Genomic DNA, 72,089 nt, shown 5'->3' on the forward strand with positions numbered 1-72,089 from the left:
AGAGGAAGGTCACGGGCTGTGAGCGGTAACAGTGCCGGACCTAGAGGAAGGCCGGGCTGTTACACTAACTCGTGCCAGGGCATAGAATGGGCACCTGGTCTTCCTGTTCTATCACATCATAATATAACGTACCTTATACCGTGCCAGGGCGTAGAATGGGCACCTGGACTTTCTACTAGTCCGTGCCAGGGCGTAGAATGGGCACCTGGTCTTTCTCAGGGACTAATGGATCATCCACTATCACCCACATCAACAACAATATAGAATGCAATGCAACATATTCGTGATGTCTAATGCAATCAACCTATTACATAAGCATGATGCATGAAATATGCTAAAAGCATTTAAGTTCTCATCGTAAAATCTTAAGTTTAGTTTCATTCCACTCACCTCTGGCTGACTCTGAACTGACTCTGAAAACTCTGAAGAAGTGCTCACTGCTGATCTCTTTGGTTCCTCTGGTCCGTTCCTATACAGATGGACTCAAATGAGGGACCAAACTAGCTCAAGAACAACTTTGTAAAACTCTCCAAAACCCTCTTAAAACATCCTAAAAGAATAAAAAAAAACATGCAAAGAAGGCTGGACAGGGCACTTTCGGCGGCAGGTTCGGCGGCCGAAAATCCCTTCTAAAGCTGAAACTCAAGCACTTTCGGCGGTACTTCAGCTGCCGAAAGTCCTCTTCAGAGACGAAAGTCCCTAACCTTCGGCGGCCGAAACCCCCCTCTAGAGCCGAAAGTCCAAACTTTCGGGGGCAAGCTTAGGCAGCCGAAACCACCTCCCTAGCATGTTCGGCGGCCGAACCCTCTTTCGGCGGCCGAAACTGGGTTCCCCAGTAAGGCAGAACCCTGCTAAACTTCATGCAATCTTCCTCCAAACTTCTCAAACATGCAACCCTCAACTCTACAATACACATATGCACAAACATATGTACAAAGGGGTCCAAAACTACCTCAAAACCCCAACAAACATCACAACTAAACACATGACCACAAATCAACCAAAAACTCAACTTACCCTAATCATGCATCTCTACCCATAAAACCTTCATAAAACCTTCATAAAACATCAAAGAAGCTAAGGATCTACACTTACCTCTTAAAGATCTAGAGGATATGTGATCCTAACGTGGAGATATGGAGCAACTCTCGCTCAAACTCTCCAACCTTCAAAATCTTGGTTTTTAGCTCAAAACCTTCAAAACAACATACAAACTCATCAAAACTTTGTAAGATTTGTAAAACTCATGAAGATCACCCAAGGAAGAGCATGGTCTCACCTAGGTCTGTGAAAATGGAAGAAACTTATCCATGTCACCGACCTAGGGCCTTTTATAGGTGGCTGGCCAAACCACCTTCGGTGGCCTAACGTGGATCCAAACTCATGCATGTTCGGCGGCCGAACTTTCACCTTCGGCGGCTGAACCTTGCATTTCTTCCTTGGCTCTTTTCTTTCCAAAAAAACCTTATTTTCGTTATACGTAAAACATAAAAACATACGAAAATGCTTTAGAAAAACATAAATCTTACCCTTCTCGAGCATTCCGACATCCTGGATTCCACCGGAAAGTAGAAGTCCGATGCCGGACTCTAGACGGGTATTACAGAAATTGAGTTTTTGAAAGAAAAGCACCAAGGAAGGAAAGCCAGGTTCGGCCGCCGAACATGGTGAAGTTTAGGGAGCACCTTTGGCCCCCGAAGGTGGTCTGGCCAGCCACCTATAAAAGGCTCCATGTCCGAAAATGGGCGAGTTTTCTTCTCCATTTTCTGGCAAAGGTGAGTCCATACCCTTCCATGGTTAGTTTTGATGTTTTCCCTCAAATCCTTCAAGTTTTTAACAAGTCTTAACTCGGTTTTGAAGATTTTGAGCTAAAAACGAAGTTTTGAAGCTTGGAGACCCCAGAGCTCGATTTATCCCATCTCCGAGTTTGGATAGCCTCTCCTCTCGATTTTCAAGAGGTAAGTGGAGATCCTACCCTTCTTTTATGATTTATGTAAGTTTTGAGGGGTTTTAGAAAGTTTTAATGCATGTTTAGAGTAGTTGTGGAATGTTAGGGTTTATGTGAATTAATTGATGAAATGTATGTTATTACATGTTAAATGTTGATGTTGTTGGGGTTTAGGCTAGTTTTGAGCCCCTAAATGCTTAAGAATGTATTTATGCATGTTTTTGTATGAGTTGGTTAGAGTTGAGAGGATTGGGGTGGCTGGATGCATATTGGAGGCTTGGGTTCTGCCTTCTGGAGAACCCAGGTTCGGCTGCCGAAGCCATGTTCGGCCGCCGAACCTGCCTGCGGAGGCGGTTTGGCCGCCTAATCTTGCCCCCGAAAGTTTGGACTTTCGGCTCTGGAGGGAAGTTTCGGCCGCCGAACCTGCCGCCGAAGGTTGGTGACTTTCGACTCTGGACAGACTTTCGGCCGCCGAACCTTGCCCCCGAAAGTGCCTGACTTTCAGCTCTGGAGGGACTTTCGGCCGCCGAACCTACCGCCAAAAGTGCTCTGTCCAGCCTTCCTTTGCATGCTTTCTATGAATGTTTTATGATGTTTTAGGGGGTTTTTGAGGAGATGTTTAGAGTCTTGTTAGTATATGTTTGGTCCCTCATTTGAGTAGACCTGTGTAGGTTCGGACCCGAGGAACCGAGGACCCCAGCAGTGAGATAGCTGCTTCAGAGTCAGTTCAGTATCTGCCAGAGGTGAGTAGAACATAACTTCTTTTATTTTTCAAAGCAATGAAATCTATTTAGCATGATCCATGCATCACGAATGCCATGATATGTATTAGGTTGTTTTGCATTAGAATTTACGAATATGATGCATTGCATTAATTATTGTTGATGTGGATGGATTTTGGATGACCCATTAGCCCTCAGTATGATAAGAAAGTCTAGGGCTGCCCATGCCACGCGTCCTGGCAATTTGTTATGATAAAGAGGAAAGAGGGGGTTATTGGTGACAAATCCATCCGTGATGTGAATTGTTTGTGATGCGATGCATTTCATGATGGCATATCTATATAAACTGTTTTATATGTTCTGCTCACTGGGCTCTAATAGCTCACCCTTTCCCTTAACCCCCAGGTTTGCAGGTTCGGGGTAGACCGGGAAGTCAGCAAGAGTAAAAGTATCATGCATGTAATAGTTTAGTTGTGGACATGAAAGATAATATAATGCAATGTAAAGTATTGTACAGTTATGTATTGAGGATTAGTATTGTGCTTGACCCTGGAGTGTTTGGTTAATCCCTTTTGATGCATGATCCTTATGTAATATTTTATTAAAATGTTGTAAACCAAGCTTGATGTATGTAAAGTTGACCCAACTAGAGCATTTGATGAGGGCTCTAGTGTGGGGTTTTTATATATTCAGTTTCAGTGCCTGCACAGGTCAAGCTTGGTGTGTGAAAAAGTTTAAAGTTTTTATGTAAATGTATGATCATGTATGGGATTTATCAGGTATGACAGGTTGTATGTTAGGCTTGCTACGGGTCTTGGCGACCTTAAGTCGATCTGGACCCTAGCGCCGGTAGCGGTCCGATTTCGGGTCGTTACAATGGTAACTTGAGGACATTGCTAGGTTGGTGCCCAACAGCTTGAACAACTCCGACCAAAATGACCCTATGAATCTTGCATCACAGTTACTAATTATGCTCTTCGGGATCCCCCAGTATTTTACACCATGCTTGAAAAATGCTTTAGCAATCTCCTTAGCCGAACAATATTTTGACACTGGCACGAACATGACATATTTGGAAAATCTGTCGATAACCACCAAAATGTAATCAAATTCTCCTACTCGTGGGAGTCCAGCAATAAAGTCAAGAGAAACACTTTTCTATGGCCTACTCGGCACTGGTAATGGCTGTAACAACCCTGCTGGTTTCTGTCTGTCCGCCTTATCCTGTTGACAAACCAAATAAGTCTTCGTATACTCTTAGACATCATTCGCCATCTTCAGCCAAAAGTACCCCTGCTTCAAAAGTGCTAAAGTACGCTGCCACCCTGAATGGCCAGCCCACCTAGTGTCATGACACTCCTTTAATAGCAAACTTCTAAGGCCCCCTGCTTTAGGAACATAGATTGAGTCCGCTTCTAACCAAAATTGCTTCGTTTTCCTATTGTTCACCAATTTCTTCAGGGCCATAGCTTGGAGATCCTTTTATAACTCTTCTCGAATCCTTCCTTTCAACGTTGTTTCTACTACGCTCTGGGAAAATTGAGCTATCTGCTTCAGAGTCGCTATCTCAAGCTTTCTACTTAAAGCATCAGCCACCCTATTAGAACTTCTTGGGTTGTACACAAACTGGAAATCAAACTTAGACAAACATTCATGCCACCTTGCTTGCTTAGGTGTTAATCTCGACTAGGAAAAGAAATGGCTGACGCCCGTGTTGTGTGTCTTGACTACAAACTTCGATCCCAATAAGTAATGTCTCCACGTTCATAGACAATGAATCACTACTAGCAACTCCTTCTCTTGAGCAGTGTATCAAACTTCTTCCTCCTTCAACTTTCGGCTCTCGAACGCTACAGGATGTCCCTCTTGTATTAGTACTCCCCTAGTGCCAGGTTGGAAGCATCCGTCTACACCTCAAAAGGTTTACTCATGTCGGAGAGAGCTAACACTGGTTCAACCATCATCGTGTTTTTCACATCCTCAAAAGCTGCTTGACACTCGTCCGTCCACTGCCACTTGTTTCCCTTCTTTAGGAGCTCTGTGAGGGGACACACCTTTTGGGAATATGCCCTCACAAAACGCCTGTAATAGTTGGCCAATCCCAAAAAGGATCTCAACTCTGTCACACCCTTGAGTACCTTCCAATCTTAAATGACTTTTACCTTACTCTGATCCATGCTTATTTTCCCCTGTTCGACCACATGACCCAAGAACTTAATTCTGGTTTGAGCAAAATCACATTTCTCTTTCTTGATGAAGAGCTTATTCTCCCTCAGTTTCTCAAATACCAAATTAAGATGTTCCCTATGTTCTTTCAACAAAGAGCTATATACCATAATATCATCAAGATAGACCACCACAAATTTGTCAAGATACTCATGAAAAACCTGGTTCATCAAAGTGCAAAAAGTAGCAGGAGCGTTTGTTAGTCCAAAAGGCATAACTAGAAATTCAAAAGCACTATACCGTGTTACACATGTTGTTTTGGGCTCATCCCCCTCTTTAATTCAAACTTGATGGTACCCTGATCGAAGGTCCAGCTTGGTAAAGAATTTTGCCTGACCCAATTGGTCAAACAAATCTGCTATCAAGGGGATAGGATATTTATTACGTACTGTCACCTTATTCAGCGCCCGATAATCCACACACAATCTTAGGCTTCCTTCTTGTTTCTTTTGAAAAAGCACAGAAGCCCTAAAGGGCGCTTTTGCTGGACGTATAAACCCAGCTTCTAGTAACTCATCCAACTGTTTTCTCAATTCTGCCAGTTCTGGGGGTGCCATTCGATAAGGCGCTTTTGTTGGAGCCTTTGTACCTAGTAACAACTCTATTTCGTGATTAATACTTCGATGGGGTGGCAGAACTGGCTGTAATTTCTCTGGCATAACATCCTTGTACCTCAGCATCATGTCCCTGATCTCAAGGGGGTATGTAGATACCTCCCCCTCTTCCTTCATAATTGGAACCACCACGTATGTCGGCTCCTTGCGCCTCACCCCCTTCTTAAATTGTAAAGCTGAAATCAACTTCCTCTCACAAATCGGACTAAAAGTGGTAGGTACCACGCACGATCTATCTCCCATAAGGAGAAGACAATCTACTGAGGGAATCAGCACTGCTCGTGCCGTCTTAAGAAATTTCATTCCGATCACTATATCAAAGTCATCCAAGGGTGTTACTGTGAAGTTCACCTCTCCTTTTCAAGTTCCCATTTCACAAGCTATTGATTGAGCCTCACCTACCGTATTTTGTGCCTTGGAATTAACTGCTTTTATCTTCCCCTTGTCCGCTTTGATCTTCAGTTCAAAACGAGAAGCCAACGAATCAGCTATAAAGTTGTCCGTAGCTCCAATATCAACTAAGGCTCTAGCTGACTTCCCATTGATAGTCAAATCCACATACATTAATCCTCTCTCAGAGGATTTGCTGGCTCTTTGCTTTTCTATAGCTCCCAAAACACATAGAGCCCCTACCATAGATTGGTCATTGTCCACTTCTTTTTGTTCTTCCCCTTCATTTCCCTTCTCTTCCTCTTGTAGAGTTCGTAGGGCGTTCATCGCCCCTTTATGAGGGCAATCTACCATTCGATGGGGTCCAAGTCATAAGGAACACTTTACCTTAAGTCTTGGCACTAAGAACGAACTTGATCCTTGGGGTCGACTACCCTGTAATCCCGTAGAGCTCAGTTCCCTTCCTGGAAAATAAGGTTTCGAGTTCATATTACCACTCCAGTTCCTTCTTTCTACCCCTCTGGCAGTGTAATTCAATCAGTTTGCTCCCCCACTTTGTGCCTTCGCCCACTTGTTAGGACGAGTGTCTTGCCCCATAGTAGAATTGAGCTTTCGCTTACCAGCCAAGTTGGAATAATCCTCTAGGCCCTCAGCCGCAACTATAGCTATATCGACATCTGTCACCTTTCGTCTCATTAATTCATTTTTAGCCCAAGATTTCAACCCTTTCATAAAGTTGTAAAACCGATCCTCCTCCTGCATGTTCACTATGGTTAGCATGAGGCGTGAGAAATCCCTCACGTAATCCCGAACATAACCTATTTGCTGTAGTTCTCCTAACTTGCACCGTGCATCATATGCCACATTCTCAGGATAAAATTATGCTCTTAACTCCTTGGTGAACATGTCCTGATGTAACTTGGTTTGATCCCGACCCCGCTCTCACTATTTTATTACGCCGCCACAATTTCGCATCGTCAACCAAGTACAAGGGTAAGATCAACAGCTTGTCCTCATCGGAGTCTCGTTTGGTAACCCTAAAGAACAACTCCATATCAAAAGAAAATAGTCTACTTCTTTTGCATCCCTTGCTCCGCCGAAAGCTTTCGGCTCCGAGACCTTTGTTCTCTCTACCCCACAAGTTTTCATGCCACTGCTCCCCGTAGCCTTCATAAGTGTGTTCACCCTTGCATTAAGCTCTTCCAGTTTACCTTGGAATGTGTCCATCGTCTCTTTGACACCATCATTGACCGCATCGATGGTCTCTTTAGCACCATCTCTAATATCTTCAACAACCCCTACCAAAGAGGTATGAGCATCAGAAACAGATTTGAGGCTTTCCATTATGCCTCCCACTTGAGAGGCCACTGCCTCCCATTCCATCATCTTAGACTCCAGATCACCCCATTGGATGTCCTTCGCTTGAAAGGGATATTGGGTGGTCTCAAACTCTATTGGCTCACCCTCACCCCCAGACGATTTGGCCCTCATAGCCAACCGCCATTCATTTTCTTTCTCTATGGCCTCAATGCGCTTATAAGCAGAATCAAACTCCAATGCCATCCCCTCTTGGGTGGCATAGTCACTTAATAAAGCAATACGGTTCTCAACCATTCTCTCGAGGGCATCAATGCGTGTACTAAATTTCGTCATGCTTCCACACTATTCTCGATCGTTCTTGCTCTGATACCAATTGTCACGGTTTCAGATTTTGACACTGACCTGGAACCGTGCGGCATTTGATTTGAACTTTTTTCAAGCCAAGTCAGTCAAGCTCTCTACTCATTCACCTGGACAAAGGAATGTAATGGTTAGGACCTCCTGCCCCATTCCCATAAAAATGGGGAAGCCACAGTTATCATGTGAAAATATCATATGATCAGATAATTATAGCAATACAAGCACATCAACAAGCAACCAAGCACAGATATTTAGTGAATGTGCTATTTATTTTATTCCAGAGGTAAAATAGTCATTACACAATCATGGTAACGATCATCTCCCAACTTGCAGACAAGAGAAATGCTTGCAATGAGAGAGGGCACAATCCAAGGACTCAACAAATCTATGGTGGTCAGTCGGACCCAGCCCTCGCTAGTGGCCAACTAGTCAATCCCTCTAAAGAGTCTTAAGAACAAATAGAACTGTGATAGAAGAAAACATCAATATGTTTGATATGATATTCCCTTAATAAATAAAAAAAAATAAATTACAAGAATGACACCCACTTAATAAATAAATAAAAATAAATTACAAGAATCTGACACCATTATTCTCTTACTATTAATCTCTACTAATTTATCTCAATATTAATTCTTAAAAATTTTAATACTAAAAAATTACAGTTTTGAACTCCCAAAACTTTATGACACTGACAAGGAGTCAGGGAGGGCAAGAGGCCATGGTCGCTGAAATTTTTTATAATAAAATAAGTGAACGTGCCAATATCCAAAAAAAAAACTAAAAAGCGGAAATCATACTCGCTTTGACTTTAAAAAGCTAGTTTGCAAAAAAAACAAAAATGTAAACTTTTTATTTCAAATATATGACAATGGTCCAAGAAAAAAGCTCAACTTGAAGATTTGTCCATTTAGAGCTCAAAGATAAATGACAAACAAACCCTAATTGACAACTAAAATAAAATAAAATAAAATAAAAGGCCACAAACAGTTAATAGCATCTTTTAATTAATCATGATGCTGCTTCCATACATTTGATAATAGCATCTTCTAATTTCAAACATTTGATAATGCTGTTACAATAATACTCTTCTAATTCTACTCATCTCCCTGAGTTGCTGTGGTGATATCCCAATGCTCATTAAACATAATTGTACACAAACAATGATCAAACATAATTCTCACAATTCATCTTCACCAGCCTCAGCAGCAGATATTTCTGACTCCAGTTTAGTTATCAGCTGCTCACTTATATGTTGTGCAACAGATATCATGTCAGAAATCACACTTGGATCGATGCCTGAGCCTCCTCGTTTTGTCAACCCGCAAATATGCCCTTTCCGATTTATCGAAAAAGAAATAGCAGAGCTCATCTGAGATTCCTCTTCTGAAGTAGCATCTACAATGTAGTGTCTCCCTACCTACATGACAGAGATTTGCAAACTTTCAAATGAATGCCTCTGTCTGTATGCAGTTCTTGAATGAATTACAAGTAACTATTTACTACATCACCTTTGTTAAGGTAACTATAACAGGAACTTCCGACGTATCAAATTGAAGAAATTCTTCATCACTTATGTCAACCTCCGGTTGCTCGTCACCTGATGCAGCAGCTGTAACATGGACTCTTGGGATGCCTGTATTGCTCAATGCAGCCTTTTGGAATAGAAACAGTGCATCAATCAATGTAAACCAGTGAAACCACCTTTATCTTCAAACAAGTCTTCAGAAACAGCATATGATCAATTGCATGTTTGTGACAGACAGAGACTAGCACAAAAGTTTTTTTTAACCCTAATAATTTATTCGCCTTTACTTTTATAAAAAAAACTCTTCATTCTTTTAAAATTCTGTATAGTTAGTCTAAAATAATATATTCACAAAATTGTCATTAGTCAATGCCACATTTGTTTCACTTCAGTCTCAATACTTTTCAAAATGGATATTACAAAGAAAGTACTCCAACTTTAATCAGTTTTCCATTAACTCCTCAATTTTATTTTATTTTTTACCTATTGAATCCATGAATTTCAAAACACATTACAGAAGCAGTCCTGCTGAAATCTTTTTATTGGAAATCACAAAATTGTGTATTTGAATTCACATAAAATCACGTCGATCATACAAAATCCTAATAAATTCATGAACATGATCTAAGTATGACTTTAAAAACACTAGTGGAACTAAAGTGATAATAGATTAAACCTTGAGAATTAAAATGATATAAAATATATAATTGTCCAAGAATTGCTAGAAGACAAAGCATACCTTAAACTTTTTCTAAACTTTTTTTTCTCCCAAGAAAAATTTTCCTAACATATAATTATAGATATACCTTAATTGCAGCACCAAGAGCATCTAAAAGATTTCCATCTGAACTGACAATAAGGCCATCAATATAAAGATCCCAACAAACTTTTCCTTCTGCAACTACTAGAGATGATGGATCAATTCCAGCGCCTGAGACAATTGAAGCATTTCATGTGTATCAGAAACCCATGAGTTGAATAGAAAAATGAAAAGCACAAGGCAACAGATTTACGATCATTATTCTTCCTCCACTGCTAATACAAACCTGCCCCACTTTTACCACCCAAGAGACAATGCTGAAGAGCAACTGAAAGTTCTGTTGACAGGTCCTCACCGCCTCTGCCCTGAATAAGTTTTGTGAATACAAAAATAACTTATGAAAAAAATACAAATAAGTAATTGGAGAAGCAAAATCGGATACGATTATCTCAATTTAGTTCTTAGTTTCAGTTTCAGTTACAAGAATTGGGAAGACGACAATGAGCAAAAAACTAATGTAAAGTTAAACATCGACTTCAAGCAATCAGTAGCATCTGCAAGCATCCAACTAAGTAACAGTGAGATCATTTTGGAGAACGTTAATAGACGAATAAATGCATTCAAAAAATTCCTCTATAAGCACAATCATGTGCATGGAGAAAATTAAGGTAAATTACCCAAAAAAATGCATAATATGCACTTTTCTCACTGCTATTTCAAACTTAATTACTTTGGTCCCTAATGTTTGGTAAGAACTATAAATTTTAGTTAACTGTAAAATTTTCATCCCCCTCTTTTCCCTGATATTCAACACTTAGTCTCTCAAAATTTTGCTATTCCCATTGGTGGCAGCACAAGGACCAAAATTATTAGTTTGAAACAATAGAGATCAATTATGCTACTGAAATTGTTAGTTTGAAACAACAGAGATCGAAGTAATTATTGATTATAGCACATTAAAACAATGAGTGATCAACTTAATATTCCTACAAAGTTTCAATGTGCAACAAATGTTTTCAACTTAACGAGAAAATACAACAGCATTCTATCAAGAGTCAGCCTTATCATGCATGCACCTGTTAAGATGATAGAGATGTTAGAAAGCATATAACCTCAAATGTTGGTTCTGCAACTGGGCTACAATCAACAAATATAGCAACCTTTCCCTTGTCAGGATGCAATGCACTTGGCCTTCCAAGCTCAGCCTGCACATAAACAGAAAAGCACAGTATTTGAAACTTGAAGTGGTGGGGAAAAAAGAACTCAAATAAATGAAATTTTAAAATAACTCGGTAGAAGTGTGTGTTTTGCCAGACAAAATAATACCTTCACACTAGCAATAACCTCTGTTGTACCTATCCTAACTCGTGCCGAGCCATTTGCCTGTAAGGAACTCATAAAACACAAAACTCAGAATAGTGTTAAAGTTAAAAAAGAACAAACAATGACACATAAGACTCTAGATGGTCAGTTAAAAAATCGATGTAGGCCTACAAGGATTGGGTACCTGAGGGATGACTCCTGTTTCAACAAAAATGGGCCGATAGGTATCTCGCTTGCGACCATCAGAGCGGAGATTTTGATTAATGCCACCCTGTATGAAATACTTTTCTCCAACTGAGAGTCCTACCATTTCTTAGCATGAACAATTAAAAAATAATAAGTAATTAAACAAGGATAGCCAAAGCTAGAGAACTAATAGAATCAAAGGACAACTAAAAGAATCAAATTGACTGAATAATGGATGAAGACAAACTGAACCAAAACCATTAAAAATATCGTCTAAAACTTAATAAAACCAGGAATAAATTCCTGCTCAATTATACTACAAGTTTTTAGGTGTTATTTGCCACAGACTTGGACTCAAAATGCAGTTAATCTAAAAATTACCAAGAACAATTTCAGCTCCAGTTCACAGAATTCAATTAAATTCAATAATAGAAAAGACAAGGGGAAAAAATTGAAATCACCAAATCAGAGGATGTATATTTTGTGCAGACAACTCTGTTCAAGGGAAAAATAAAGCTACCTTTCTACACCATCTCAGCCTGTCTCTCCTTATGCAGAGATTAGCCCAAGGAATTCATATCTCATTGCAATACATTAAATGAAATAAGTTGCAGAATCCTAGTAATGTAATGTGACGGACACATGAACATCTTAGCTTTTATTTTATTAAACAATTAACTGTTTGTTGTAATCAGCTGAGTTCCACAGCCAAGAGTGAAAGCCCAAAAAGCCAGCTAGCAACTACAGCATTTTTTACTGATATAATGATAGTTTAAATAGCATACTATTGAGATTTAAAATGAATTTGGGCTTAGTTAGTAGTATAACGATTGACTTCAAATATTATAAATTAGACATTTAACACATCAGCTCAAGAGATGCATACTCTGGACATTTTAAACTAAACCTGTATCAAACAGTTCCTATTAACTAATAGAACAGCTTCTATCAACCAATAAAATGTCCTAATTGCGATAAGTATTCATTCATTTTCTTCAAAATAAATCAACAATATGCTATAATTGTAAAGAACCAATCCTGAAGAGTTCTGTGCACAGTACCAGATTTCAATTACAATGAAAAGGAAAAGTTAAAGCCTAGAAATAATACGAACCTAGAAAATACTATTAAAACCAGATAAGCAAATAAACCAGAAAAACCACATAGAAAATGAAAAACAGCAAAATAAAAAAAATAAAGGCAAGTAACACAAAAATAGACAAACCCCAAAATAAAGAATTAGACTCACAGGTTCAAAGTGGAGTTTTATATATGGCTTGATAAACACTTTTACAGGAAACCAACAGCAGCACTCACGCCTCAACTGCTACTGCTATAAAGCACAATCCCCACCCAGGGGGAAAGCACAGACAAACAAAATCAGAGTCAGAGAAAAAACAAAAATGGAACCATAAAATAAATCAGAGCAATGATTTTGAAAATATCAGAAAAATAAGGACAAATACATAAGATACAAACAGATATGTAAAGGGAAAAAAAAGCGGAACCTGAGAGAGGAGATAGAGACATGCAAGTGATAGAAGCCATGGAGCCAATGAGTTGAGAACTGAAGAAGGAAAGGGAATAAATGAAGAATGAAGAAACAGGTTTAGGGAATAAGAAACTCAACAAAGCGAGTTAAGGGAAGAATTGAATGAGGAAGAAGGTGGTTGAGGAAAATGAACTAGAGGGAGGTTTCAGTGAGGGAAGGGAAGGGGGGAGCTGTGTTGGACAACCTAAAGGTTTAGGGTTAGAAAACAATGTAGTTTTTTATTTCTTAAATATTTCTGAAACCTTGTTAAAAAATAATTGTTTCTGAAAATTTAGTAGTATTTTTTGGGAAAAAAATAGTCACTTAGCATTTAGCAATCCTAATTGGTTACCTAACGTTAGCAATCCTATTTGGTTACCTAAATTTTTGGTTCCAAAATGATATCTAATCTTCCAAAGTAATGTTTAAAGATGTATTTACAAGATTTCATTAAATTAATAACGACCACAGCTGTGTTCTTTGCTGAAGCTTTAAGTCTTAAGAGCTTGATCTGGTTGCTTGATCAAGATGCTACCTGGGTGGATGTGGAAGTTGACTCAATGTTGAGTTCTTTCCATGAGCTCTTACTAGATATGGCAATGGGTGAAGTATTTTCAAGTGTCAGATCCAACTAAACTCTATTAGAATTGGGTTTGGATAATATGTAATAGGTTTTTGACTGGTTAGTCTAAAAATTAGACGCCGTAACAGGTCCGGATCAAATTCAGGTTTTGTGTTAAGTATCTATGGCCTGAATCCATTCCAACTAAATATATGTTTTTATGATAATATTTATAATTTTTATATAATCTAATCTAAAAATAGATTATAAATGTTTGAAATAAGTATTAAAATTCTAAACTAAAAATTATTAAAATATATTTTTTATTTAGATTACTAATTAAAATAGATACAATTAAAGGGGTTTGGATATTATTCAGTAACAATACTTTGGTTTGATACAAGTATATATCATTATATAACTGTCTCATTTGGGATGAGTTTGAATGATAAAATATTCATTGAGTTTGTGTTCAAGTAGAATGATCTTCATGGATATCCTTGTTTGACAAAGACGATAGTTCTTGTTTTGATATTGTCATTTTAGAAAGCAAAGAGTTTTTCAAAATAAAGAAAGGTGTTAGCCCATGCCATTGCAAGGGATTCTTTATCTCATGACAACTCATGTTTAAGGATTGTGTGTCTGAGGAGCTCATGTTTGTGTATTGTTCACAAAGATTGTGGTTATCAGACTTTGTTTGCAAAAAAATAACTCATATTAAAAAAAAAATTCCACAAAAATATTTCCTGCAGAAAATATTTTTCAACAAAATAACTTATTTTCCATTGTTTAATTTTAATTTCAAGAATAAAATATATTAATAAATTTATATATAGAGATCTTAATAAAATTTTTAAAGTACAGAAAATTATTTCTAATTTTGAAAAGAGAAAGTCATCTTTCTTGAAATAATTTAATTTTTTCTTTGATTAGGAAAATATTTTCCCCTAATTAATTTTTCTCAGTGCTCCAAACGCCAAAAAATGTGAAAAATATTTTTCTAGAAAATAATTTTTGTGAAACACACGCAGCGTAAAATAGAGTTTATTTTCCCTCAAACAAAAAGCAACTACAGACGTGCTTTAGTCTCTACCAAAACTCTCTCAACATATAACCAAATCTGTGAGAGGGGTTGCTTCTTATAGGTGACAGCCCCTCTCTCCTTTCCTTCTCTAGATCTTTCTTTGTTTTTCCCTTCTTTTTCTACTTTCATAGATTCCTGCATTTTAGTTTTGTATTTTCTTCTAATAACTCTTAAATGTATGCCATTTTGAAAAGATGCTGAGAATTTATTCTCATATCTGCTCTTTGATAAAATCTAGAGTTTATCTCTCCCTGTTAGTGGGAGTTATTATATATTGTTTATAGTTGTTAGGAATGGTACCAAGTAGGGAACCTGCAAATTCAAAATAACCTAAACCCGTTTATATCTATAACACCCAAACCCATTAAGAAATTAGTTTCCAAGTGCATCCGGTCCAACCCATTTATCATTACCTGCACACTACCCAAATCTACCAGAACACAATTACCTTTAACTAATTTTGCTGAAATGTTGATCACAAAATAGATTTATGCGTTAAATTAGCCGGACCGAAAACCAAATCATTAAAAATGACTTTTTAAAAAGAACAAATAATGAAATTGATCATAAAAAAAAATATAAGTGAAGTTAAAGTTGAAACAAACAACATTAATATAATTCTAAATGAAGCGTAACCCTTCTAAGTTCATAAACATAATAATAAATATAAAATTTAAACATAATTGCAATAAAAAGAAGCTGAAAGACATAGTTAATTTAAATAAAACAAAAAAGCCAAACAACAGCATATTAGAAATGTTATCACAAATTACAACACGGATCTAAAAGATACTTTAAAGCAAGATGGTTCCTTCAAAGCCTTCAGCAAAAAAATCATTATCACCACTAAGGGATTCCCACAGAATCTTAACAATATCAGTTAGTCCTGAAGACTTAAATTTGAAGGCACAACAAAAAGGTAGCGACAATAGATGGTACAATTGCGTTATGGACCTGAGAGCTGAGGTTTTAATTTGAGTGGAAAAGTTGCTGGAATTTTAGCAGCCATAATAATATATCAGGGGAAATTTATATTTCAGCATTTTCCCTTTTTTTCTGTTTAATTTTTTTTTTCTGTGTAAGAGTCCTTGAAAACCATTTTCCCGATAAATATAATGAAATAAATCCCAGTTTTCTCATCCATATATCCTTTTGCTTGAGAGAAACACTTGACGAACTCAGATAACATCAGACCCAATGGAGCAGTACATAAGGCTATGAATGGATTACCTCTAATAACATATAAAAAATAAGACCCATTAAAATCATGACACGTGTACATGTGATTCAAAAGGGGTATGCGAACCTTTCTATCTAATTGGACCAGACAATAGAAAGCCCCGACCTATTGAGTATAACAAATCAGACCACCGACACCCTTGAATTTACCAAAGCCCAGAGTAGATAAACCAATCTCCTCAAAGCCCGAATAAAACGGACAGACCTCTTCAAAACTCATACTACAACAAGGCTTTGAACATAGATGTGGCCGACTTCAGTGACCAGAAGGAACTAACCTTCATATAGGTCGGATGAACCAGACACGACATGATGAAGCCAGCCGACCTCCCACGTACTGGTCGTCTCTTGGTACGGCACAAGGTTGGTACGGCACAAGGTTGGTACGGCCCAAGGATTATAAATGTGCGTGCTGACTGTACGAATTGGCCAGCTCCATTTTTATTGCCCTGTCGCTTATTATTAATGGGTCGACTGACACACCTACACAAAAACATCCCTAACCAGTAGGATGGGGACACAACACCAGGGGTGTAGCTATCAGAGGTATATATATCACTTGTTGGAAAGAATATTCTGCCATAATTATAATTAATCAGTGATTAACATTACCATAGTTAGCATAATTCTAGGCGATAATTGATAGCATAATCATAGGCATAATTGATCATATCTTGTACTATATAATCCTTATATCCTATTACACAAAAAGAAAGAAAATGAAAAATATTTTTCTTTCTATAATTCTAGATGGTATCAAAGCGGGTTTCGATCTAAAAGTTTAGCCGATTTTTCCTGCAATCATCATTTGCAGGAATACCTTTCCCAACCTTCTCTAACCGAGAAACAGCAATGGCTGATTCTTCTAGCCAAGAGTCCAGTCGGTTATGGTGATTTTAAGATTTGTTGGTTTCTGATATGCATTTTGGCTATTTTTGGCTACACGGTCTTCACATTCCTAAATCACATCGCACTAAACTTGATCCGTGTGCTCTTAAGTGTGTGTTCCTCGGTTATGGTGTCCATAGAAAGAGCTATTGGTGTTTTGACCCAATCTCTCTAATAGACTCTTCACCACTATGGATTGCACTTTTCTTGAAGACGAGTATTTTTTCTCCTCGCCAACTGGCAGTGAGGGAGAGAATACAGCAAAACCACTACTTCCAAGTTGGCTTAGCTATACTGAGGGAGAGTCAGAAAATGTACAGTCCTCAATCTCAATGCCACATCCAGAGCCTGCCACCGTAGAATATCATGAGGAATACGCCAATGAGGTATATGAATATGAACCCTCTCCTTCCTCTAATAACTTTACCACTGAACCCATCTCCCTTGAGTCTCCTGAAACAGGCCACTATGTACTACCCCCTCAGAGTAACAGAGAAGTTCCACCCATGAGGTATGATCCAGAATTCAAGGTAGCAAGATCTAAGTATCCTATGGCAAATATTACTAGAGGAGAGAATCTATCACCTCAGTTTATCACACTACAAAAAAATATTTGCTTAGAATGGATACCAAAGGATGCCACAGAGGCCTAGAAGGACAAGAGATGGATTGAAGCAATGGAGATCGACATGGATGCCTTGGAGAAAAATAAAATCTGGGAGAAATGCTGGCTACCCAAGGGAAAATGACCAGTGGGATGCAAATGGGTGTTTACTGTAAAGTATAAGCCGGATGGAACGATGTAGATATAAAGCCCGACTGGTAGCAAAAGGATACACTCAGACCTATGGAGTCAACTACTCCGAAACGTTCTCTCCAGTAGCAAAAATTGATACAATACGAATCCTATTCTCTCTTGCTGCAAACCTAGACTGGCCACTTCACCAGTTTGATGTGAAGAATGCTTTCCTGCACAGCAATCTGAAAGAGGAAGTTTACATGGATGCTCCACCAGGGTTCACGAGTGGATATAGACGGGGAGAAGTGTGTCGATTAAGACGAGCCTTGTATAGGTTGAAACAGTCTCCCAGAGCATGGTTTGGGAGATTTACCCAAGCAATGAAGAAATATGGATATCGGCAGAGTAACTGTGATCACACCCTATTCTTGTGGAGACGAGGAAGAAAAATCACGTGTTTGATTATATACATGGACGACATGATTATAACAGGAGACAATGTGGACGAGATCAAACGGCTGATGGACAATTTATTCCAAGAATTTGAGATGAAAGACCTGGGGGGTTAAAATACTTCATTGGGATTGAAGTTCTCAGGTCAAATCAGGGAATCCTAATATCACAAAGAAGAGAAAATACATCCTTGATCTGTTAGCCGAAAAAGGAATGATAGACTGCAAGCTGGTTGATACTTCAGTAATGGTCAATCATGAGTTGAGCAAAGATTCAGAAGGACCAGCAGATAGGGGAAGGTACCAAAGACTGGTAGGAAGGCTGATTTACTTATCACACATCAGACCAGACGTGGCGTATGCTGTGAGTTTAGTAAGTCAGTTCATGCACGATCCAAAACAAGACCATATGGAGGCAGCATTGAGGATTGTTCAATATCTGAAAGGAACAGCTGGGATGGGCATGTTGTTTAGTTCATGCACGATCCAAAACAAGACCATATGGAGGCAACATGCATTGAGGATTGTTCAATATCTGAAAGGAACAGCTGGGATGGGCATGTTGTTCAAGAAGAATGGTCATCTCAATAGCTGACAGACGATCCACTTCAGGATATTTTACCTTCGTTTGAGGTAACTTGGTGACATGGAAAAGTAAGAAGCAAAAGGTGGTGGCACTGTCCAGTGCTGAAGCAGAATTTAGCGGAATGGCAAAAGGACTTGCAGAGCCACTATGGATCAGAAAGTTGATGTTTGAGCTTGGATTTCCATCAGGGGACGCAGCTGAACTTCGTTGTGACAATAAGGCAGCAATCAGCATTTCCGAAAATCCTGTTCAACATGATCGAACAAAACATGTTGAAATAAACCGACATTTCATCAAGGAAAAGTTAGACAATGGTTTGATATCATTACCGTTTGTTCGACTGAACGAATATTCCATAAAGTTTTGGGCAAGTTGGGCATGTTGGATCCACATGAACCAACTTGAGGGGGAGTGTTGGAAAGAGTATTTTGCCATAATTGTAATTAATCAGTGATTAACACTACCATAGTTAGCATAATCCTAGCATGATTCTAGGCGATAATTGATAGCATAATCATAGGCATCTTGTACTATATAATCCTTATATCTTATTACACAAAAAAAAATGAAAAATATTTTTCTTCCCATAATTCTAGATCACTGATTTAATCTAAAAAGGTGCCTCTTCTTCTTCTCCAAGGGAAAAAACCCTCTCCAGGAGAGGACGGGCTCCTCTCTCTCTTAGGCTCTTAGAAGCTTCTCCCTGGAACTCTTAAACTACATGCTCTCCGGAAATCCCTTTTGGATGTTTTATTGTTATTTATTTTCTCTTCACATTAATGAATGAGATAATTCCAAATCTAACTTGAGCGTCGAAAGGTATTTCTAGTGGACCCCTTACCGTCTTTTTCTACCTTAAAGATCCCTTACCGTCTTTTTCTGCCTTAAAAATCCCTTTCCTCAAGATAAGATATGGAGAGACCTAACGAAATCAATCACGAAGCAACAATCAATCCATACCCATTGAATTGAGCCGCTGCTCAGGTATCTGCATCTAGACACCCCATTGGATATCGCATCATAGAGTGGTGTCGTATGTGGGAAATGAAGGAGATTGTCCTATCACTGGAGTTTCCAAACAAAACCCATTGAGATCCACATGACAAACCAAGAAAACCTAACAGTCAAATAACAAGGTAGACCAAAAGAAAGAGAGATGGTGAAAAGACCCAAGAATCACCTGTATCTAAAATGCTGATGTGAGAAGAAAAAGCAACTCGGAGCAATCCATCAACCATGAAAAACGAGGAGTGACGTGCACCAGTTACCCAAGTTGTACAATTACTTTCTTTAGCTCAAAGTATTTTTGCTATTATGAACTAGTAAAAAAATTTAAAACCTTGGACGAAAAGCTTTGTGTATATGAACCTGAAATATAACGGTATACTGAAGTAGCTTAAAAGGCTCTTATCTGTGATTAATATTAGCATGATTCTACTGAAAAAAGAATTTAAAGCATGCTGCTATATGATTTGAAAGCTGTGAAGGAATTTATGCATGAGAAACATTATTTACTAGATTTTTTAGAATCATATGAGATGATATAGTCGTACAAAATTAATATTTTGCATTCAGTTGAAATATAAAGCTAAATATCTTACTATTTTAAATTAACAATGAGCATTCTCGTTGCATATAATTTGCGCAAGCCTTTATTTTTCAGAAAAAATTCAGAAGCAAGAAAAAGGCTAGAGAGTCAGAGCTAAGAGCCCGAAAATCACTCAAGGAAAAAAAAAAAGGTTCGGAAGCCAACCCAGGGCTAAAAGTGCCCGAAAGTAAAAGAGCAAATATGCTCGAAGGCAAACCTAGGGCTAAAAGTGCTCGGAAGTAAACAAGCAAAAATGCTCTGAAGCGAGTCTAAGGCTAAAAGAGCCTGAAAGATGCACAAAAGAAAAAGTGCTCGAAAAGAGAGTCAAGACTAAAGAGCCCGGAAGTCAACCAGGCAAACCAAAGAGCAAATCAGAGCTAAAAAGCTCGAGAATACGGGAGGTAGAAAGCGCTCGGACGGATAACCAAGGTTGAGAACCCAGAAGATAACTTGAAGCTAAGGATCTTACATGCTACAGTGTTCATTAATCAATATTATTCAATCAACAAGGAACATTCTCGTTACATATACTCTGTGCAAATTTATGTGCAAGCTCCAATTTTGCACACAAATTTAAAAGTAAGAGGAAGACTAATAAGCCTGGGAGCCACAACTACAAAACGAAAAAGAAGCTCAAGAGGCAGGTGTCAGCCTTGGAAATAGACCCCTGACACCAAAAAGCCGAATTGAGGAAATAAAGAAGCCCAATGAGGTAGATGCCGGCATAAAAATAGACTTCCGGCACCAAAAAGCCGAGTTAAGGAAATAAACAAGCCCAATGTGGCAAATGCCGACCTCAGAAATAGACCACTGGCACCAAAAAGCCGAATTGAGGAAATAAAGAAGCACAATGAGATAGGTGACGGCCTCAAAAATAGATCCCTAGCACCAAAAAGCCAAATTGGGAAAACAAAAAAGCCTAATCCAGACAAGGGCCAAACTCAGAAATAGACCCCTGGCACCACTAAGCATTGAGGAATCAAATAAAGAAGACCCAACCAAGACAGGTGCCGGACTCGAAAAATTTACTCCTGGTACTAGGTAAACCAAGTTAAGGTATAAAATGAATGAAAAATGCAACCATTATGGAATAACGCTTAAGGGAAAAAAGTCTGAAAAGCGCTTAAGAGGAAAAATAGCCCGGAAGAGCAAAAATGCTCGGAAGACGCTTAAAAGCAACAATGCTCAAAAAGCACATGAGGGCAAAAATGCTAGAAAAATACAAAAAGCCATAGTAACCCCGGATAATGCTTAAGGGCAAAAAGACCAGAGAGCACCCAAGAGCAAAAATCCTCGGAAGAGTAACCAGGGCTACAAAGCCCATAATAAGGCTTAAGAACAAATAGCCCGAAAAGCGCTTAAGGGCAAATAGCTCGGAAGGTTCAAAAAGCAAAAATACTCAGACGAAGGTCCAAAGAAGCGCTTACGAGCCAAAGCACCCAGATGAAAACCTAGGGCTAAAAAGAGCCCGGTCGAATACGAAAAGCGAAAAGCGCTCTGACCAAAACTCAAGACTAAGAGCCCGGAAGATGCTTAAAGAGCAAAATGCTCGGACTAAGAGTCCAAAAAATGATAAAGAGCAAAAATGCTCAGACTAAGATCCAGGGCTAAAAGATCCTAGAAGAAAACAAACAGCAAAAGCGCTTAGACCAAAAATTAGGGCTAAGAACCCAGAGGAAGATCATAAGGAGCCTAAGAGCTCGAACAAAAAAATCAAAGCTAAAGAGTCCAGAAAAAAAAAAAAAACTAAAACGCTTGCAAAAATATTCAAGGCAAAAGAACCCAAAATGATTTAGAAAATCAAAGAGTTCGGACGAATGTATAGGGCTAAAGAGCACCGTAAAGAGTTAAAATTGTCATAAAAATAGCCAGGAGTAAAAAACCCAACCCAGTAAAGTGCTAAATCGCTCGTAAAACTAATCAACTGAAACACTTATTAAAAAATCCAGGGTTACAGAAGATGCCTCAAAGAAAATAATCAGAAGAAGACCCAAAAGGGCATACCAATAAGGATAGGTCAAAAGGACAAGGCCGGAAAGGACAACTGTCAAGTCAAACCTCCCATAAAGAAGACACGAAAGGACAAACTATTAAGGTTAGGTCGAAAAGGCAAGGCTAAAAGGCCAGAGCACCGGGTCGAACCTTCCGAAAGGAAAACTACCAAGGTCATATTTCCTATGAAGAAGACCACCAAAATCATATCTCCCAAATAGAAGATTATCAAGTATAAAATTTGCTCCCCTAGTTCGATCTATGCTAAAGTTGACTAATTCAATTCCCTTTGAAATTCATAAGCGTTACTAAATGAACAGGCTGCTCCAAATTAGCATGTCGGGTTCCCTTTATCTTATGGTCATAAATAATCATAGAGAAGCGAAAAGGCAATTGATAACATATAAAAAATAGGATCCATTAAGATTATGACACGTGTACACGTGATCACAAGGGGTATTCGGATCTTTCCATCTGGTCAGACCAGATAGTAGGAAGCCCCGACCTATTGAGTATAGCGAATAAGACCAGTCTGGAGCAAACAGACCGACCTCCTCAAAGTCCGAAGAAGATGGGCAAACCTCTTCAAAACTCATACTACAATGAGGCTTTGAATGCAGACGTGGCCGACCTCAGTGAACGAAAGAAACTAACCTCTATATAGGTCGAATGAACCAGATGCCGACCTCACACGCAACGCATGATGAAGGTATGAATTGACCAGCTCCGCATTTATTATCCTGTCGCCCATCATTAATGCACCGTCCGACACACATGCACAAAAACATCTCTATCCAGTATTAACGCACCGCCCGACACACGTGCACAAAAACATCCCTATCCAGTACAATAGGGACACAGCACTAGAGATGTCATCTATGAGATATATACATATGTATATATCACTGACTTAATCCAAAAAGGGGCCTCTTCTTCTTCTTTTCCAAGGGAAAAAACCCTCTCTCTCGAAAGAACGACTCCTCTCCTCTATGAGGCTCTGAGAAGCTTTTTGCCTCTTTTCCATAGACTAATTCACAGAGAAACTCTTAAAATACATGCTCTCCTGAAATCCCTTTTAGATGCTTTATTGTTATTTATTTTCTTTTCATATTGATGAATATGAGATAATTACTGATTTAACTTAGCGTCACAAAGTCTCCATCGAGTGCATCACAGTGGACCCCTGACAATTCCTCAAGATAAGATATGAAGGGACTAGATGAAATCGATCACGAATCTGCGAGCCGCTGCCCAGTGTCCACATTTGGACACTGTTGGATATCGTGTCATCAATAACTAATCAGTTTAGCTTACGTCTATAACGTGGCATACTCATCCATAAGAACCCGGAAACAAAAGGATAAGCTGCTTCCTATATGTAGTAGGCCTAAACAAATATTAGCCTTCATTATTAGCCAAGTTGCATGGGTGCCCCTAACTATTCTACTGTCATTTGAAGTTGGTTGGGAAAAAAAAAATGGGTTATAAGTTATGGAGTATGGGTCTCACCAATTATAAATCCCACATTTTCTTAATCAAAATGAGCAAATTAACAAAAGATACAGCATGGTTTGTGGTTTGGGTTAAGACTTGCAAAAATCCCTTTTCACGAGTCTTCTTATTTGGGCAATAAGATTAGTGCAGAAAACCAGGGCCAATCTCAATACATACAGAACAATGTCAGCAACCGTAAAATTATTCAAAGACATATGTGAGACCGTGGGAACAGAGACCCATTTCAGAAACCCATTCAGGAATAAATCTCAACTATCCAAACAAACCTGCATCGTGACCACGGAGACAGAAGCAGCGGGAATGAGGGGCAAAACCGCGAGAGAGGAGCAGAGTCGACAGAAAGCAGCTGCTGCGGTGGAGGAACTGCAGCGGCAAGATTGGACCAGCGTGACTGAGGAGGAGCAGCGGCGGCGACGGCGAGGACGCAGGGTCAAGGGAACCGGGGTATGGTCGGAGGGGGGGGGGGGGGAGGCGGGAGTGTCTTTTCTGATTTGAGAGCTCAGCTAATGTGTAAGAAACTAAGGTTTAGGTTCAGCGGTTTTTTTTATAAAAAAAAAAAGCGGTTTAGGTTTACTTTTATTCGTAAATTTTGGTATAATTTAATTCGATTAATTATTTTAAAAAATCAATTAATTTATTTTGGGAAAAGAAAATTTTAATTATTTTTATTTAACAAAATTAATAGGGAAAAAAAATGAAAACAGAAAGCTAATCAAGAACAAAACTGGTTCTAGCAACTCCACGGAGATCATGAAGAAACCAGGCTGATTAATTGCATTGGAGGTTGAGAAATCAAGTGAGAGCCAAACGGAAATTATGCAACAACATGAAACATATTCATGCATAATTTTATAAATAGCGTATTATATCTTCGATAATCGAAGATTGTTTTTGGATGGTAAAAATTCATTAAAGGTTGAGGTTCAAGGTTTGAATACAAAGTCCATACAAAAAAACAATTAAAATCAAAAATTCCAAAAATTAGAAACTTAATTTTAAAGTTCACAAGAACCTAAACCCAGTAGGAATATGAAAAAAAAAATAAAACAAAAGGGCATAGTGCTCCACAAGATATCATTATTCCCTCTGGAGTTTTCACATTACAGAGCATACATATGGAAGAATGAAAAATAATATTTAAAAAATACACCATCTTAATAGAAGCTGAGTTTCTGGCTCATAAAAAAAAATAACATGCTATAATACCAACACCACTCTTACCCACTGTCTAAATAAAAAGGAGTGAATATGGGGTGAGCATTCGGTCGGTTCGGTTTAAAATTAAACCGAACTGAATAAATCGAAAACCGATATTTTAGTGTTTATGAAAACCGAATTGATTTTGATCAGAAATCGAATCGAATCGAACCGATCTGATTCGGTTTGATTCAGTTCGATTAGATCGATTTCGTTTTTTAATAATTTTTTTATTTTTTACACTTTATTTTTAATATTTTAAAATTTAATTAAAATATTTTAATATTAATATGATTTAATTTCTCTATATTATTGAAAAAATATATTATTATTACTAATCGGTTCGGTTCGATTTTTTCGATTTTTTTTATCAAAACTAAACCAAACCGAAATAACTAAAAATTCTGAAATTAAAAACAAAACCGAATCGAAATGTATAAAAAACCGAATCAAATTTTTAAATCAATTCGGTTCAATTAGTTTTTTCGATTTGAACCGGATACTGCTCACCCCTAAGTGAACCTACTTTTAAACAGCGTAGAATTAGCAGCACTTATCTAGTTAAAATAAGGTCAGATTAATAAATTTCTATATAAAAAATAGGTTTTACTACTTTAAAAAATCAATGAACAAAATTATATCTATGTATTTAGAGGGAGATAATCTTTCAATATATTTTTGCATATAAAAAATAACATTAACATAAATAATATCATGTTTAGATGCAAAAAAATAAAAGAACAAGATGATGCATGTCCCAAAATTATTTGGCCTAACTGTTTCTTTATAGATAGGACTATGAATTGCTTTCAACCTAGAGCAAAAAGGGGATCAAAATATTTTTAAAAACCACAAATATAAAAATATACAAATAACAACCTCACAAATTAAGAACTCCTCCATAATTATCTCCTAATTTTCCCCTTATAAAACAAAAGCTTCTTCTGATCTCCATTTGAATGCCTAACAAAAAATAAGGAAGAACAAATAAAATAAAATAAAAAGAGAATGGCCAATTACTCGACCGGTAGCATGATCTTCCTTATGTTTGCTATTTGCTTCTCGTCTCTTCTTCACTTCACCAATGGCCAATCTCATTTCAATGTGAGGGGCAAGATTTACTGTGACACGTGTGGCGTTCAATTCATAACCAAGAAATCATTTTACCTTGAAGGTACATCTCTTTATTCTAATCATAAGTTAGGGTAAAAAATAATTTATATTTTTATAAAAATTTCCGTGTAAAATTTATTTGTCGAAGTTTTAATAAATTTTTTAAAATATAAAAATGATTTCGTCTTTAAAAAAAAAAGTAAATTCTCTGTTAGAGTAATTTATTTTTTTTCTTTACTTTTAAAAATATTTTTTATTAATTTATTCTTTTAAATTTTTTAAATGTCAGAAAATATAAAAAATATATTTTTTTATAAAATAAATGGGGCAATATTATCATTTTATTTTCCTATAAGTTGATTAATTAGCATTTTCCAATCGATTACGTTGAACCATTTATAGGTTGCTGAGTTTTTTTTTTTTTCTTTTTTTTCCGCCGAAGGTTGCTGAGCTTGGATAGTGAATATTCAATGAGCTTTGATATAATACCATATTGTATACCATTAAAAATATATTATCTAATAAATTAGAAATAAATGATAAAATATAAAATATATTTATATTTTAAAGAAATATTAATAAATTTGTATATAGAAGTTTTAATAAAGACCTTTTAAAATAGATGTCATTTTTTTAAAAATGACTTTTTTTTATTAAAAAAGTATTTTTTATTAAATTAAATTTTTTAATAATTTAAATGTCAAAAATATAAAAAATATTTTTCATAAAATAAAGGAAGCCTAACTATTATTTCAATAATAATGATAAATTTTTGAGAATGCTATGAATGGTCACTTTTTAATAACTAATCAACACTTCTATAATAAATATTTTTCAGCTGATAGGACAACCAATTAAAAAAATATAATTTTTGTTTGTATATATATTAAAAAATATCTCTTCTATTTTTATTTATTTTACTTTATAAATATATATATATATATTAAAGAATATAATTTTTTTTATTAACTTTTAAATATATCTATTTAAAGACATTAAATTTTATTAAATAATAAAAAATATTTTGAGAAATGCTTTGAAAATAAATTAAAATTAAATAGAATTATAATAATTAATGTATATGTTATTATAGTATAAAAAAACAGATAATAATTTTGAAATGTCTAAAAAAAATAAATAAAAATTATAGAATAAAACTAATTTAATATTAATTTCTTTGAATTAAGGAATGATTTAAATACTAAAATATTAATTAAATTAAATTCAGATATAATAATTTGATAAAAATATTAAATTTATCTCTAAACTATATTAAAAATATCAAATTTAATATTTTTATTTAAATTTAACTTTAAACAATTAATAAAAAGTTAAATAAATTTAAAAAAAATTAAAAAAAAAATAAATCCTCACCAGTAATGTCATTATTAATTTTTTAATAATAACTGAGAGCTAAAAATGAAAAAAAAAAAACATTTTTTTTTAAATATTTTAGCCGTAATAATTTTTACAGATACATCAAAATTAATGTAGAAAAATGAGCAGGTGCGAAGGTGCGATTCGAATGCTGGGACATGAAAACCAATGCGACAATATTTAGCCGAGAAGTAGAAACAAACAAAAACGGGAAATATGAGCTAAGGGTGCCGGGAGTTCACGAGGAGGAGCTTTGCCGAGTGATCCTAATATCATCTCCAGACCCAGAGTGCAGCGAAATCAACCAAGATCCGTTTGTGAATAAAGCTTCTCATATTGTACTCAGCCGCCTCAATGGCCTTGCTGGCAATACTCGCACTGCTAATCCTCTTGGCTTTTTGAAGAAAACACCTCCACCTGAGTGTTCAACGCTCCTAAAAAAAATGAAAGTCACTGCTTCCGGTCTTGTGCCTTAGAAAATTATTTTTCCTTTATTATTTATTTATTCTGGATGGGTTGGGTGATTTTCTTTTTTAATTCAATTTTTGAATAGTACAAATATTATTAGGTTAGGTTTTAGGGAAATCGTTAATTAAGATTTTTGCCCACAACCCATTTGAAGTGTTTGTCACTCTGTCTTAGATGTAATTTACAACCTATAAAGAAAACTTTTATGCACAGTGATCACTTATAAATATTATTTTTTATAATATTTATATTATAAATATAAATAATTTATTAATATATATTAAATTTTATTTTATTATAAAAATTTTATAATTAACAAATATTAAAGGGGTAATATAGTCCAAACAAAAAATTAAAATTCATCAACTATGAGAGGTGATGAAAAAAAAAATCTAATAAGGTATTTTTACAAATAATATTTATAAAAAATATTAGAGTTAAAAGAATTTAAGAGTTTGTATTTAATGGATTAATTAGGTATTAATAAATAAATATAAAAAATTTGATACTTTATTCATTTATTATTTTTTAAAAATAAATGAAATTATCTCCTAATTGGTTTGTTCACTATTCTATTTTATAATAAAAAAATTGTTTTTCTTATTTTTCGTAATAGAAAATAACTACTGTCCTCTAATCAAAATTAAACTTTAATTTGCTTTGACTAGAATTGAATAGTCATCTAATTAAAAATATTTATTTATAATAGTAATATTAATTATACTATTATAAAATAAATGGACAACATATATTACAAATTTTTAAACAAAATATTTTTAAATATATTTTGTATTTTAAATTTTAAATTTTGAAAATTATGAATTTTTTCCTGTTATTATTATTATTTTTTTTAAAATATAAAAAAATTTTATTAAACACTATCAAAATCTCACTAAAATAAAATATAAATAGGAAGTTTATTTCACTTAATTTATCAAATAATGGACAGTACCAATCAGTGGCTCATCAATTAGTGAAAATATTTTTAATATTTTTTTAATAAAAATAAAATATAATTAAAATAAAAAATATTTTCCATAAATCAACATATCCGCACCTTTTAAAATTTTAATTTTTTTTTTCAAGTTAGAAATTTCTCAACAACTTGTGTTTTGAAAAGAGTATTTAATTTCTAAATTCTAGATGACTTTTCATTAATAAATCACTGATCTACGCATAGAATATATAATATCTAATATAATAAATTTTTTTTAAAGTATCGAATACCCTATTTGAATTTTATTTTTTTAAATAAAATTTTTTAGATGTTTCATATTAATAATTTATAGTAAAAAATATTCATCATATATATAACAATTATATAAAAAAAATTCACCATTATACAATGATTTCATCTAAAAATTGAAAAAAAAAAAGCTTATCCAAACTTTTTGGTATTTTTAACATCATATCCCATACAAATTTGATTAAAGTTTATTTAAAGCAGTCCTAAATCATATTGTTATTATTGAAAAAATATCAAAACCCATTTAATTTTATATATACATAAAATATCTTTTTAAAAATTTTATAATTATATAAAATAAAAAATTTAAAATTACAATTGAATTTAATTTGATTAAATCAACTAATTAAAGACATATATAACGGATGAATTTAGGTTCGATTTCTTATTTACCCTCTCCAAACAATAAAAAGAAAAAACAATAGCAAAACGGAAGTTCAAAATCACAACACACTCACCTTTTTGGTAATATAAAAAAAACACTTACGCAAATAACACAAAATAAATTATTTATACTTTTTTAATTTTTTTACTATAAAATTCTCATATTTATTTATTTTTTTAATTTTTCTTTCAAATTAAGATCCAAATAAAAGGTTTCATAAAAAAAAATCCAAATAAAAAATGGGCAAGGAGAGATCTATAAAGAAATGCAAATCAAACTCTTTAAACGTCGTCGTTCTGTTCGACCAGTTTTAAGAAGAACAAAAACGGTTCGTTACACGAGTGCTGTCTCCGTTTGCAGTCATTAGAGTGGATAAACCAGCAAAAACTTAACGAGACAAGAAAACGATGGCGTTGAAGCGGAGTCACACGACGGAGCTAGGCTGCATAGCTTGCGAGGAACTGAGCGACCTCGGTGCCGGAAAGGAAGGGTGGCTGGTCGAAAACCCTAATATTCTCTGCGCTCTTGACACCCATTCAATTGCCCTCGCAAATCGTTCTTTCATCTTAGTTACGGGGTGGGATGATGGGCCTCGCCGCAGGATCCGACCCGATTTGTCTCCCATAGAGGCCGAGTTCATAACCTCTCTGGAATGGCTGGTCTTTGACGAGATTCGAGTGATTGCGGTGGGCACCTCTTGTGGGTATTTCTTGGTTTATTCTTTGGATGGCCAATTGGTTCATAGACAGGTTAGTGAGTTGTTTGGTTTGCTTTCCATGATTTTAATTAAATTTGAATAAGTATTTCAGAAAAAATTATCCCGTTATTTCTGCTGCAGATGGTGTATCCTGGGCGGATTCTGAAAATAAGAGTCCGTGGAACTAAGAAAGATTTGACCCATCAAACATCATCTTCAGAGGAGATTTCTATTGTTATTCGTGGTGTAATTGCTCGTTTTGATGGCTCTGATATTCAGGTATTGAGAATTGTCATTTGGGAAATCGAGATGGCAATCAAATATGATTCTTAGATACTTCGAATATTATCAATTAAGCTTCACAGTTATAATGCACAGGACATATATTGTGAGATGGTAACAGAATTAATTTTTGAAATTTCTTTTCCTTGTTGGATGTAGAATATGCTGCAAGAATGGTTTCAAGAAACACATTCTCAGTTTTGGGATGAAAAGCCCAGGAAGAGAGATTCAGATGCTTTAGAAAATACATACAAGAGATTACCATACCAGTTATGGAATGTTAATAAATATGGGTTGTGTGCTGATGCAGCCATCACCGGCATAATGCCCCCTCCACTCATGGAGATCCAGGTGATAACTTATGTTTTTACACTGTGTGTGTTTTTTGCAATAATTAACTGTAACGTTCTCTTTAAAATGTTCTTTTTTTTCCCTCTGTGTTGGATCCGAAAGTGTCAATTTTATAGTGCTATGAAATTATTTGTTTTGCGTTCATTTTGTCCAGTTTGTGGTTCTGTGTCCTTTATTCTTCTCTTTTATTCCTATATAGTAACACCACCGGTGATTTATCCATCATTTCTGGTATTTGAATTCAGCTGCTTTTATTGTTGGACAGTCAAGTCAACAATACTATTGTGCAGTCACTATTGGAGAAGATGCTGTAATTTCAGCTTACAGGTCTATAGTGCATTCTGCTTTATGATATGTTGCTGATTATGCACTCTTACTGCTCTTTGCTCATCAATCCTTTGCAATGGTATCATGTTGACAAAATTTAATTTCAATCTGTTGAAAGACTTTCAGAAAACAGAAGCAAGTCCCTTGTGGGAGCTATTTTGTCAAAAGTTGTTCCTGCTACTTTCTCAACAATAGCTTCTTTCTCAAAAATGATATGGCGAAGTGAGCAAACATCAACAAAAAAATCAGAAGCAAAGACTCAGTCATTTGCTAAAGGTGAATTTAGTTTGTTTCTACTTTATTCATTTCAATTGTTTATTCTGGATGTATTATAATATTTGTGCTACATGTTTGAAATATAAAAGTGAGAACACTTGCAATTGATATGCTCATTTAAGTTCACTTTTTTTTACCACAATTTTTCTTGTCAATAAATCTTGCAAGTTGCAGCATTCAAGCATTCAAGAATATTATATATGATTATTGGACACTGGGGAACATTTTCAAAAGCTATTTGTTACCCTTGTGTTCTCCTTCCTTTTATGTGTTTTGAATGTAAGAATGTCCTTGGTCGGACATGTTATTTGTGATTGCTTCTGCGGTTGATGTAATTTTTTATTCAACCTTTCTTCTGCTTATATCATGGCTTTCTTGATTATCAACTATCCAAATTGTTTGTGACTTTTTTTTTTCTAAGTTTTCTGTGTTTCCGTTATACTCAGATGCCTATGTCTTGTATAATTAATTAATGAAAATCCACCTTCAGTATCAGCATGGAGGAAAGAACAGAGAACGGAAAAGGGCGAGGGCGGGGGCAGTGTTAACTGAAGTAGCATTAGCTGGTTTTGTTTTCATCATGGCTCCATTGGTTTGACGGAAGATAATGACTTGTTTTTCTGAAAGAAAGAAAACATTTGCCAAATTTGGACTAACTTAAGGGAAGATACCCTTAAGAATCCACAAAGACAGAATTATCAACCTACCAACTATCATTGGTCATCCTTGTCTGTCGCTGGTTGCTAGTGGGCCACTGGTCTATGGCGACAAGCACAATATACCCTTTTTTTGTTGAGTGATATTCTCATATTGAATAATAAATAGAAGAACATGAAATTTTATGGTTTGAAATTTTATATAGTCTTATATATTGAAGGAAATATATTTTCCAATTGATTTTCAGTGTTGCAAAATCAGAAAATTTTTCCTCAAACAAGTTCATTTCTATGAAGTAAATGAGCCCTTAATTAATTTGCAAGTGAGATTGTGTCATTTATGCTTAGCTCTTTGCATTTGGCTGCATGCATTTGTGTTGTAAAACTACATATGCTTGAATAGCAGTCTCTAAAATCATCTCTATATTCTCTTCTAAAAGTCATATTGAGTGATTTGTGACATTTGTTGTTGCAATAATATGTGGCAGCATCTCCTTTGACATGTTTAAAGGATCACCCAAGGAAAGGTGAAAAGCTTACACTATCACCAAGTGGAACATTGTCTGCGATAACAGATTCGCTTGGTCGTATATTGCTCTTAGATACTCAAGCACTTGTGGTTGTGCGACTATGGAAGGTTCCTCTCATTATATTAAAAATTTCAATATCTTCTAGGTTGGTTAATCTCTTCACTAACGGTTGAGATCAATTCCTTCTCAGGGGTATCGTGATGCTAGCTGTTTCTTTATGGAGATGCTTGTTAAAAGGGATAATGCAGGGGCTAGCTCCTCTTATTATGAACCATCAAAGAGTGATTATTGCCTTTGTCTAGCAATTCATGCACCTCGGAAAGGAATCATTGAGGTATATTCCTTATTTATTACTTTTTTTTTATAAAAAATTTTATTTCCACTCTATAATGGTTAAGGTGTTATTTTCTTGTATTTACTAATTTAAAGATTTCACTAAGCCCTATTCGGCAATACCAACTCTTTTAGCTGCTGTTAGCTGTTTTACTAGCTAATAGCTCTTTTGATAGTGACTAGCCAAACATTATAAGAAGTAACTTTTCATAATCTATTCCTTCAACTTCTAATTAGTGGTGTTTTGACTCGTTTAAAACACTAAACATTACTTTTAGAATTATTTCCGAAACAGAGCCTTTGTGAGGAATGTTGTTTGAGAAATTACCTTCGAAATGGTTTTTGCATTAAAAACTATATAACCTTTTTTATGTACATGTACTAAAAGAAGTATTAGACGGATATGGAGGGGAAAATGATGAAGCATTAAACGGATTCAGATAGTATGTAATCAGGGTTGAAATGGATTCATTTTAGTAATTGTATCTGTGACAAGGGTTGTGAAATGGTCTGTTGGGTTCTGAGCTGAAAAAAATGAATAACTGAAATAGGATAAAATGGAAAAGGATAGAAACTGATTTAGATAAACCAAACTAAACCTGCTATTTTGTTTTGGTCCATTCTTCACTTTTAGAGGGTGCTGGTTCTCTCAAGTTCTCAATTTGCAACTGCAATCCAAACAGTAAGAGCGACAAACCTACATCCAGCATGCAATTCAACTTCAACCAAAAAAATAAAACCAACTTGCAATCCATTAATCTGCAAGAAAAATCAGATAAAATCAAAATTGACAAACCCAAATCAAATCAACTAGGAAAAACAATTCCAAAGACAATTTAAAAAAAATAAAAAACTCGAGTCCAAAACACATTCAAAATTAAAACAAACAATTAAAGAGGAGCCAAGGAGGTGAGGCTGGTGACAATTACATTGCACTTTGGAACTTTTTTGTGTGATGAAAATGTGAACCTGCATACGTTTGTATTTATGGGTCCATGCATGCAGGTTTGGCAAATGAGAACAGGACCACGCCTTTTAACTATTCAGTGTGGCAGGGGTAGTAAGTTACTTCAACCGACTTACAGGTTTGGATCATCATTAGACTCTCCATATGTTCCTTTAGAAGTGTTCTTGCTGAACGGAGACTCTGGTCAATTGTCGGTTTTAAATCGATCTCTTAATTGAATCTCTAGAAGAGCATCCTTTAGTCTTATTGTTCATTCATTCATATCTTCAGCAATATTTCTGTTATTTTGGTGTATAGACGTGGATTTACAATGTATACTAACACTTGGTAATCAGAAAATGGGAAGTAATGTGGACAAATGGTCAGTGATGAACCGTTTCCCATGGGAAGTAATGTGCATCCTTTTCCACTTTGTCACTTCCTGCAACTTAACAATTTTGTACAATTTTTACGCACGGAATTTGCTTGCGAGGAAAAGAAAATAAAATTGGGAAGTTTCTGCATACTTGCTACAATGCATGGGGACACAACCACGGTTCTTGTCCCAACTGTACGCAAGGATTGACTTGTGAATTAAGGGAAGATTGAGACAAGAATCTAAAAGTTACCCTGACTGTGGGGTCTCTACGTTTTAATAAAATTGTCTGGTTGGTTCTTGTAATTATTAAATATTCCTCATCTTTTAAAATACGACTATAACGTTTCTGATGGTAATTCTAGAAATCGACAAGTATAATTGCGAGTCAAATGAGAGAGTATTTGAAAATTATAAAATTAACTCTAGTTCATCATCTTCTTCCTTGTACGAGCCTCGCCCTATTATTTTAGTCCACATCTCGCTCCATTAATTTTCAGGAGAATGCTTGTTTCTCCCTTGTGGTTCCCACTATAAGCCTTCGCATTCACTCTCTCTCTCTCTCATTATATTCAAAAGTTTATATCTTTTACTGAATTTTGTTTTTGCTAATTTTATGAAATATATGAGGGATATAAAAACGAAGAATTTTACAAATAAATGTGTTTTTAGGATTAGGGATTTAAATGTAATAGAATTTTAATTAAAGAAAATTTTAAATCTCTCAATTAATAAGAGCATTTAAAACTTTTTATATGTTGGAAACAAAATCTTTGGATGATCTGTAACAGAAAAATGCTATAGTTTTACTTTAAAAAGACGAGACATTTGTGCCACCAGAAAAAATGAATGAGAGGTGCATGTTTATTTAGAAAGCCTGGCTTCTGCATTTGGAGAGTCTAATTTTATTTTTAATAACTATCTTGAATGTATTAAAGAGTCTAACTTAATAATAAAAAAAATACAACTAAAATAATAAATGAAATTGACTAAAATTTTATATTTAAGAAACTTAAATAACTTTTTTTTTTCTGAAAATCATGTTAAGAGAATTTTCATTTTTATTTATTAATTAAAATATAACTAAACAAATTATTTTTTTATGATATGCTAAACATGAAAAATTAATAAAATATATAGTTTATTATTAACAATTGAAAAGCATATCATTAACTAGTTACTATTTTTAGCATTGCACACTTAAAAAAAAGTTTTTGTGAAGTTATTTATTCTTTTTGTAAAATAAATAATTCCTTAATACAAAATCTAAATGTGAATTATTTTGTTAAGGAAACAGGATTTTAGGAATAAAATTATTTCAAATCGAAAAATAATTTTTTTTCTGTAGAAATTAACCATTGATTTATTAACTTTCTTAACTTAATTTTTTTAGTCAAATTAAATTTTATAAATTTTAGATTATTACACATTAAAGAAACGAAAATTAATACATAGTTTTAACACATTCTAAAAGTTTTTTTTTTTTGAAATGGACATTCTAAAAGTTAAATTACTAATATCCTAATAAAAGTTATTTCCAATATTTTGGAGACACGTTCTGCACTTTTTTTCTTTTTTTTTTTTTAATTTAAAATAAGAATATTTAAATTTATATTTTAAAATTAATAAATTTTTATATAATATGGAGAATAAATAATATATATATATATATATATATATTACAGCCATTGCTATCAGCCTGTTTTGTCTTTCACTCCAAACTTTGTCTCCCCTCTCAAACAAAATAGACTCAGAGCAGCGAAAAGCAACAGCACAACAACTATTCATGGCTACCTCTCTCTACTCTCTTCTCCTCCCTTTCCTCTTCTTCTTCCTCCTCCACCCTTTCGTCTCCGCAGCCAACGTTCACAAGGCCAACAAACTCCTCAAATCAACCCTCCTTGCTGAACCCTCCTCCACTTTTCCTCTCAAACCCCTCAATGACACCCCGCTAACTGTTTACTTTGAAGTAACAAAACCCATCAATGTCCCCAAACTTCAACCTTGTGCACGCACCATTCTCCAATACGATTTCGGCTATACCTATGGCAAACCTCCAGTTCTTGCAAACTACACTCCTCCCTCTCATTGCCCATCTCATCAGTTCTCCAAGATCGTGCTCGAATGGAATGCAACTTGTAAGGGAAGGCAATTTGATCGCATTTTTGGGGTTTGGTTAGGTGGTGTTGAGCTTCTCAGAAGCTGCACAGCTGAGCCAAGAGCAACCGGAACTTTTTGGTCTGTGCAAAAGGACATAACAAGGTATCATTCGTTGCTTGTTAAGAATGAGACTCAAGAACTCGCTGTTTATCTTGGTAATATTGTTGATTCTACTTATACTGGGGTGTACCATGTGAATTTAACTTTTTATTTTTATCCTGCTGAAGAGAAATTGAGCTATAATGAAGATGGGTTGAATAATATGAAAGCTGCACAAAGTTCTAAGGCTGATTTGATCTTACCCATTTCGAGAAATCTGCCATTGAATGATGGGTTGTGGTTTGAAATTCAGAATTCGAATGATACCCAATTGAAGGAATTTACGATTCCTCAAAATGTGTACAGGGCTGTATTGGAGGTTTATGTTTCTTTTCACGAGAATGATGAGAATTGGTATTCAAATTATCCTAATGAGTATATTATTGCTAATAATATTACTGGTAGCCCTGGAAATGGTCCTTTTAGGGAGGTTGTGGTTAGTCTTGATGCAGAGGTGATTGGTGCAGTTTGGCCTTTTACTGTGATTTTTACAGGTGGGTTCAATCCTCTCATGTGGAGACCTATTACTGGCATTGGTTCATTCAATCTCCCATCTTATGATATAGAAATTACTCCATTTTTAGGGAGTATATTGGATGGAAAGACCCATGAATTAGGTTTTAGTGTAACTAATGCTTTGAATGTTTGGTTCATAGATGCAAATTTGCATCTTTGGTTGGATCATAAGAGCACAAGAACTGAAGGGATGGTCTTGACACATGAGAGTAAGCCTCTTGCTTTTTCTTTGGTGTCCAATTTCAAGGATTTGAATGGAACATTCTTGTCAACGGCTCAAAGGTCAATATCCTCAAATGGATGGGTGCAGTCCTCCTTTGGGAATATCACTACCAGTTTTAATCAACACTTCAGTTACAGCAACTTAATGGAGATGGGTGAGGATGGGAATTTGCAGATTGTGAATCAGACAATTAGTTTTAATGACAGTGTTTCTTTCGGAAAGCTTAACTCTTCTGTTCATTCATTCAGATCAGTAAAAGACTTTGGTTTTGACATGTACTCTAAATTTTTGGATCAAGGAAATGGCTCTGCCTTTTATGTAACAAACCTCACTCTGGGATTCAGTGAGAAGAAATCAAAAGAGGCTGGTTTTGGATTTGGGACCAGCTCTCTGAAAAATCTGCAGAGCACGCAGGGTGCTATGGTTGTAAAGAACAACTTGGTGGTCAGTGGAGTGGGAAGTACACAGCAGGCCTACAATTGTGATGATAGTAATTTTTGTTACTTCAGGGACATAAGCAGTTCAAACTACACCATTATTGCTGACAAAGTGATAAATAAATGCAATAAAAAGGAAAAGTCTAACCTTGGTTTTGGGCTTAGCAGATGGTGGCCATTTCCTACTCGAAGGGCTTCTCTCGCATCTAAGTTTCTGAATAACAATGGAGTTTAACAATTGCTTCATGTGGGAATTCATTTCTTTAGATGCTTTGAAGGTTTCTGACACATGGAGAATCGACACCCCAGATAAAATTGCACGGGTGTAGTACTCTGTATTTCTTTTGAGCAAAGTGACTTTGTGCATATGCTTGTATCATTTGTCTCTATAATCTGTTCCAAATGGGATGGATTTATATTTAATGTAAATGTGGCAGAACGTTCTTCAGTTTTTTAGCATACATTTGCACCCCCAAAATAAGGAACTTACTGTAGGATTTGGCCTAAAGCTGAACTTCACAAATAAATTTATTCAGTGTTTCAGTTTTATGAGAATTTAATTTAGTGAAGATACAAGTGCATTGCTATAGCTAACTGGCATTCTTTGTCATGTTCGTAGGTGATGACTACGTTGTAATCGTTGTTTGTTTTTAGTATTCTTCTAAAGCAACAGCCTATGTTGAAAGCCATCAGGCCTCTTGGATGAGGCTATAATAATAGAATTTTGATAGTTCTCCAAGTGACCTACAGAGCATGAGCTAAATGCAAATGACATTAATCTGCAGGAGCAGGAAAATTGACTGTGATGAATAGCTCTGCTAGTGTATCCCCATCAGATGATTGGTCAAGTATGATGCTGATGCTAGGTAGGACACTATTTGAGAAAGCTATTACATGAAATTGGATTTATATCATCATTTGCAAGTATGAGCAATTTATTTCGAGATCTTTTGACATGTCCAGGTAAGCTTGAAAGGGCTAAGAGAATGATTGGAGGTTTTTTCATTTGATCATTACTGCCTCCATCTCTGGAATCATTGAATTCCAGCTCTCTCAAGCTCCATTAGTGATTATCGTCTTGTTTTTGTTTTTGGTTTTCCCAAGTTGGTATGAAAATGATCTCACCCTTGATCTTAACTTGGAATGTGATGACCTTTTTCTTCTTGTACGCTTTTTCCTACCCACTTGATTGTGTATAATTTTTTTTTCTTTGTCCGGAATGGAGATTGGAGTATTGAACTTATGATCTCTTAATCTTCAACTAAATGCACGTATTGCTGGACTCGGTCTATGGGAACACTTGATTGTGTATAACGGCGGTGTCTTTCACATCACAAGTTATACCATGAGATTGAGATACAGATGGTTTCACAACTCATTACCATTTTAAAATTTACTAATGATAAATTTTGTATGTCTCCAAATTTATATTATATATCAATAAATTATTTATAATTACAAAAAATAAACAAATAGAAAAATATTATAAATAATAAAATAAATAAAATTGTCATAATATTTATTCATAAATGATAAAAAAGATATATACATAAAAAATAATCATATTTTAAGATTTTATATATTATGTAATGATGTATTAATAATTATATAATTACACCCTCACCCTCAGTCTAATAATTTTTATTAATATTTTTTTACTATCATTTTTTTAATATTATAATAATATATAAATTGATTAATATAATTTATTTAATTTTATATTATTTTTAAAAAATTAATTAATTGATATTTTGAAAATAAATTTAATAATGTTTCATGATTTTTAAAATACATATAATTAAAAATTAATAATTTTTTTTAATATGTGTAAAAAATTATAAAGGAAAAAAATGATGAGAACAGAGAGAGAGTGAGAGAGAGAGGGAGGGGTAGTAATGGTCATTTCCCTCCTTTAAACCAATCATGTAGTATATCTTGAACCGGAACCACCTATTCTGACCAGAAATCGGACCGGACCGGGCCGGTGGTCGCCACTAGGATTAGAGCGGCCGAAGGAACAGACATAACGGGTTTTGCTTTTACAATACTCGGGAGCAGAGAGAGAGATAGGGGATAAGAAACAAGCACACTGCCTTACCCACACATATCTTTCTCATTATTTTTTCTATAAGAATGAGTTTCTCTTCTCCCCCCACCAGGTAATTTCTCTTTCTTCAATTCGATTTTTTTTCTAAGTCCGCCGATTTTGATTCTTGTTTAATCTGTTGAAATGTTGCAGTGCTTGCAGTTCCTTATCATGGAGGACCTCTTCCATCTCTTCTCGACACCTAGGGTTTCAGTTTAATCGTTCTGTCGGGTTTTTCATTTCTTGCCCTACTAGAAAATTCTTTAGAAACCCAAGATTCCAAGTCTCGTGTTCTTCTTCTTCTTCTTCTGGTATGTTTTCTTTTCCTTTTTGTTCTTGTTTACTGCTCATTCACATTACCCCATTTGTTCAATTTTAATTGGGAAATATGCTTTTTAGCTTCTTTTATACTGAAAAGGGTTGGGACAGTCATGAAGAATTGATAGTAGAGGCAAAATTTTGAGTTAGGAATGAATGCATTGTGTAAACCTGAGTAAAACAGTCATGTTGAAGATGAATATTGATTAAAATAAATAGTAATAGCTATGTGAGTGTATCAGCAAATGTCTGGATCAACTGTGGGAATACTGCAATAGTGATGCAAGTGGTATTTGCTTGAATTTGATCTAACTTTTTTATTCTTGGTGGAGTTACATGGTATGCTTCTTTCTACATGTATTTGCTAGTATACGTATACTTCTTTCTACATGTATGTACTTGCCAGTATGTTGTGCTGTTTCTAATGAGCGCTTGAGCAACATTTTCTAATTTTCCACATGAGGCTGGTTTGGGATGTCACTTCTAGAAACAGTGTAATTGGAGGTGATTTTTATGAGTATTTCTGTGCTATAGGTTTGATCAGAACACTTTGGACAGAGTTAAATACTGGACCTTCAAGTATTTTAATAACATCTAGGGATGAATCCACATAATGGCCAAGGGACATTGGCCCCTTAAATTTTCAAATTTTCAGGGTATAGTGATAGTTTTTGAAAAATTAATATTATCTATTACTATTGTTTTTTATGGAACCCAAACGAAGGACAACAATAGTAAAATATAAACTCTCTTGCCAAGAAAAAAATTCCAAACTGTAATTGCCTCTTACGCTTTCTTTTTCTCCATCAATTTTTATTTACCGTATTTCTCTTTCAAGAAATTAACAATCCAACTTTTATCATTTGAAATTTAAGTAATTGAAGAAGATCATCAAAAGAAAGTCCAACATAGTTCTCTCATTATTTTGTTAATCAGTTTAAAATTTAGTGATTTTAGCCTAATAATCTAATTCCTATTTTTGAAACCTTTTCCTTCCAGAAATTTCTTCATTCATCAAGGTAAAATTATTTTCTTTCATAATATTACAAGTTAGCATCATGTCAATTTTTTATTAATCTATAATTTTAATTAAATTTCATTTTGATAATTGTTTTAAAAATATTACATTTAAGATTTAATTCTAGGCCATCAGTGTATTTTAAATTCAGTGATTCAAAATACTAAACATTCTATGTATTTTTGAATAACAACACTTCCATATAATTCTTAACAAGCCAATTTATTCAAAAAATTTAAGCATTAATTTAATGTTTTTATTTTATAGCTATAGAAGATTCTATCTGATGTTGCAGACTTATCATCAACAATCAATTATAAACTTCTTCATTCTAGCTGTCTACTGTTGCAGACTTATCATCAACAATCAATTATAAACTTCTTCAATCAATATTTAAGTATTTGATTAACAAATAATATATTTTAGTTGGGCCTCCCTAAATTAAAATTTTGAGTCACTGACTATATTACGATATATTTTCTATGTGCAATAAAACAAAGTAACGACTCATGATGCAATTACAGTATAGCTTTGATTACGATCTAGTATTCTACCAAGTATAACCTTAAGCTATTTATGTCTTACTATTAGCCAAGTTCTTAAGGATTAGTTAGTTTCTTTTTTATTCATGGCTTGTATACATTGTTTGTATGGCTGCTCTCAAAAGCAACTGGTCTAAGATGACCTGAATTACTCTTGGTAGCTAGAGATGAGGCTACTACTGCTCAGATGTTGTCATCCCTGCCATTGTTGCCCAGGAGCAGTGTTAGGATTAAGAGCTTTACTGAAATGGACAATAAATCAAATTTTTGTTATTGAACCTTAATTTAATTTGGGACATATAATATGTCATGTGTTTCCTTGAAGATTCTAAGTATTCTACCCTTATTTTATTTATCCATTATATCTTGCTCTTCGTTTACTTTTCCTTTGCCTCATTATGTTCAGATCCACTTTTGGTTAAGGCTGCAAGAGGAGAACCTGTAAATAGGCCTCCAGCATGGATGATGCGTCAGGCGGGAAGGTATATGGCTGTTTACAGGAAGCTTGCAGAGAAATACCCATCCTTCAGACAGAGGTCAGAGACAACAGATCTCATTGTGGAAATTTCTTTGCAGCCCTGGGAAGCTTTTCATCCTGATGGTGTTATTATTTTCTCTGACATACTTACACCTTTACCAGCATTTGGTGTCCCATTCGACATAGAAGAAGTAAGGGGGCCTGTCATTCAGACTCCAATTCGTTCTGAAGAAGGATTAAAGGCTCTACATTCTATTGAATTAGAGAAACTCCATTTTGTGGGGGAATCACTTAGAATATTGCGGCATGAGGTTATTATTCGCTTTCAAATAGACAGTAGGAAAAGTATGTGTTATTTTATCTTATTGTGGAATGAAGACCAAACCTCCAAATTATGCTTTTATGTTTGATGTAGGTTGATGGGCAGGCTGCAGTTTTGGGTTTTGTTGGAGCACCTTGGACAATTGCTACATATATAGTCGAAGGTGGTACAACTCGCACATACACTACCATAAAAAGTATGTGCCATACAGCTCCGCATGTACTGAGGGCTCTTCTCTCTCATTTGACACAGACATTAGCCGACTACATTGTTTTCCAAGTGGAGTCTGGGGCTCATTGCATTCAAATATTTGATTCCTGGGGTGGACAGCTACCACCTAGCATGTGGGACTGTTGGTCAAAGCCTTATATTGAAGAAGTGAGTTCGATCTGGTTCTTATATGTTGTATAAACTCTTTTACATTCTAGGTATCATGACTTAAGGATCATGGAGATTTCTCCATTTAATAGTTCAACAAATTATTTTGTCTTGTTACAGGATAATTTGTAGATGACACCATGCAGAGTATTGCAAATAGCAAATAAAGAATTTAGGCTTCACAATTAACTTCCATAGAATTTAGGCTTCACTCCGTAGGCATCACATGTAGGGTATAATCTCATCACACAATTTGAGAGGCAAAATTTCAAGATTTTTTATTGGCTTATAAGTAGACATCACGAATATAGGTATGTTGTCGTAAAATTAATCCTAAAAATTATAGAAATTAGACCTCATAACGGGTCCTACATCTCTTAAAGATTTAGACCCCGTGGAAGAACTAAAAGAAATAATATCATCCTAAACCAACAACGAATCAAAATAAGATTTAAATATTAAAGAGAAAAGACTCTTGAAGACATCTAGACAGGTTTTCCAGTAAAGCTGGAAATCACAAAATTACCCCCGAGTCTTAGAAGGGGTAAATTATTTGAATGACCAATGAGTATGACATGGTATCCTTTTAAGTTTTGAATTTCTTTGGTTATTTGGGTCAGTTAGAAAGAAAAAATTACAGGGAAAAAGCAATGTCAATGATTTGGTTGGTTATCAAGGTATCTTTTCTTGGGTTTCAAAAGTTGTGAATATGATAAGATTATTTTGTCTGGACAAATAAAATGTTATGCATGAATGTCCTATTACCTTCTAAGGATTACCTTATCTTTTGGTTTTGACAGAAATGGCATCATAAGTTTACAAAAATACTGGATGTGGAATTGCATTTTATGCTGTGTTAGTTTAACTATATATTGGCATTTCCGAAATTGCAGATAGTCCGTATAGTAAAAAGTAAATGCCCTGAAACGCCACTTGTTCTCTACATTAATGGAAATGGTGGACTTCTTGAGCGTATGAAAGGAACTGGAGTTGATGTGATTGGGCTAGACTGGACAGTGGATATGGCAGATGGAAGGAACCGTTTGGGTAGTGGGATTAGTGTACAGGGAAATGTGGACCCTGCTTACTTATTTTCACCTCTTCCTGCATTGACAGATGAAATTCAAAGGTTTGCGGATTGACTCGAAATCTTCTGATTTAACTTTATCACCATACTCAGCTCTGTTTGCTTATGAATATTTGAATTTGAGTATGTGTGAGCCAAGGCTTGCTTGTTCGTAGCAATGAAGTTCTTATTTCTCAATTCAGTTTGTTAAAAGTTCTTCCAAATTGGAAAACTTTTGTTACTTCTTTTCTTTGTAAATGGCAATTACTTGAATTAGTTTTTGTGTTAGTGGCTCTATACCTAGCATAACAGGGACAAAGTAATTGCCACTCTCTAACACAAGTACTATGTGTTTGATTGAGCTACTTCCAAACTATACCAGGCATATTTATTTGTGCTCCATGTTCATTTTTCTCAGATTGGTATATTATGCGAGGGAAAATCATGGTAAAATAGGAGTGCTGTTAATCTTGATAGATCTCTATGATTAATGAATATTGCAGTTTTAGTTGTAATTAAAATAAGAAATAGAATTGAATTTCCTAAAATTCTAAATCTGATGGATTCTCATGTTGTTCTTCTTTTCCAGAGTTGTGAGATGTGCTGGGTCAAGGGGACACATTCTTAATCTTGGACATGGTGTTCTTGTCGGGACTCCTGAAGAAGCTGTTGCCCATTTCTTTGATGTCGCAAGAAGCATGAAGTTTGATACAGCTGGTCTTGATCATGTGGCAGAACAAGAATTGGTAGTTTGAGGAGTCCTGTCAGCAATTGTTTTCTAGAAATGGGTGCTGAAAATGAGTTGTTGCCTTGTTGTGATTGGTTGAGATTCACTTGAAGATGCATAATTTTTGAGGCACTGATCGGAGCTTTGAGGTTCTGTATATGTGTATGCTTGGCTAACTAGTGATCTTCTTCTTTATTTGCACTTAAAGATTCAATGTGAACCAATATTTTGTATTTATTTTGGTAGGTACTAGGTACCCTGAGATGAGAATGTATTTATTTTTACCTCTATATTGGAATATTCTTGAAAGATTTAGATAACTAAATTTCTAAAATCTTTCAGTTATCTTCTATCTAAAATTTTCTTAATTATTTTTTAAAAATCCCTGTGTGATATGTCAACTACCACCTATCCGATGGCTATTGAACAGATGGGATCTACATTTGCTGCTGTCAAATGATCTTTCTACTTAATAGTGCCACTGTTATGATTGTTCTTAGTAGTTTGTTAATTTGTCTGAGATATGGAGACATTCCTAGGTCTGCTTTCCTGAGGCATTATTTTTTTCTTTTGCAGGTCTTATATTTTAACTTTTTTCCAAGTGCATTTTGTAATGAGTCACAGAGCTCTTATAAGTTAACCAGCTACTGATGATATGTTTATTGTTGTTCTGATTGTTTACTTTTGTGAATATGAACTATATTCTCAGAGTGTTTTCTTCTTTTGCAGGTCTTATATTTTAACTTTTTTTCCAAGTGCATTTTGTAATGAGTCACAGAGCTCTTATAAGTTAACCAACTACTGATGATATGTTTATTGTTGTTCTGATTGTTTACTTTTGTGAATATGAACTATATTCTCAGAGTGTCTTTTAGGAAAGTTGGGTGCTTCAATCCCTGTACAAATGGATCATAGCAAGTCCAGGTACTAGTTTTTCATGTCCGACCCTATTTCAAACCATAAGAAATTTGAAGTTTATTATTTCTTTTTACTGTACTCCTGTTTTATGGTCCTTCCCTTGTTTCTTTAATTTTTTATTCACTGGTTATTTTTTATGTCAGTTGCCAGGTGTATGTATAAATATAATTTCTGTCTGCTGTTGATGTGGATCTTGAACTTGTCATTTGGCAGAATGAATTCTAAAAATGGTTTTTAGTGATGCAGATGAAACAGCAAAGTGGTGCAGGTATAAGTTTTTGAGTTTTACTAATATCTATTTATTTTTAAAATAATTTCAAGTACTAACCATGCTTGAAAATTAGACAAGTCATTACAGTTTGGTTACATATGCTATTGTTGTTTCTGAGGATATGTAGCCTTCACCAAATAACTTCATTGACAAGGCACAATATCATGCCACAAGTATGAGGCATGAGTGCAGATGTTATAGTATTTGTTTTTATGTTTGTGAATACAAAAGGACCACCTAAAAGGAAAGTATATGTATATATCAACAATAGTAATCGAGAGAATGTCACAAATAACATGAGTTCTTTTCTCCCTCTTTTCCTCTGTGTGTGCCATCATGTGCGTGTGTGCTTGTGGCACCATTAGACAGAGAAAGTGGCCACAGAAAAAACCGTTAAAAGCTTGCAGGGGGCCATAGATTTCACTAATGCAATTAAATGTATAGCTTATTTGGTCAATTTGTTTCAATATATTTGTCATATTTGTGGTAACAGTTTTCAGCAAAATATTTTCTGAAAGAAAAAAGGAGCTCTGACCTAGGTGTAATATTCAAAACATGAACATAAAAGATTGTGCCTTCATTTTTCCACAATGGAAACATTGTATGGAAGATAAATAGGAAGTGTACACTTGTGGAATGGAGCAAGTTTTCTAGCTTATTGTCTCCCAAATTTGGCATTACAAAATGTAGCATGGAGTTGGGTAAATGTGCCTACTTAGTGTTTTTATATAGGCTAGGCTTGATAAGGTTAGGGATTTTATGGTCTTTTTTAGTTATGGTGAAAAGTAATAAGATTCTAGGGTTTTTAGTTATGTGGAAAGTACTAAGTAGGATGTGCTTAGAAATCCAATAGGGTTTGATCTCAAAAGAAGGTCTAGAAACTGAACAAACAGGTTATTGGGATTTTCAGATGGCATGAAGATTAGCGTATAGTTGATGTATTTGGAGGGTTTAGTTGATAGGCATTGGTCTGAATGTCTATGGGGACTTGGGATTTTAGTGGGATAAACAGAAACTGTAAGAATGGTTAATATGTGGCAGCAATTGGAAGACTATAGCTGATTAATGGGCAATTTTCTCGTGTTGTAAATAGTAACCCTGGACACTCTTGATATGGAAACCTGATTAAAGAAGAAGAAAGAAGATTCTAGGCTTCCATGCTTCAATGACCAACCAAAATAATCAAATCTAGCCATTTATGTGACATATTTCTGGTATGGACATTTCTTTTCCTATTAGTATTTGCTGTGCACTATCTACCTACTTTCAAGATTGCGAAGCCATTTTGTAGAATTATGATCACGCAGTGTCGTCCTTTTGCAAGTAGGATATCAGAAAATGTGATCTGGACATGGTCCTATCTGTTAGCATCAGTCTCATGCATTTCTAGTAGTAATTTCTTTTCATTTCCAGGTTGGCAAAGTATGGTGAAAAGCTCCAACATTTTAACTTTAAAATCTAATGATGGGGAATATCCACCTTTTCTCTTAGAAGTTTGGGTAATGTATTTATTATTCAGTAAAGGAGTGGATTCTGGAAATCTTTGAGCTAATAAGTGAATATGCAATAATTTTGGCTTGGAGACTGCTTCCTTAACATGGACAAAGGGTGAACTTGACACTTCCTTTGTTTTTTTTCCCTTTTTTTCCCTTTACAGATAAAAAGTATTAGACATTAATCATACTCTTCTGCTGTTAGTGCCGCATCTTCATCAGCATCAAAAGAATCGGGAATATGCTATCAAGTCTGTGTCACCACCGCCACACAAGACAAAGAACGTGGTGGTCACTGTTAGCTTTCTTGATCAAAGTCTCCTCACTTTTAAGGTTGGCATTTGCTTTCCAGAATTGCTTTTTCATGCCTTTCCTCGTAGCTTTGAAATTAAATTGAGCTTGCATCCGGTGACTATTCCCCGGTATCTCAGGGCTGACATAGCATCCAACATTCTGTCTCGAAGGGGCAAGACACAATGATGTAGAATAGAACACAAGAATGAGAGATGACATTTCTAATGAGCTCTCCTCTCTAATAAAATGCCTAGTAACAGGTATTTTCATTTTCTTAACTAGACCTATGAGTATCTCATTGGGAATACTAAATTAAAACAAATTAAAGATATATTAAACAAGCATAAAACAATGAGAATAAAAAGTTTAATATTTCTAAATAACAACACAACAAGAACTTTTCTTCTCTGGTTGGAAATTACACATTGAATTTTTGTTTTGTGGAAGAAGAGCTGAATTTAGAGAACAAACTAACTCTTATGTTTTTGGATAGCAATGAATTTGAAATGAAGAACTTTATATTTTCTTTTGCATCTCTGAGAACAATTATAAATAGAAGATCAATCATCAATCACACTTCAATTCAGTAGGAATAAGAAAATTTGAAAAATCATTAATTTTTTTAGGTTAATTTCACTTCTTCCCTTTTAACTTAAGTAGTTGTATTAATAATATTCTTAATTTCAATTTGTGTCATAAAGAATATCATTAATATCTCTATGATATGATGTTACTGTTTTATAGGTGAACTATGTTTAAATTTTACTCGCCCGTATGTAAACTTAGAAGGATATATCACAATCGTATGCTCAATATATAATATAATTTGAAATTTACTATGAATATTTTTATAAAAATTTTAAAGAAAATTGAATTAAATTAAAATTTAAAATTTTTGTTATGCAAATTAAAGTTGAAGAACAATTGTGATACATGCATCTAAGTTTATGGATATGGAGGGTGAGTGGAATTTATATATAGATTAACCTGTAAACTGATGATAGCAGGTCACATAGATTTTAATGATAATTAAAGTTTAAGGAGTTTTATGATATAAATTGTAGTTAAGGGACATTAATGGTACAATCACCTAAATTAAGATACTGTAGGAGATATTAACCCAATTTTTCTTCTTGTTTCCTTGGCTACATTTTCTTCAACGTTTGAAATTTCCATGACTTGGATTTGCGCTTTCTCTAGGAGAAAATTTTCAAGTTTTTGTTGCTTTTTGAACAATGTCATTTCTTCTTTCCTAGATTAGGTTCTACAACATGTGAAGGTTCAATAATCAAAGCTTCAGCTTCTTCAAACTACTATTCTACTTTAGTTTTAAGTTGTTTTTTTTTTCTATTTGCTTGAAGTTGTAGATGTGTGAAAAATTGTATTGTTTATAATTTCAATAACGAATGTATTTCACAAATTAAAGAATTATCAATTTTCTATTGCTTATATTTTGAATAATGAATGTACTTCACAAGTTTAAAATACAAATTTTAGAAGGTGATTAATATGGGAGCACTATTGGTTAAAAAACAGGTAAATTTTAAGAATTTTATATTGGGATGCTAAGTAAATAATGTAGACCAAAAAAATTAACTTAACCAATTTAATTTAATTTGATATATTTTTTGAAGATTTTGGTTAGATTTTTGTTTTTAATATTTTAATAAATTCAGTTTAGCTTGATTTTGATTGAAAAGAATTCAGTTAACCAAACGTAACTTTGATTAGAACCTTGTCGTATTATGTTATGCAAGGTAAAATTCCTCCTGCGTCCAAAAACCTCGCCCTTTCCCGTTTCACTGATTTAACGCTCCACAACTGAACCACACCACCTTAAAACCAAATCCACTCCTTGGGCTCCTGCAATCTCATGTCTTCATTTTGATAAAGTTTACGATATAACTGAATTTATTATTTCCAATTGATTATGGTGAATTTTATATAAATCCTATAATCAATTTTTGATATCTAACCATTATATATATAACGGTTACATTGAACAATTTTCTGTAGCTCCTGGACGCTGTCGATTTGTTGAAGTTGAAGCTTCTCTATTTCCATTCCCTTACCGCTACTGCACTTCTCTTCATCTATGACTATAGCTGTGTTCTGTTCTCCATAAATCCTTTTTTTCCTTGATTTGAGGCATCTCAACTCTTCTGTTCTCCATACTACAGCCTTCACGAGTACGTTAGAAAAAACAAAAGAAAAAAAAAAAATTCCCTTTTCCATTTTTGTTTTGCTGATTTCTCTTGAAAAAAATTTATTTAATTGTTTATTTTTCATGGTTTCATTTGTTCCGATAGTAGTTCTGAGTTCTAAGATCAAAATAAGCAGCCAAGCTAGGAGCAAAATTATAATAATAATAACAATACTAATAATAATAAATCAAATTGATTGATGTTTTTTTTTTTAAAAAAAATCAGTTTGATTACATTCGCTTATATTTCTAAAATTAGTCCGATCGATTTTAGATCTAAAACGATTGAACATTCATCCTTAAAAACTTGTATAAACCAAGTGTTACTACTACTGCAACATTTGAGATGTTATCCATGTATAATGTAACAATAAATCTCATCAATATTATGATGGTAATGAATTTATGTTATACTTGTAAAGCGTGATAAAATTCAACATATAAATAAGTGAATTTTCTTTAATACTTTAAATTCACTATAATCTAAATCTAAATAATTTTTTCCTGCTAACTATAATCAATACAATTATATAATCTTGATGAGGGGCATCACATTAATGACTTGTTAATTCCTCAACAAGGATGTCAAACAAATTAATGCTTTTTTCTTACCCTTCTTCCATCCATCGCTATGAATTAGAATCAGCCGATATTATTTTTATTTTTATCTGTCAATCCAAATCCTTCCTCTCCCTTTTTAAGTAATTTTTCTTTAATCCGTAATCTCTCAGTACTGTGTTATATCACATCATCCTCTCCACGTATTAACATTACTATAAAATAGATTTACTGCTTCACCCAAAAATTATTAGGTTATATATTTAAATTATAGTTTTAAGTTAACGGTAATAGGTTGAAATCTGTTAACGTTTATTTTCATTGCTATAATATAAAATACTAATTTATTTATTTTTATTAAAATTATAATTTTATTGAATATAAAATAAAATTTATTTATTATATAAAGTGAAAATTAAACTTTTTTATAATAATTTAAAATTATTATCAAATTGTTGTTTTGTTAAATGTAATAATTTCATAATTATTACTATCACAATAGGGTATTGTATAAATTTTAAAATATAGTAATACAATATTTTGATTGCATGAGAACGTACATACAATTAGATAGGAGAATAATATTGGTTCCTCCACGCACGTGCCAGTACGAGACATACATACCGCTAGACTATTGTCTTTCAATGTAATATCCTCTTCGAACAACCCTGTATATACCAGCACTAACAAGTAACAAAGCATAGACTCGACAGAAATAATTCCAAATAATTTTTTTAAAAGAAAGAAATTAATAGGGATATTAACAAAATAAAAAGAATTGGAGTTAGCTCACCAAGTAATTCTAAGCCAATACATGATTTGGATTTTTCCCCTTAATTTGGTAAGTAAATTTACTTTCATGAATGAATTAATCAATACCAGAAAATTAAATTAAATAAAAATCTATTTTCTTTTAACTAAACTCATTTTTAAATATTTTTTTAATTTTTTTTAAAATTATAATCGAAAATTATAAAAATTTTAGATTATAATTAATTCAGTAAAAAAACATTTTAAACAATTCTAAGTACAATTAATATTATAACTTTTTATATTTATATACGTAAAAATTTTGCTATAACCTATAAAAAAATCTGATATCAATGGCACTAGCAAATTTTGCATATAAGATTTAATTTTGATAGTCATACCATAATTAGTAATAGATTCAATAATCACAAATAATAATAATAATAATAATAATAATAATAATAATAATAAATCTTATAAATCAAAATAATAATACAAATTCATTATTCTAATAATAATAATAATAATAATAATGAGACTATATATTAAACAGCATATATATATATATATATAGAAGAAAAATAAAAAAGAAAAAAGCAACAATTTTGTATGCTTGATTTTCTCTTTTGCGTGGGAATAAACATATAACACATAATTTTAGGAAAAGTGGCAACTAATTTTCCTAATTGTTTTTTTCTTTTTATTTAATTTAGGAATTATCTGCTTTTATTTCATATAATTTTTTAAAGAGTATCTGTATTAAAATTTAATTGTTGAATATTCTATTATTAAATACATACTAAATCATTTTTAAAAAAACCTAAATCATTGCACATTATAGCGCAATAATTGATCCATCAATCATCTCTTATGCCCGATAAATTTTTTTGGGGTAACTTTTTTTTAAAATTGACAAGAAAATTTAGAAGATCTCAAAATACTGAATTATTTTTTTATTCAAAAATACACTGCATTTTAGAGTATTTTAACTGCTATTATAAAATTATTATTATTATATTATTAAAATAATAATTCAACAATAATTTAAAATTATTACATAAAAAAATAATTATTTTACTATATAAATAATAATATATTTAATAAAATATTTACTTTATATTTAATAAAATTATAATTTAAGTGGATTTTCTATTCATCACAAAAAAATATAAGTAATAATTCTAAATTGTTGCAATTTTTTAACAATGTTCACATTGTTTTGCAAGGCCCTTGAAAGAGCAATCATTGAAAAAAAAAAATGAAAAACGCCATCATTAATCCGCAACAAAGTCTAGTAAATGTCTTAATCATCTCTGAACTGGACAGTTTTAGCAACCATAGTTATTAACCGTATATAAATATAATTAAAATATATAAAATAATAATTTATCACTATTATCTTAAATTTTTTAAGATAATGTATAATATATATTTTACTTAATATTGAATGACATATTAATCAATATATAATTTTAGTAATTTGGATGAATTAATGTAGAACTAAAATTCACTTCCTTTGGGAAATAATTGGCTTGACTTTATTACTATAGAATTTAAATTTCTTGTCGGGATCCTAGGGTGATATAACATAAATGTTGCTCTTCTCATTATCATGTTTTGGTCACATGAGTATTTGAGATTTAAAATTTATTAATTTAATTAATTTAAAGAGATAAAATGTTTCTTTTTATGTTTTAAAAACCTAAAATTCTTTTATTGATATAACCAAAAATATATAGAATTCAATTGGTTGCAGTGTTTTGCTACCAATTTAATTGAACCTTCACCATTATCTCTTCTATGAAAACTAAAATCACGATTCCTATTTTGTTTTACTTCATTCACAAACAACAATAACACACGAATGTTATTAGTTAGTATAATTATAATAAAAAGATAACGGATGTAAAGTATGTTTTTATTGTTTTTACGCTTATAACTATATATAATGATTGTTAAATTTAAATTAAACTTAACTCACTCCAAAAATTAGTTAAAGAAGGAAAACTCATCATATTTAGAACTTTACTCCAGCGTAAAATATTTATGGAAAACCCAATATCGATGAGAAATTCTGATACCATTAGATTTAATTTATTCAAAAATTAGCTTAAAAAAAAAGGAGTGTCTAAAACTTTTATTACAAAAAATGCATTTAAGATATATTCCATTATTCTCTATCATCTATCAAATTTAGGAATTCTCTCTACATTCTATTGTATATTTTTCTATGTCAATAATACCATACGTAGATCTATTGTTAAAGTTAAACTTGTTTTCTGATACTAAATAGTATCAGAAATTATTGAAGTAAATAAATGTTTTTAAATTTTTAAGAATTTATTAACAAATTTTTGAAGGTTACTAAATAGTATCAGAAATTATTGAAGTAAATAAATGTTTTTAAATTTTTAAGAATTTATTAACAAATTATTGAAGGTTTCGAATTCCATAAACAATTCAAAGTTAAAATGAAAAAAAAGAAAAGACTTTCGTTTAAAACTTGAAAGAGTTTTTTTTATTCTTAATTTGCTAATTATTGAGTTCTAGTTAGGGTTAAAGTTTTTTAAAAAAATATTATTAAGTCGAAACTCATTAGTCTACTATTTGTTTTTTTCTAATTCAAGCTGGTATAGATTTTTCATAAGCATTTACATGGTAAGATTTAAGGTGAAACATAAATGTTCATTTTTGTAATAACTTATAATATATGGCACATTAATGTTTGTATTTCGAAATAATATATTTTTTTTAAAGTAAGATTTTATTAAGTAAGATATTCAATGTTTTTTAAATGTTTTTTATTTTTTATTGTTCAAGAGAGGAGAAAGATTTTTAAGTAATTTAAAGGTTTTAAAAATAAAACATTTTCAATCCATTAATTTGATGATAAGAAATAGAAGTTAAAATCTGCAAAACCTTGCTTAAACCTCAATATTTCTCACGCACAAATTCAAAATTTTCATATTTTAAAAATATTATTATTGTTACTATTTTCTGTTTAGCATGTAATTTGCTCTGACAGAATTGGAACTTAGATTAGAAGAAATTGATTATGTGGTTTTCTAAAAATGGCAACATATATATTAGTTCATCCAAGACAAGAATTGTCAAGAAGATCAATTAACTCCATAGATTTTTGAAGGAACTTAGAAATAAATGTTGGAAAAATGAAGATTTGAAGGGATAACAAGGAAAATGATGAATGAAATTACTGATGATAGAAATATCCAAAAAGGAATCCAATAAGTGTATCATAAAAACCAATGTACATTATGAAGATGTGGGACATTTTGCATTATACACATGCAGGTGGGGAATACTAACCTATCATGATTGTACTTCTCTTGCTTCAATTCAAGTGATAGATGTATGTACATATATCAATTCTAGTAGGGAATTAAGTGTTACAAGAATGAAAAATCCTATACCGGGAATAAAGTCGGGTTGCAATATTATACGGCTTATCATTTTAAGGTGTGAACACAGTTATTTATAAAAATCTAAATAAAATGAACTAATATTATTTAATAAGTTCTTTAAATTTAACATAATATTATAAACAGATCTAAATAATAGATTTTAACTGCTCATGATATTATAAAGGTAGGTTTATATTAGATAAGTAACGTTGAGAATTAATGAAAATCTTACTTTTGATAATAAATAAAGATAAAAAAATTAAATTAGCCGGTCATTTTGATGAATCAAAAAACTCGGATATATATATATAAACGTATATAAAATAAAATTAATGTTTAATATTCTTAGCCCTCTCTACAAATTTAACAACAAAAATACATAATTCTAGATATGCTTCCACAATTTGCACACATTGACATAGAATATGTACAATATGCTATATTAATCCACTAATAATAATTATCAAGCTAGGCAAATCAATTAATTAAGGAAATTGCAAATAGATATGTACATAAGGTTATGCATGGATCCATCAAGAATACATACATTTGGATAATATAGTACATGATGAAAGATAACACACTTGATTATGTTTGATCATAAGATAGCAAATTTAAATGGACAAAAGAGGGGAAAAATTTTTACTTACCTAATTTCAACTTTGATCCATTTTCTCTCATCAGTTCATTTTTTAGCTATAGTTTACACTGCTTTACGATTAAAGCTCAGAGACCAAGAACTAGCAATTTGATCCAAAAGGAAACAGTGATAGAGCTTCAAAATGGCAATGGAGAATGGAAGACTTCTTGAAAATTTTGAGTGCCTGAAATGGAAGAACAAAATTAAATTGATGGTATACAAACAAATAAGACATAATCTGGCTACAAAAGCAAAAGCTAGCACTTGGATTAAATAATTATATTTTGCATCTAATTGGATGGATATATTTAAAAATGAAATTATTAATTTATATATACATATGAAGTTGAAATCTGACTTATTTGATCAATAATTGGGAGAATTTCTGCACATTCGCCTAGCCAGAGGCACACACTATATTGTTAGCTACAAAACATGTGGGGTAATATGAAAAATTATGTAATTTTCTAAGCAGAAAAATATAATCGAATTAACGAAAATAAATCATAGACATTTAAGACAATGATTATTTAATACTCTCTATCTTGTTGAAAAGTGAATAAATAGTGAATAAGAGTATTAAAACCGTCTTTTTCTTTTAAGTATCTTAGTTAGCATTCCTTTATATAGAATTACCAAAGAAAGGGACATTACATGTAATGGGAAGTTTAAAATTTTGTAAAAGAGAAACTGAAAATATTACAAAGAAGATGCAGACAAAGCAGCAAGAGAACATTTTACATTGGTTGCCAGATCTTGAACAATACAGCTGATGTAATTACCAACATCAAACAAGCACACCCAATAAGCATCAATTTGATTGATCTTGTCTATCTATTGTCCTGGGCTACTATTCATCAATCAGCATATATATAACATGAGGGTTTTTTTTTTTTTAAATACCCATTTTTGTATATGCTCAGATTTATTGAATCAATTCATGGCGAGCATAAGATAGTGTCCCAAAAGAGCTAGGATGAGATCTTGCATGAGAGAGACAAGGGGGTTGGTGTTTGGGAGGAGAGAAAGGAGAGGATCTTCCTTTACACTATAATCATAGCATGTAATTGTTCTTAAAAGATGTTAGAGGTAAAGTGAATAAATAGCAGCAACTGTTATATAAATACAATATATATATATATATATATATATATATATATCTTTCTTGAAATGTCCGCTATGAAGATTAGGGTTTCCAAGCTCTTGGACTAGGGTTTAAAATGACAGGAAAGAAAAAGGCAATGATTTTCTCAGAAAGGAAATCACTTTTTCCTCCCACCTTATAGATTTTCTTGCTCAACAGAAAATGAAGCTGTCCAAAAAACAAATGGCCATAAATATTTGGAAATTAGATCAGTTTATGAATTACCATGCATAATGATGAGTAAATCGAAATTAATTACCATAACATTTTTCTAGGGACCACAGGAATCAATCAAAGATTACTGCATGGAAAAGCTTGAGCTATGATCATCACTAGCTTTCATCGGATTCCTCTTCTTCTTCTTCTTCTTATAAGGAATCCCTCTTGCCTTAGCTTGCGAGTCTCTGACTTCTCGGAGATAAACTCGAATAGAACTACTTGCAAAAGGGTTCGTCTCCGGCAACCCACCATTTTCTTCATATGCAGCTCTTAATCGGCCGATGAGCGCATCCAGGCTACCCCAAGCTTGCTTGAGAGGACAAGTACAAGGACCCGGTGGCTCTGGCTGCCCAAAAAACACACATCCTTGTAAGTGCACCTTAGTCTTCCCAAATTGATCCAGGTACCGAAGAAAATCAAGAACATGGTTGGCGTTGCATTGAGATAGTGCAACCGGTGGCCGCTGGTTCCTGAGGTACTGCCCGAAAGTGTTCCAATCTCGGCGTTTCTGAGACTCGTACCGGCTCAACGGAGGTGGGTTCTGCTGATCAGTAGCAATACCACCACTGCCTGATCTCGACGATCCTTCTACTACATCTTTCCCTTTGCTGCTTGACATCACTTGAAACAGCGAGTTCAATTGTTGGAAGTTTAGCTTTAAGACCAAGAAAAAGAATCGGAGAAATAGAAGATGATAGAAATATTGCAGATCAGAAAGAAAGAAATAACTAATAATCACATCATCTGGGATTAGAGAGGAGACATGCTATGGGTCCTATGAAAGAGCTTTAGCTTCGCTTTATTTTCTTGCAATCACATTATTTTCTTCCTTTAATGGTACAATTAGCAATAGGTAATACTTTTTTCCTATATATCTATTATTGTGTTTCCATCAACTGAGCAATCATTATCAAGAATATTAGCCTAATTAATCAACACCATGGTTAATTAATTTCTAGCTAAGGGCTATGGCTAATCTCTAGCCAGTTAGATTAAACCCAAGTTAGGAATTTGGCTTGGTAAGTTCTTACTCTATTTAGAAACCAAAAATGGATGGTTCATGGCTTCCCTAACCCACCTTCTAGCAAGTGTGGTGACACATCTCCTTCATTTGATCCCATTTTTTCCCCCTAATAAATCTCTCTCTCTATTTTTTTAATCATTTGAATATCATTCTAATTATATTATTTATTTCACCTCTAAAAAACATTTAAATTAGATTTTCAAGTTTTATCTAATTAATTTATAGACTTATTGGAATTACAATTTTAATGTTTTTGCATTTTTTTATAATTTAATTTAAAATTTTAAAAATTTAGTATAATTGCATAGATCATGAATTTTTGTTGGGATTTGTATCCTTTATTGGTATTTCAACTTGGTAGAGTGTTTCTCATCCTACATGCTATACTCCGTTGATAAGTCTAATTCAGATACTGAATCTCACAAAAAAATAATTAAAATAGTAAGAGTTTTTTTTATTAGAGATTTCAAATTTAAATTTTAAATATGAAAATTTTTTAAAAGTTTAGAAAAGAGTGTTATGCTCTCTTAATAAATCTGTCCAACACGAATCTAAATTAATTGAATTAGTAAATTTGAAATCTGTCCAACACGAATTCAAATTAATTGAATTAGTGAATTTGAAACTGTTTTATACCAAAAAAAGCCTAATAATGCCAAAAGACAGTTAAACTTTTACTCTTTTTGTAAACTAATTCATCTTATAAAACTTTTAATTTTAACACAATAATTTAATTCATCAAAAAATGAAGAAATTGTACCCACAAATTTTGAATAATTTTTTTTCTTTTTGATGAATTGAATATTATTATATCAAAATAAAAATTTTTAAATTAAATTATAAAAATGGTTTGGATTTTTAACAATATTATACATTTTATAAACTTATCAACGAGGTATGTCACGTGGAATGAGACACATTTTCTTAAATTAAAATTTTAATTTAAATAAAATTACAATAAAAGTTTAAAATATAAATAATCATGCCAATTTTTTTAAAATTAAATTGTAAAAAGACCCCAAGTATTAAATTTTTAATTCGAATAACCCTAATTTATATAACATCCAAGTCATTCCATATACCCTAATATATTGTGTCTTGGCCTTTATTTTCCATACACCTCTCACAGCCCTCATTGACAATTAAAAGGAAAAAAAAAAAATTTTTGTTAGTATTATTAAATTAATTATTATAATTGTTTCAACAGCTTAAGCCCTTTTACTTTGAGCTTTTAAAAAAAAAAAAAAATTGAAACTAAGTATTAAAATGGAAAATTTCTCATTTAAACCACGTCTCCATATAGATATGAATTACAAATATATAGAATTTTATAATTTTATGTAAATTTATTACAATTTTATCTTTTGGTCTATATAAATCCACTCTACATAACTATTTCCTATTAAAATACCAGAATATCTTATTAATACAAGAAAAAAAAATCATTACAAGATTTTTAAAGTTCACGAATGATTTTTTTTAATTCAATAAAATTCATTGGTAAATGAAATCACCAAACTAATATCTAATAAGAAAAGTGAAAGTTTCTTAGCAATATTGTATGCTTATTGGGTAAGTAAATGCGATTCTATGTTATGTGAATGATATGATATTTGATTGGCAGTATTGTAGCTTAATGGGGACAAATATCTCAACTGCCATCCAAACAAAGGACAGTGTGATCTTCACTTTCCTTTCTGTTTCTTTATATTAACCAGCTGGTCGTGACCCAATATTTTTTTTTTAAAAATTTTCATTTCAATTTAGTTGAGTTTTAAATTCAAAAACCCTAATTACAATTTTCAATTTTTTTTCCCTTATTTCTTAAATACTTTTATTTTGAAAAAGTATAAATATTTAATTTGAAAAAGTATTGATAATTGTTGAATTTTCTATATTCTGGAGTGAGGCCAGACGCCGGAGAAAGGTATGGTACAAATCCCATCAGAACTCCCTAAAGTAGATCGGTCTAATATCGCGTACTCCAAGTCGATATCAAGTAGACCGGATTGACCCATGCCAGATCCACTTGGAAATGACTTAGCCCAGTAATGTGATGGAAGGTAGGAGGTACAATCACTTTATAGTCTTATCAGCATGCACGCTGAGAGAATTAAATGACCATTTAACAGATGAAGATATACTGGCACATACGTACGTACGAATTTGAATGACAGAAACAGATGGTATTATAGTAGGATAGTAATTATATATCACTAGAATACAAATGAAAAAAGAATAAAGGAAAAAGACGTGATGTTAAGCTCACTCATGCATTATAAATTCTATTTGAAACATCAAATATGTATATAATCGTCATAATTCTGTGTTAGACAATACAATACATGCATGCGGATGTTTGCTGCCTAACCCCTCACTTTAACGCAATTCACGAATACATATGTGTGTCTGCATCACTTAGATTTTCAAAGTTTTCTTATATATTATGAATATTATCTATCCATAACTGTCCTATTACTAATTTATTTCTGAAATTAATAATTTTTACATTTTCGTTTTGAAATAAAATTTTATGTTATAAAGTTTAATACATTTTAAATAGGGTATATATATTATAAAGCTAACAATAAATTTATTTATTATTTTTTATTTTTATTACAGCCATATATAATTCATCTTTTTTTTTTTGAAATAGGGGGTTGGGGGAGTCGAACCTTAGACCTTTCAAGGCTATAGGATACACTTTCCACCGGGCTAAGTCTTGGAGTGCATATAATTGATCTTATTAACATCTAAAAAATTAACTTAAATAAATGCCCAATTAATTTATTTATTGGGAATTATAAATCTGTTGTGTGCTTGTTTTTTATTAAGCATTTCTGTAAATGATGGAAACTGGCATGTAACCCTAACATAATCCCATGACAAGCACCATCACTACTGCTGATAATGGTTATTGATTTTAAAGGATATGTAATGGTACTAATGTTAGTGATGTTTTTGTTTTTTTTCTCTTTCTTGTTTTCTCTTTTTCTCTTTTCTTTTCAGGCTTTATATCACTACATTGTAAGAGGATAAGTTAATCTCCTTACCAATTACTTAATTTTCCTTTTAATTTAATTTTTTTTATTAATAATTTCTTTAATGTTTTCAACGTTAAAAAATAATATATATATATTTTTAAATATTTTCCATTAATTACTGGCTTAAGCTTTTTCAGGAAAAATATTATCAGTTTTTAATTTTAGTCATTTCTATTAATTTTATCAATTTTAACCTTATTATAAAAGTTTATTTTAGTTATCGTCTATAGTTTTTTTTTTTTTGCTAGAATTATAGCCTATGATCAAAATTAGGAGTGGGACTACTGATATAGAGGCTGATGTGATTATGTCATAAATCTAATAAAGGAAAAGAAAATATTTTTAAATTAATTGTAACCTAATTTTCTAAATTTACTTCAACTATAGCCAGTTGATTAGTTTTGATGTAATAGTATTTTATTACTTAATTTAAAAAATTAAAATTCATTTTATTTGGTACAAACTAAAAATAATCATCTCTTTCTCCTATTTTTTTAAAGTTTATTTGTAATTTTTTAATTTTGAAAGTAAAAAAATTTAAATATTTTCATAAATAAACTTTTATAAATATATTTTTTAAAAATTAGAGGAGGGATGAAATTTTATTCCTTACCATATTTATCAGATAAGAATATAATGTAAAAAAATTAGTTTTATTGAATAAATAATAAAAAAATTAAAATTAGTTAAATTAAACCATTGACTATAATTGAAATAAAATTTTAAAATTAAACTTTAATTGATAAAAATTAAAATGGTTTGAATTTTTTAATTATTAGACTTTATCCCATATCAGCAACCATATATTTATTATCAAAGCCACATCAATTAGTAATCATGTTAATAATTCCAATTCTCAATTTTTAATCAATAACTAAAATTAATATAAATCTTTAAAATTAAATTAAAATTGATAAAATTAAAATAAACGATTATAATCAGCAAAACTGCTAAAAATTTAACTTTTTTCTGTAGTTTTGCCAAAATAAAAAGATCACTTTACATATTTTTCAATATATATATATATATAAAATGGAGTATTGCAATTAATAAAAAAAAAGGTGATTATCACTTATAGGAATTACTCTGACATTTAAATTAATAAATTGAAAAAATGACGAATGTAATGAAATACTTTAAATTCGAGAATAGTTATATAAGAATGCGTATCTTAATATATATATTTATCAGCTTTTATATTATAAGAGGGTGGAGTTGATTATCAAATCTTCTAAAAATCTGACCAGTACTAGCTAGTAGATAAGAGATCCCACAATTATAGATGTAATGAGAATCTGCTGGATTGCATTCTCAACAATAACTTTCCGTGGAGTCTCATCCTATAGTTGAAACGGCGAGTCTTGACGGAGAGCTAAGACCTGCAGCATCCGGGTCGTCTTTTCTCTTAGTGGAACCAGGTATCATCTGATCAGACTCTTGTCATATGACCCTATATTCGAGTGCTAACTCATGACTTACTTTGGGTGATTGTTGTGTTATATCAGAAGTCCTCCCGCTGCTCTTCGATTCTTCACATTCGAATATGATAGTTGGTTTCACAATCTCAGGCACGTGGCACGTTTAGATTGACCTCCCACACTTGCGTCGCTTTGCCTACTCCTGATCGTCAATGATAATTGCCTGGTTCCTCAAGCCGCATTCAAAGTCTACTGTCGAAATTGTCATATAAGAACTATTCTTCTCCTCCAAATATCACTTTTGCTCTCAACTGACATCTTTACTTTAGAAAAGACTCAACCATTCCTCATTTTCATTCACGCTACCTTACTTCAAGGTAATTTCTAATTACTTTCTCTTTTAAAATGAATAGGAATACTTCCTCCTCTTCTTTTTCTGGTGAAAATTCAGCCTCAAGCTCCTCCTTCAACGGTCCCATCCGCGCTCCAGCTCCCATCGTTCCACTAAGGGTGATCTATGAGAATGAAAGCATTCTGATCAATGACATCCCTTCTGTACTAACTGAGAAGGGCATAGAACGCTTTCACAATAAATACCACATCTCTTGAGAAATCTTTCGTGTCTTCGCTTCATCTCCAAGTGTTCGCGTAGATGACTAGATCCCTACAGCAGATACCATCATGGTCTACAAAGAGAAACTGAAGGCGGGTCTTTGGTTTCCTATTGACTCATTTTTTACTGAGGTCTTTCGATTCCACAAGCTGTCAGTCGCCTAACTGCACCCCAACAGGTGGAGGATCTTGGTGGTCTTCTGGTTCATTTATTTTAACAATAATATAGAGTCGAGTGTTGCACTTTTTTTCCAACTGCACCAGCTGGGTACATGAAAGAATGAGGAGTTCTGGTTCTTCAGTAGGAGAAAACGTCAGACACTCTTCGACCGGATCCCCTCATCTTTAAAACACAGGAAGAATAAAATTTTCATTCTTTGCCACTAAGTGTCCAGGAGTTTCGATCCCCTTCAAACAAGCTGAACGTATATGTGGAGTTGAGAAAAGATGGGGTCAAGCCACGGAAGAGTGACGAAGAGGCTTTAGATTTCCTCCAAACGATGACCACGTCTCAGAAGATAGACATCACCATGGTAGTGAGGAACACTGTTTTATCTCAGAGCCATCTCCAGGCGAGTCAGGCTCAGGTTCTTCACCCACCAAGCCTTCCTTGCCTTGGAGAAAGCATCTCCCTGGTTGGCGAATAGGGTATTTTTCTTTCCAACTCCTTTTATACTTTAAACTGCCTTACTTACTCACTTTTTGTTCTATGCAGATATGGCAGGATAAAAAAAAATTCATCGAGTGTAATACCCGGCTAGACTCCGGTATCGGAATTCCTACCGTCCGGTGGAATTTCGGATGTCGGAGACCTCTAGAAGGGTAAAAACCATGTTTTCATGAAATGTTTTAATGTTTTTAATGATTTTAAGTAAAGAGGAAATGAGTTTTTGAATAAAAACACCATTGGAGGAAAACTCAGGTTCGACCGCCGAACATGCATACACTTCGGGAGTGCTTTAGGCCCTCGAAGGCATAAGTGAGAAAAGTCCAGGTTCGGCCGCCGAACCTCAAGTTCGGCCGCCGAACATGGCATGCATGCGGAGGCACTTTCGGCCCCCGAACGTGGCCTGGCCAGCCACTATAAAAAGGGTCCCTTAGCCGAAAACGGGCGAGCTTTTTCCCCATTTTCGGCCAAGGTGAGTCCTTCCGCCATTCCTCACCATCCTTGAGTTCTTCCCTTCAAATCTTTCAAGTTTTTCACTAGTTTTCATCTTGTTTTGAAGATTTTCGAGTTTTTAGCAAGTTTTGGAGCTTTGAGGTTCAAGAACTCAAAATCTCCCACCTCCGAGTTTAGGACGTCTCTCTCTCGATCTTTAAGAGGTAAGAGCCGATCTTAAGCTCATTGCATGTTTAAAGTAAGTTTTATGCAAGATCTATGGGGTAGAATGCATGTTTAGCTCATAGTTAGGTTTTTGAGTTAATGTTATGTTTTGAGCAATGTGGCTTGGATTGTGTTGTTGTTGTGTGTTGTAGTTGGGGTTTAAGTTAGTTTGAAGCCCCTAGGAGCCAATGTATGTATATTTGCATGATTTGAATGAGTTATATGCATGTTGGAAGAGTTGGGAGGCAAATGTGCATAAAGGAGCCAAGTTTCTGCCCTTTGGCAGAAACCAGGTTCGGCAGCCGAAGGCACTTTCGGCCGCCGAACATGGCTGGGGAGGCAGGCCTTTCGGCTGCCGAAGTTGCCCCCGAAAAGAGACTTTCGTCTCTGTCTGGGACTTTCGGCCGCCGAAGGTGCCGCCGAACCTGCCTGGGTTTCGGTTCTGGAGGGACTTTCGGCCGCCGAAGGTGCCGCCGAACCTGCCCTGTTCTGCCTTCCTTTGCATGTTTTTGCATGTTTGTTTTGAGGTGTTTTAGGGGGTTTTTGGGGGATGTTTTAGAGTTATGTTCATGTATGTTTGGTCCCTCATTTGAGTCCACCTGTGTAGGTTCGGACCCGAGGAACCGAGGACCCCAGCAGTGAGTCAGTCACTTCAGAGTCAGTAGAGCTTCAGCCAGAGGTGAGTGGAATAACTCTTATGCTTTTAAATAAATAAATCAATTTTAGCATGATTCACGCATCATGAATGCCATGAGATAATAGGGTGTTGCATTAGACTCACGAATATGTTGCATTGCATATTATGTTTGATGATGTGGATGGATGTTGAATGATCCATTAGTCCCCCTATACTATGATGATGATGATACGGTACGGAAGACCAGTGAGGCCCATTCTACGCCCCTGGCACAGTTGGTCCATGTAGGGGACTATTGGTGACAAATTCATCCTTGATGTGATTAGCTGTGTTGTGATGCATTCCATGTTATCATATGTTTTAAATGTTTTACCATTCTTCTCACTGGGCTCTTGTAGCTCACCCCTCTCCCTTAACCCCCAGGCTTGCAGGTACAGGGTAGTCCAGGAAGTCAGCAAGAGTAATGAAGTCTTATGTTGTAATAGATAGATAGTGGACATGATAAATTGTAAGATGATGTAAAGTTAAATAGTTACGTTATGTATAATGATATTGAGGTTTAGAAGTATGCTTGACCATAGTTCATTGTAATCCCTTGTTGATACATGATCTTAATGTCTATTGATGTTTATGTTTAATCAACTCAACTTATGATGTATCGCCCATTGGGGCATTGATGAGATCCCACAGAGGGATTAATGTTTAAGTTATGCTATGATTAGTGCATGCACAGGTTGAGTTTGGTGTATGTTGAAAAGGAAAGTTTTAATTTTTATGTATGATTGTTGATCATGTATGGGATTGAACAGGTTTACAGGTTTCATGTCAGGCTTGCTATGGGTCCCGGCGGCCTTAAGTCGACCCGGATCCTAGCGCCGGTAGCGGTCCGATTTCCGGGTCGTTTCATCGAGGCTACCTGTGCTGCCTAGAAAGGAAAAGGTTGTTGCTGGAGCGATCGCTTCTCTACCTAAGCGTGCTCATTGCATCGAGGAGATTGTCATACTTACTCCTCCTCCTCCCCCTCTTGTGACTAAAGAATCGACTCCCACTCAGCCTGAGTCTTCTACAAGGGATACTTCCTGCCGCCCTACTCAAACTGACACTCCACAGGAAGAAGCTGGTGTTGGTGCCACTTGGCCTCGAGGCATCCAGCACTTGGCCTTGGCTTTATCTCGAACTACTTTCCTTCTCGAGGAGTCCCGCCTATTTGTTCTTATTGCCAAGAGCGCTCTAAGGCCCAGGGACTGCCACCGATTGAATGAGGTCGAGACCGATGACCTCTATGACAATATTATCCACTCCCCCATAAAGAGTGCTCTTTGTGCCTATATGGCCAAGGAACACAACAAAACTCTAAGGAGAGAGTTCGGGGCACAAGAAATGGACAAAAATTTCCTATAGAAGGAGTGCTTGAGGCTGAAAGCTCAGATTGAGGAGGTGGAGAACACCATGAAGGAGACACTGAAGTCTGTTGACAAACTTTAAGCAGACCTAGACGAGGCTAATACTTCAAAGCTAGCCTTTGAGAACTAGGCTAAAACTATTGAGGACCAGGTGGCTACTCTCAAACGCTAAGTCCAAGAGCTGAAGTCTCAAGCAAAGAAGGCCCAGGCTGCCATCTCTAAAGTGATTGAATTGAAAGTCAAGCTTGAGGAAACGGTGACCAGGGGCGGAGAGATGTTCATACAAGGGCATGACTATGTCAAGAAAGAACTCGCCAAGTATTTTCCTGTAGAGGACTTCTCCTGAATTGATGATATCTTTCCGGATGAGGAGGATGAGGACGAAGATGGGCAAGATGAGGAGAGGATAATAAAAGACAATCCTCCTGTCTCAGCCTCTACTGTCTTGGCCTCTACTGAAATAGCAATAGATAAACCTATAACAGAAGCTCAGGAGAAGGCGACTGATAATGGCCCTCCTACCCTGTAATACTCCTTTTTAATGAATGAAAAAACTTTTCATTATATTTTATCATTATTTTTACAAAGTTTTTGTACGATTGGTACTCGACCATAATTCTCGTCCAACTATTGCCAAATAAGACTTAAAATAATTTCTAAAAAATTGCTAAGTGAGGTTAACACCTAACCAAATATCCGGCAGTCTCTGCCTCTTGCCATAACTTGAACAGACTTGTTAACAGAATTTAACACCCGGTTAACACCTAACCAAATGTATAATCGGATACCCGTCTTATGACCTGACATAAAAATACATTTATTAGTGGGACTAATACCCGGTCATAAGCTTGGAAAATACTCGTCTTGTGGGCTGGGCATAAAAATGTTTTCATTAGAGGGACTAACACCTGGTCATGAGCCTGGTGGATACCTGCCTTGTGGCCGTGGCATAAAAATATCTTAGTTAGCGGAACTAACACCCGGTCATGGGCCTGGCGGATACTCTCTTTGTAGTCGTGGTATAAAATGTCTTAGTTAGAGGGACTAACACCCAGTCATTGAGTCTGGTGGATACCTGCCTTGTGGCCTGACATAAAATGCTTTAGTTAACGAGACTAACACTCGGTCATTGAGTCTAGCGGATATTCACCTTGTGGTGTGGTATAAAATACCTTAGTTAGCGGGACTAACACCCGGTTATGGGCCTGGCAGATATCAGCCTTATGGCATTGTTCTTGTCTCCATGCTTTCATATCCATCCAGCATTTCTGATATCAAAAAAGATTTGAAGAATACATCATATTTTTATTTATAACATTTTTATAAATTACAAGCATTCTTTCAAGAATAATTAAAAGACTTGATTATCTAACATGACCAATTTTGACTCAAGAGCTGAATATCTATGATATTGTACTTCTATAGGCCCTTATTGCCACTCAGTCCTCTGGCAATTACATGAATAACTCTTATGGGTTTATTTTTATCAGGATTGACTCGTCCTTTTGTCCTCTCTCAACGCGTGGACTCCATCATCAAGTCTGATATACTTTTGGCCTTTGTCCATTAGCTGTTGATACGTAGCGGCTGGGTTCTTGATTAGGGAATCAATGAACTTGATGTTGTGTGTTCCTTTTTTCAACACTTCACATGCTATCTCATGATTTAATTCCTCCACCTATATTGCTTTTGCATTAAATCGAGAGATAAAGCTCTTTAAAGACTCACCCTCTCCTTGGTGGATCTTCTTAAGTTAGAGGAGAGGTTTTTAAAAGGTATACAAGTAATAAAACTAGATTTAGATAATATAGCGAATTGTGTAAAGTTCTGAATTGAACTTGGGCTCAAATGTTGGTACCATTTCTGAGTCAAACCTGTGAGTATTGATGGAAACAGCACAACACCAAATCGTTAACATCTTAAAACTCCATGGTTGTCCTAAAGATCGCCAGGTGACTTCTAGGGTCTGCTATTCTATTGTATTTGTCCAAATTTAAAAGTTTAAACTTGACAAGAAATATCTCTGTCAAGATCTCTTCTGACAGGAGCGAGGCATCGCCCAACTCATAATCCTCCTCCTGCTCCTTTTGGTACCTTTGTATGGCACGTATCAGTTTTCAGTTGATATCCTTTTGAGTCTCGTCTGATAACTCCTCTTCCTCTAGCTTGGCCTTTCCCTTGAATTGTGTTTGGATTGCCTCGTCCGAGTCCTTGGGGTGTTGATGGAAGCCTCCTCTCTTATTCTAGGAGCCATGAAGGAGGTTTCCTCCTGAGCTTTATACTGCTCGAGAGTGGCATGTAGCCTTGTTATATACTGAAGTATTGATCACTTAAATCAGCTTCATTGGCCATTGATAGTGTGTTTTGTCTACTACCATGAGTGGAGGAAATGATTATGCCCTTGTTGGCAGCAATCTTAGCAGTAACTCGTGAATTGTCAGCCATTTTAGAGAATAAAAAAGGGAAAAAGTTTCTTTTTAAGAGGAAAATGAATAAAAGACCGGTTTTTACTCCAAATGAACAGAGAAAATCCAATGAAAGATTCCCGCAATGGAACTAAATGATGTGTGAGAAATGAAACTGTGCTGCGATTGGTCAATCTGCAAGAAAAAGAAAGCAAGGTGATTGGCACCTATGACTTCCACTCCAACGCTCAAGTCATTAAACTGAAAGAAAGGGCGAATGTAATGAGATACTTTAAACTCAAGGGTAGTTGTATAAGAATGCATATATTGATCTCTGTGTTCATCAGTTTTTATATTGTAAGAAGGTGGGGTTGGTTGTCAAATCTCCTGGAAATCTGACTAGCATCGGCTAGTAGATAATAGATCTTGCAATTATAGATATAATAGGGATCTGTTAGATTGTATTCTCCAATGGTGTGGAGTCTCGTCCCGTAGTTGGGAAGGCGAGTTTTAATAAAGAGTTGAGACCTGTAGTATCCAAATCTTTTTTTTTCTTGGTGGACCGAATATTATCTGGTCAGACTCTTGCCACAGGATTTTATTTTTTGAGTGCTAACTCATAATTTGTTTTAAGTTATTGCTGTGTTATATATATATATATAATTTATTTTAACAATAAAATAAATTATATTTCCATTCAATGAAGGGCGTGAAAATCACATAATTAAGGAGTAGCTGTAAAATAAATTATACAATTACATAAATTTTTACCAAATACTTAATATAAATAAGTTATTATTAACGCGGTCAACTAATAATAATAATAATTAGTTGTTAATTATCGGTTGTATCAAATAGTTAAACATCCCATCTTTCAATGCATTTAGGTTTGTTTTTTATATTATTTTAAATTTGAGTTAAATATGAGAACAAATTAATATGAAATTTATCCAATTAAAACCCTAACAAAAGACCCAGACGCCTCTAAGTCTCTACTATCAGAAATCCAATAAACATTCACTTTCCATTTTCAAGTGCATGCCTGCTCTGGCTGGCTTTCATATCCTCACACAACTTTAGAAATCTAAGGGTCATTCAACCTATTTCTGCTATAATTAATTAGTGCATAGGCTGAGGGAGGTGAGTTTGTTAACAAGTTTGGAGCAAATAAAATTACTCCCTAATTATACAGCAAAAATAAATTAAGGAAATTAATTACAAGTAATTTCTATAAATTTTTGTGATTCTTTTGAATTGTGTTGATCAATTTTCCTCTCTAATATTGTTGATCGAATAATTGCTTAATCAAATCGAGTTGTTTTCTTTAATTTATCTTTCATATCGTAAATTATAATCATTAGATTGATTTATCATAAGTGATTTTATTAGTCACTGCCTTTTTTTTAAGGTGTCTTTGTATAATATTTGTATCTTATTATTATTAATTTTTAACATAATCTTTTTTATATATAATATTATGAAATATATTAACTTTTAATAATCAAGAAAATATAATGGAAGTAAGGAGGATTGTTTTAAGAAAATTTAAAACATATAGTCTAATTTTGTTTAGGACAAATAAATTAGATATACAAAAAAAATTTAAAAAAAATTCAAGATATATTCTTAATGCTTAGCAGAGAAAAATTACCAAAATATTTGAAACACATTATAAATATCTAAATTCTTTAAATGTATATATAAAATGAAAAGTAGGAAATATATAGTAATTAAAAAATTAAAATATAGAGTTTTAAAAAAAAATATTATCTTGATACTGAAACCGCTTGACAATGGTATTCTTTCTATTTTCTTTTTTTTTTGTGAGTATACATTTTTTTATCGGTTTGTGTGGCCATCCATATTCTTACTAAAAAAACGTAGGATAAACTGTGTTTTTTTATATATGGATTAACAGAGATTACATAGACAGATAAGATAGGAGTCAATCTAAAATAGATTGTGATAAGCGTGGCCATGGGTAGTTTCACTAATATGCCCCTGCAAGTTAAATGGCAGTTCAATGACACCTAACTTGATCCGATGCAACAAGAATAACTGTTTAGATTATACTTTAGTAAGGGAGTTTGCTAATTGATCCGCTGAATGAATGTGCTGAATATGGAGTTTCTTCCCATTGACTTGTTCCCTCACAACATGAAAATCAATAGCAATATGTTCATTCTACTATGTAGTATCGGATTTTGACAAACATATGTTGCTCCCACATTATCACAATAAAATACAGGAGTAGAGACTGAATTGTTACCACCTGTGAGTTCATGAAATAGATTTGTCAACTAATTAATCTCAGCTACGGCACTTGCACCAGCCCGATACTCTACTTCAGTTGAAGAACGTGCTACTGTCCTCTATTTCTTTGAAGACCAACTGATCGGATAAGAGCCCAAAAAGGTTATGTAACCTGATGTGAATGTTCGATCACCTGGAACCCCAGCCCAATCTGCATCTGAGTACACATAAAATTGAGATGATTTATGTCAACTAAGCAGCAACCATAATCCGTTATGTGTTTCAAATACCGAAGTAATCTTTTCACCGCTTACCAATGTGATATAGTAGTCGAATGCATAAATTGGGATAACTTATTGACTGCAAAACTGATATCCAGCCTGATAAATGATAAATATTGAAGCTTGCCAACCGCTTCACGATATTGGGTCACATCTGTGGAACCTGTACCATCCTGCAGTGTAAGCAGAGTAGAAGCCATAGGAGTAGAAATGCCATGACAGTCATGCATCTTATATTTCTTGAGAAGATTAAATATATACTTCGATTGTGATAACATGATTGGAGTGTCCCTTGTACGAATTGCCGCACTGATCTCCTTATAATCTGAACCAAGCCCACTAAGAATTTTCACAATCAACTCAATGTTGTCAATTGGAGAACCTGCAGCTGCTAATTCATTTTCCAAGTTACAAATATCTCTCAGATATTCCTTAATAGTTTTCGTGTCTTTCTGCATTTTGGCAAGCAAATCACGAAGAGTAAAAATCATTGTTTGTGATTTATTAGCATAAGTGATATGGAGGTGATCCCAAGCTTGTTTTGAAGTGTGAGCATTAGCAAATATCTCTCAAGTTTGGTTGCCGAACACAAGTTGGCAGACCCAGCTATAAAAAGCCTTCAACCAAATTTTGAGAGAAATTCTTCTCTCTTCTTTCCAACAAAGGTGAGTCTAAGACCCCTTGATCATTTTTGTTTGGAGTTTTCTTTAAATATTCTAGAAATTCATGAGTTTTACTTTTGTTTTGAAGAATCGAGTTTGATTTTTGAGTTTTAACTTTTGATGTAACAACCCGGAAACCGGACCGCTACTGGCGCTAGGATCCAGATCGGCTTAAGGCCGCCGGGACCCGTAGCAAGCCAAACATTCATCCTGTATACCTGTTTAATCCCATACATGATCAACACATACATAAAAATTTTGAACTTTTCTTTTCATTCATTCACCAAACTCAACCTGTGCATGCACTAATCATATACATAATCATCAACCCCACACTGGAGTCCTCATCAATTGCTCCAATGGGGTAACATAACATATATTAAGCTTGGTTTACATAATCATCATTAAACATTTAAGATCATGTGCTGAAAACGGGATTAACAACATACTATGGTCAAGCACGACTCTAAACTTCCATAAGCATCATTTCATTACATTTCAATATTGTACTTTTACATTACATCATATTCATGTCCACATCTATCTATTACATAAAACATGACACTACTCCTGCTGACCTCTTGGTCTACCCTGTACCTGCAAACCTTGGGGTTAAGGGAGAGGGGTCAGC

The 72,089-nt window shown here is 33.9% G+C and overlaps 6 protein-coding genes across 9 annotated transcripts; 4 read left to right on the plus strand and 2 right to left on the minus strand.

Moving 5' to 3' along the window:
- Positions 1-8,558: 8,558 nt before the first annotated feature.
- Positions 8,559-24,039, minus strand: LOC110611825 (exosome complex component RRP42). 3 transcript variants are annotated; one of them, XM_021752331.2, is made up of 9 exons: positions 23,820-23,980; positions 12,627-12,710; positions 11,376-11,503; positions 11,195-11,251; positions 10,981-11,073; positions 10,155-10,233; positions 9,915-10,039; positions 9,092-9,235; positions 8,559-9,000 (listed from the first exon to the last, which is right to left on the minus strand). In XM_021752331.2, the coding sequence occupies exons 3-9, from the start codon at positions 11,499-11,501 to the stop codon at positions 8,761-8,763; spliced, it is 864 nt and encodes a 287-aa protein (XP_021608023.1). In that variant the 5' UTR covers positions 11,502-11,503; positions 12,627-12,710; positions 23,820-23,980; the 3' UTR covers positions 8,559-8,760. The 3 variants fall into 3 exon arrangements, with proteins under 3 accessions (XP_021608023.1, XP_021608024.1, XP_021608026.1); XM_021752332.2 differs by having other exon boundaries at positions 12,627-12,707; positions 23,820-23,959; XM_021752334.2 differs by lacking the exon at positions 12,627-12,710 and having other exon boundaries at positions 23,820-24,039.
- Positions 24,040-25,758: 1,719 nt separating this feature from the next.
- On the plus strand, positions 25,759-27,782 carry LOC110611571 (olee1-like protein). Its single transcript, XM_021751960.2, has 2 exons — positions 25,759-25,924; positions 27,370-27,782. The coding sequence occupies exons 1-2, from the start codon at positions 25,759-25,761 to the stop codon at positions 27,714-27,716; spliced, it is 513 nt and encodes a 170-aa protein (XP_021607652.1). The 3' UTR covers positions 27,717-27,782.
- Positions 27,783-29,669: 1,887 nt separating this feature from the next.
- Positions 29,670-34,261, plus strand: LOC110610469 (rab3 GTPase-activating protein non-catalytic subunit). The gene is made up of 8 exons (XM_021750404.2): positions 29,670-30,088; positions 30,178-30,315; positions 30,478-30,669; positions 30,935-30,996; positions 31,115-31,272; positions 32,417-32,565; positions 32,649-32,792; positions 33,797-34,261. The coding sequence occupies exons 1-8, from the start codon at positions 29,747-29,749 to the stop codon at positions 33,974-33,976; spliced, it is 1,365 nt and encodes a 454-aa protein (XP_021606096.1). The 5' UTR covers positions 29,670-29,746; the 3' UTR covers positions 33,977-34,261.
- Positions 34,262-35,806: 1,545 nt separating this feature from the next.
- On the plus strand, positions 35,807-38,117 carry LOC110610676 (peptide-N4-(N-acetyl-beta-glucosaminyl)asparagine amidase A). The gene has a single exon (XM_021750714.2). The coding sequence runs from the start codon at positions 35,900-35,902 to the stop codon at positions 37,781-37,783; it is 1,884 nt and encodes a 627-aa protein (XP_021606406.1). The 5' UTR covers positions 35,807-35,899; the 3' UTR covers positions 37,784-38,117.
- A 1,430-nt stretch (positions 38,118-39,547) lies between these two features.
- Positions 39,548-44,865, plus strand: LOC110611944 (uroporphyrinogen decarboxylase 1, chloroplastic). 2 transcript variants are annotated; one of them, XM_021752530.2, is made up of 6 exons: positions 39,548-39,707; positions 39,788-39,945; positions 41,919-42,301; positions 42,406-42,690; positions 43,584-43,819; positions 44,346-44,865. In XM_021752530.2, exons 1-6 carry the CDS (start codon positions 39,682-39,684, stop codon positions 44,509-44,511), a joined length of 1,254 nt encoding a protein of 417 aa, XP_021608222.1. In that variant the 5' UTR covers positions 39,548-39,681; the 3' UTR covers positions 44,512-44,865. The 2 variants fall into 2 exon arrangements, with proteins under 2 accessions (XP_021608222.1, XP_021608221.1); XM_021752529.2 differs by having other exon boundaries at positions 39,788-39,944; positions 41,912-42,301.
- Positions 44,866-54,849: 9,984 nt separating this feature from the next.
- LOC110611104 (protein LIGHT-DEPENDENT SHORT HYPOCOTYLS 7) lies at positions 54,850-57,237 on the minus strand. The gene is made up of 2 exons (XM_021751235.2): positions 56,436-57,237; positions 54,850-55,216 (listed from the first exon to the last, which is right to left on the minus strand). The coding sequence occupies exon 1, from the start codon at positions 57,012-57,014 to the stop codon at positions 56,475-56,477; it is 540 nt and encodes a 179-aa protein (XP_021606927.1). The 5' UTR covers positions 57,015-57,237; the 3' UTR covers positions 54,850-55,216; positions 56,436-56,474.
- Positions 57,238-72,089: the final 14,852 nt, after the last annotated feature.

Source organism: Manihot esculenta, chromosome 3 (assembly GCF_001659605.2).
Source record: "Manihot esculenta cultivar AM560-2 chromosome 3, M.esculenta_v8, whole genome shotgun sequence".
Lineage (NCBI taxonomy): Eukaryota > Viridiplantae > Streptophyta > Magnoliopsida > Malpighiales > Euphorbiaceae > Manihot > Manihot esculenta.

Coding starts and splice junctions, on each gene's coding strand:
- LOC110611825 (XM_021752334.2), bottom strand. CDS start 11,501: ATGGTAGGACTCTCAGTTGGAGAAAAGTATTTCATACAGGGTGGCATT. Junction 11,074..11,194: donor AGGTTATTGCTAGTGTGAAG/GTATTATTTTGT, acceptor GTTTATGTGCAG/GCTGAGCTTGGAAGGCCAAG. Junction 9,001..9,091: donor TTATAGTTACCTTAACAAAG/GTGATGTAGTAA, acceptor TCTGTCATGTAG/GTAGGGAGACACTACATTGT.
- LOC110611944 (XM_021752529.2), top strand. CDS start 39,682: ATGAGTTTCTCTTCTCCCCCCACCAG. Junction 39,945..41,911: donor GTTCTTCTTCTTCTTCTTCT/GGTATGTTTTCT, acceptor TTTGCCTCATTA/TGTTCAGATCCACTTTTGGT. Junction 42,302..42,405: donor TTAGAATATTGCGGCATGAG/GTTATTATTCGC, acceptor TGTTTGATGTAG/GTTGATGGGCAGGCTGCAGT.
- LOC110610469 (XM_021750404.2), top strand. CDS start 29,747: ATGGCGTTGAAGCGGAGTCACACGACGGAGCTAGGCTGCATAGCTTGC. Junction 30,089..30,177: donor GCCAATTGGTTCATAGACAG/GTTAGTGAGTTG, acceptor TTTCTGCTGCAG/ATGGTGTATCCTGGGCGGAT. Junction 30,670..30,934: donor CTCCACTCATGGAGATCCAG/GTGATAACTTAT, acceptor ATTGTTGGACAG/TCAAGTCAACAATACTATTG.
- LOC110610676 (XM_021750714.2), top strand. CDS start 35,900: ATGGCTACCTCTCTCTACTCTCTTCTCCTCCCTTTCCTCTTCTTCTTC.
- LOC110611571 (XM_021751960.2), top strand. CDS start 25,759: ATGGCCAATTACTCGACCGGTAGCATGATCTTCCTTATGTTTGCTATT. Junction 25,925..27,369: donor GAAATCATTTTACCTTGAAG/GTACATCTCTTT, acceptor AAAAATGAGCAG/GTGCGAAGGTGCGATTCGAA.
- LOC110611104 (XM_021751235.2), bottom strand. CDS start 57,014: ATGTCAAGCAGCAAAGGGAAAGATGTAGTAGAAGGATCGTCGAGATCA.